The sequence below is a fragment of the Cupressus sempervirens genome, chromosome 8 (assembly GCF_028749045.1).
Source record: "Cupressus sempervirens isolate cs-2001-9-10 chromosome 8, ASM2874904v1, whole genome shotgun sequence".
Taxonomy (NCBI): domain Eukaryota; kingdom Viridiplantae; phylum Streptophyta; class Pinopsida; order Cupressales; family Cupressaceae; genus Cupressus; species Cupressus sempervirens.
The window spans coordinates 848248480-848320568 of NC_143125.1; the positions used below are offsets into that span (position 1 = coordinate 848248480).

Genomic DNA, 72089 nt, shown 5'->3' on the forward strand with positions numbered 1-72089 from the left:
CTTTGAGGGGGAAAGCTCTCTCCCTTTTAAAGTCGTACAGACGGTAAAGATCAAAATGAAGATGGTGGATGATCAATGGTGGAATTCGAAAATAGATGTGATCCATGTGCACACACAAGTCAACCAATAGAATATAAGTTGACTTGTCATATAAGACAAAAGTCTCACAAGCCTTTTCTTTTAATTGTAAAATAGAAAAAGGACTTTATGTGTGCACTTTAAGTGGGTTAGAAGAATGGGGTGTTTTATTTAATTAAAAGGGGACATGTTCTTTTAATCAAATAATGAACTTAGGATAGCATAGTCAAACTATAGGTTATAATCAAATAAATTGATTATTAGTAGTTTGGTTTAGGTAAGTGATTAAATTAAATTAGTCAAAATACTGAGAATGGGGCTAATAGTCTAGATGACCATTTTTAGGTGATTACATTTGCCCCTCTTTGACTAATGCATGATCAATCTAGGGAAAAATTATGTCAAAAAAAATCAAAGCCAAGTAGGCAGTGGTAGATATAGATGTTTGATTTCGAAGAATGAAATGTAGAAATAGATAGCAAGTCCTGAATGCATAGCCTGATAGCGGTAGTACTGAACACTAGGAAGATGATGTTAGGATTCGAAAATAATTCTAACACCTAGCAAAGAAAATAGATCGAGAGCAAGTGATAAGGTCAAAAAAATGCTCTTAAGAAATAGATAGCTGTAACAATCAGCAATAGAGTATTTCTACCCCCTCGGGATCGAAATTGAAATGAGATAAGAGGATGTAGAAACTAGCTAGACATGAGAAAATTGAGATATAGCAATGTCCGATATGACAAATAAATGATTAGAGCCCAATAATGACTATAAGAAACTGATAAAATGCCCCAGTTTGACTAGAGTTGACCTTCAAGGATATAGCATAAAAATTAGGTTGAAACGAGTAGAAAGGTGATTTTAGACATGAAACAGTGAATTGAAGTAGATATGAAGTATGGAAATGATGAAGACATGAAGAAATGAAGATGCCCCAGTGATGATTCGGAGATTAGACCTCAAAAGGTCAGCTAACTACTCAAAAGAAAGTAGAATTTTAAAAGACAATTTTGATCATCAAGATGAACTCAAATTTGGATTTCGATCTCGAAAATGAATCCAGGACCTCGAAATTATTTAAGAGGTCAAAAATTATATAATGTGATGATAAGATAGAAAAGAGATGAAGCGAAAGATTAAGAAGGTGAAAAGACATGAACAAGAAGAAATTAAAGAAATATATGAAAGGAGTTAGCCGATATGTCTATGAAAAGATGAAGAAAGAGCTCTCCCCATATGTAAGAATGCAAGACTAAGCTAGAAAATGAACCTAAAATGCAAGCTAATATGCAAAGTGGTTTACTAGCAAGAAGCGCATAACATTTAGACTCTTAATTTCATCATTGAGCATTTATTAGGGATATCATGAGATCATACAACCATCACTAGTATAACTATGAGGATAGGAATATGATCGATATCAGATAGGTATGTGAAAATCCAATCTAAGCATCAGAGACATGTAAGTCAAGATAACTACGCGATTAGATTCCCTAAGTTTAATTTAGCAAGATTACACTTGTATCAAGGCATAAGCGCCAGGATAAACCCTAAGTGCGATCTTGCACAATAGTCAACGATGATACATTTGTAAGTCAAAATGTTGAATAGGTCAAGCATAAATGCTTACAACACTATAGACAAACAAAGTATACCCAAAAGAAAAAATCAAGAAAACATGCCCCATGCCCCCAGTCTTCTAGTCAGTGACATCCTTGAAAGACTATTAGGGATGGAACATAAAGAAATCATCATAGACAACATGCAAAGTAGATAAAGATGTTTAAGTCTTAAAGTGCATGTGTGTAAGTCACTTGGCCATTTCTTCAAGACTTGATTCTAATAGTGAGAAATATCGCAACATTGGAGACTGTAGGTAAACTATCTAAAAAGTGTTGAAAAACACTAGATGTCAAGGTGGGAGAAGTGTTGAGAAACATTGTTTTGTGACTTGTCAAAGAAACCCTAATGCACAAGAATACCTCAATAGGCTAAGTAGCTATGCCCCCGAGAAGAGGACAAGAAACAATTCCAAGCTAGGAAATGTGTAGCAAAGTGGATGATTGAGACTGATAGACATAGGTGTGAGGGTTTCAAGTAGCACCTGTTTCCAGGTTTTCACCACTTGACAGATTTTTTTAGGACTTTTTTCAATTTTTTTGTATTTTTAAAGTTTTTTATTTTTTTTGGTGATACATCAAAGTGCCTATTGCTAGGTTTTCACTAAGATGATCATTTTTTCAAGACATTTTCTAATTTTTAAGATTTTTTCAGCATCATATATGATTTTTTGAATTTTTTAGAATAATTTAGAGATCACTAGTTATCAAGCAAGATCACATCATTTTCTCCCAATGTCTAGCAAGGTATAGGAAAAGATGGAGAAACAAGCCGATGGATAAGCAAAGATGCATAAGAAAGGAATGTGAAGCAAGTGAAAGTGATCCTCAAGAATTGACTCCTCAAGAGTACCCAAGCTAGGGAAAGAGGTGAAATAGTCATATGAAGCATATTTTGGATAAGCAATGGAAGTAATGAGAAAGATAGCATGTAGGATAAGCAATGAAGCCAACAAGTGAGATAGCATGAAGTGTGTAGTCCAAAAGCATAGCCATGTCAAGAGACCTATGAGAACCATGTTTCATTTATTATGATCAAGACCAAGGGGTCAACTAGATAGGATAGCGATGGGATAGAGCAATAAAAATAAAGCTCAAGATGGAGGCTATGAGGGAAAGAGAAAGCACAAATAGAGAATCTCATGGATAAGATAGCCAATATGCAAAGATAGCTTAACATTGTGAAGATCAAAGAGAGAAGAGGGGATAGATGGATGGTGGAAGAATTACGCATGATGCCTATTTGCCAAGTTTTCATCATGGTACTTATCCAAGGTACCACAAGATGTAGTTTTCACCATAGGATGCATTTATTTTTCTTTACTTTTGCTACCAAGGTGCCACAAGAAGTAGTTTTCACCTAGGCACATTTTCTCTTTTTTTTCTTTTTTCTTTTTAAATTTTGAATTTTTAGAATTTTTAGAAAGAGCTCAAGCTTTTTGAATGTAGATAGTGCCCCTATAGGAAAGATAAGTCATGATAAGCCAAGACCATAGAAAGGTATGCTCAAAGATGTTGATAGGCTGATGAAACAGAAATGGTAGTAGGAAGAATATATTGAGGATAAGAGTTAGTGTATAGAAAGTAAGTGTAAGCTTTAGAGGATTTCATGAGGGTAGTTGAAATATTGGACAAGATCAACATTGACACACACCTTGAAGAGTATTGTAATGATGGAGGAATCATGGATGAAGTAGCTTGAGGTTTAGATGTATGAGGTGGTAGAAGAGATTTGGAAAAAAGTGAAGTGGAAGGCTTTGGAATATTTTTAGAAAGATTTTTGAAAGAAGATGGAATGGAAGCCTTTGAAAGCTTGAATGTCAACTTTGAAGTATTTTCAATATTCAAGTCTTTTAAAAGAGACTTGGGAATCCATATAGCTTTAGAGTTTCCTTTGGATACTTCAAAACACATTTCTTCAATAATGGGTTTAGGAACCCATATTTTCTTTGATTTAGCTTTTTTAATAGTGGACCTTTGCACTCTCTTTGTGATTTCTCCTTCTTAGCATTCACATGTCGATTAGATGAGACATAATGATCTTTCTTTTTCAATGGATTCTTATGTTTATTCTCACTTCCAAAGGACTTGGGATTTGTGGATGAATAAGGATGATATGACTGGTTTAGATGTATAGATGGGTGAAAAGTCACCAAGGATGAGTGTCTTTGTTGATCTTGAGGTATTATAGGAGAGCTAGGGAATGAGCTAGGAGTGGAAAATGTAGAAGATGAAGGAACATAATGCCCCAATATGGATGGAAGGTTTGAATGCTTTAGCTTAGATGGATAAGGACCAAGGATAGATTTAGAAGATGCAAAGGGATAGTGGGAAGGGATATCAACATCTTTAGATTAAGAAACATAGTCAAAGCCATAAATAGACTCATGAGTAGCTTTGATAGGAACAACATTTTTAATAGGAGCACTTGAAGCTTGAGCACAATTTTGAAGTGGATATGGAGAAATAGAACATGAGGGGACACTTTGATCTTAACAAGTAGCTTTGGATAGCATATGAAGAGAACTTTTCTCATAATTTTTAGTAAGCTCAAGGGAGATAATGGAAGTGGTATCTTCATCATACTTAGGAGGTGGACAAGATATAGGATATGGAGGGGGGAAATCTTGAAAGAGATGAAAGGGTGCTTGATCTTGATCTTTCTTGACATTTATAGCTTTTTCTTTTTTAGAGTCCTCTTGACATGGAGCCACTTCTAAGGACAAGGGAAAATGAAGAGTGAATGGAGTAGTGCTTGGATTAGGCATAGTAGTGCATGAAGGTTGAGGATGTTTAGGATTAGTAGCATGGAAAAGGTTTGCAGCCAAGTGAAGGTTAGCTTGAGTTTCTTTTAGAGGTAGCCCTTGAGGGTACGCATATTGCATATGGAAAGAACTAGGTTTTTTGTTTGTTGGAGGCAAGTTGGAAAGATTTGAAGTGTTGGGAGATGCACGAGTGTTGGAAGAAGTGGAGGTATCAAGGAAACCATCACTAGAAATAGGTTCATTAATATGATCATTCTCAAGAAAAGTATCCTCATCACATGAATCATTAGAGGTATCAATAATTCCATTACCAATAAGATCTTGGATTTTATGTTTTAGCTCAATGCAATATGAAGTACTATGCTCATTATGTTGATGATAAGCACAATAGATATCCAAGAATGGGTTTCCATATGAGCTAGACTTAGGTAACATGATGATCTTGGTGCTAATAAGTTTTTGCAAAGTGTCATCGTAAGAATTTTCTAAGGGAGCAAAATTTCTATTAGAAGTATGTCTAGAGTCCTTTTTTTGTTTCTCAAGTGAATGGTATGCATCCATGTCTTCATCATTAGCTTGGTCAAAGATAGGTCCATAATGAAATTTTATCATAGACTCAAAGGAGGTATCACTTGCTTGTTCTCTGAAGAGGTCTTTAGATCTAGAAGATGAAGACATTTGATGTCTTGAAGTAGAGCATGTAGACCTAGAAGAAGAGGGTGACCTCAAAGAAGGTGACTCACATGCATGTAATGACCTTAAGGAAGATTCATGTAATGATGCAATCTTCTCCTCTAACCTTTTCTCAAGTTTAGACTTCATTTCTGTCATGCGCTTAGAGAGATAAAGGTAAGAAAGATCATTTGTCTCTTCTAGTTCTTTGTATTGCGCATATAGATCTTGAAACTCTTTAGCAGCATGGAGGATATCATGATCATCTAGATTTGGCCAAGGTTTGATAGCACAAGGTTTAGATCCCATAGTTTTAGATGCAAAGCCGAGAATAAAAGAGCCTAGAAGATAACTTGATGTTGAAACTATAGGCGGTAGAGTGTTCACTTGCCAAGATAGTAAAGATAGAGTAAAGTGACTTGTCAAGAAAGTGTCCAAGTTACTTACGAAACTAGTGACTCAAGTCAAGAGCTAGGAAAGAAGCCAAATAGCCAAGTAGATAGAGCAAGCAAGGCACCCTGACAAGTGAACAACTTTCCCAACCCAAGAGTGTTGTCAAGAAATCAAGGTAACCATTTCAGCAAAAAGATAACTAGCAAGAAAACATAGACCATGAAGATAGGAAAACCATGAGCACTAAGACCAAAGAGTCACTTTAAGCATGTTCAAGCATTAGAGACATATAAAAGAAAAGTCAAATGATGAGACTCCTCTTAGCAAGCAACACAAGAAAAAATTTAAGACTTGATGCTTTGACTTGGTTGACAAAGTTTGACAATAATTGATAGCATAGCAAGTTTGATGTTCAAAAGCAATTTTTTTCCAAGCAAGATAGTGACACATGGAGTAGTCTTCAAAAAATCAAGCAAGTGACAAAGCAACCTTGCATGATACAAGCATATGTGAGGTCTTAAAAGAAATCCCTAGAACTATCATCATGTGTATGTTCAAAATATTTTCACAGGTCTAGCACATTCGAGAACACATCAAACAATATCTACCTAGAAGTCATGGTTCATTACTCAACAACTTGGCCCACACTTGATGCTCCTTCGCCTCACACCAAGTGGTTGCCCACAATAGATATTGGCTTTGTCATGAAAATGCCATAAGCATAACCAAGGGAACACATATGGTGAGTGTAAATCTTGGGGTGATCCGGGTAGTCCACTAGGATCAATCCTTGCACCAAGAAGTTGAGCAGCTAAAAAAGGTAGTTACTAACTTAGGGTGTTTAGCTAGGGCTTCCATTTATAGCGTTCCTCTTGCTCCCAATTACAGGACATCTCACCTTGCGATGAGTAACTGATCTCGCGACCACAAGAGTACCTTAAGCATTCTTGCCTAGTGATCTCCCTATGGTCGAAATCTCATAAGCGATCACACTAGGTGAAGACAAACACTACGTCTACCAAGGTTTTGTGTCCTTGATAGCCTTGAGTTTATAGTGGGTTGGAAGAGTTGGGTAATCTGTTTATCCCCACTTGGTTCGTTCCTCTCAGGTTGTCCGAGAGCAGGCCCTCTAAAGGATTCTAAACTACACAAAGAGTGGATCAACTTTTAGAAGTCAAGATTTCTGATTCACCACAAGGGTGAAGAGCATACTCTCCTATTCCAATCATTTTCTTCCAAACACACTAAGAATATTCAGTTGCCTCTTACTCTTGAAACCAAATGGTAAGTCAAGATTTCTGATTCACTACAAGGGTGAAGAGCATACTCTCCTATCACCAAAAGATCCCAATTGTAAGTTTTAATGTGTCTAAAAATAAACAACTAGTATATGCCGCACATGTAAAAGTAAAGAACAAGAAAATTTGGGTTTTTATGCATTGGGCAGCCCTACAAACAATCGTTAGTAGCCCTTGTGCATTTGAAGCTTTGACATGCATTCCTTTTATGCAATGTTTCAATTTTTTTCACAAGGATGGCAACCTGCAATCAAAACTTTCTAGCACCACAAGTTAGTGTGAAATAACATTTAAAAGTACAATAAAAAGTGGTTAGTTGCCTCAAATATCCAAGTTATCTTCCAATCAAGTGTATGCAAAGAAAGTGCAAACTGATCACAAATGTTCTCATTTTTACTCTTTGTTTTTGACCTAGTCAACAAGATTAGACTTTTTTGCTATGATTTAGGATCCAAAAATAGAAATAAAAAGAAGAGACCCCAATTAAAAATTAGAGAGATTTCCAAAAATGTAAGAAATTTTTAAAAAATTCTTCATTTGTGCCCTAGAGACCCATTTTGTCAAAACAGGACAGATTTATCAAATTGAGTTTTTGATCCCTAATATGACCTCAAAATTCAGAACAAAAAGAAAGTACCCCTCTTAGAATTCAAAAACCTTTTTGAAAATGTAAGTTTTTCCAAAAAAAATGCTTATTTGCGATCAGAAATGACTTTTTATGAAAACCAAAGAAAAAATCATAGCTCCCACAAATCACATCAAAATTCTCTGAAAATCGGTTTGAGACATGTTGGAGACATACCTAACTTTTAAAAAAAAATTCAGAACCAAACTCCAAGCGGTTTAAAAGATATGATCAAATCTTTAAACCAACTAGATTTTTGGCCTTCAAACCAATCTACTTATGGGTTGGCCTTAAAACCAAAGTGATAATTCTACAAAAGCGCTTGATTAGATTCAATATGCTACTGTAAAAAAACCAAAGATAAAAAATGAAAGCAAATGGAGCTAGAAACTTGATTCAAGCCCCACGGTGAGCGCCAAAAATGTACACTCGAATTGTGTCACACTCTAAACCATTCTATCCAAATGATTCCATGAGTTGGAATGCTTGGATGCCGGCTTAGAGCTCCCTATCCACGGAGTGCAAGAAGCTAGTATTCAAGCATGAAGGCTCTCAGCCAAGCCTTATAAATGTGCTTCTTGCTAGTAAACCATGCAACGGGAGGTTCTTTGAGATAAGAGCAAAAGTGCAAATATCTTCAAGGAATCCCTCAAGTATGCAATGCAAGATGGAAGACTAAACTAGAATGAAAATGCAAGATGCAACTATGCTAGAATATGAATGAGAGTGTTAAAATATCGTTATTTAAACTATGTGAGATAGATCATTACAAAAAAATAACTAAACTAGCATGTAAGTATGAATCTAAACTAGTGTGCAATGGTAATGAGAGAATGAGACAAGAAATGAGAAGTTCTCCACAAAGCTCCAAAGAAATCTGTTAGAAAACCTACAGCATAACAATATTCAAAAGATGGATGGATCATTTGAGGGAGAAAGCTCTCTCCCTTTTAAAGTCGTACAGACAGTAGAGATCAAGATGAAGATGGTGGATGATCAACGGTGGAATTCGAAAATAGGTGTGATCCATGTGCACACACAAGTCAACCAATAGAATATAAGTTGACTTGTCATATAAGACAAAAGTCTCACAAGCCTTTTCTTTTAATTGTAAAATAGAAAAATGACTTTATGTGTGCACTTTAAGTGGGTTAGAAGAATGGGGTGTTTTATTTAATTAAAAGGGGACATGTTCTTTTAATCAAATAATGAACTTAGGATAGCATAGTCAAACTATAGGTTATAATCAAATAAATTGATTATTAGCAATTTGGTCTAGGTAAGTGATTAAATTAAATTAGCCAAAATGCTGAGAAGGGGGCTAATAGTCTAGATGACCATTTTTAGGTGATTACAACTATTACTACACAAAGTAGATGGAAAAAAATTCTCTACTCCTACTTGAAAGAATTGTACAATTGGCATTGTGAAAAATTGGCAATATGATTGTACACACATAATGTATTATGTAGTAATAATCTAATTATATATACAATTACAAACCGACCTATAGCTATTGTTGCTCTCTTGTATCTGCAAAAGGGAATTGCAGGTCATTTTAATTTGACATTGAGTCATTTGAAAAAAGTTGTAATTGTTTGTAATTGTTAAATGTATTATGTTGCAGGCTCATTTATAATTATAAATTATAATACATTTTTTTTAAATAGAGCTTATTCTATTAAATGCATTATGTTACAATTTTTTAAAGAAACTAGAATCAATGAAAATCTAAAAGTAAAAATGTCTAAAAATTAGAATGAATGAAAATCCCAAGTTCAACATGTACTATTGAATTAAAACTAGAATCAACGAAAATCTCAACATGTTTAAAAAATACAATCAATGAAAATCTCAACATGTGTAGACTCTAAAAGTAAAAACTAGTTTCAATGAAAATCTCAACATGTAAGTTTGTAATATCAACATGTTAAAAAAAAATTAAACATCTATAAAAGGACAGTGAACGAAGGCTATAAATTAACTTCTACAAACATAATTAATTAGTAGATAGAGTCTTAGATCAGAGCTCCTAGCCTACTACTTGACTCATGCAGAAGTTAGAACTTGAAGTTGAGAAGCTGCTATAGTTGTCACTCTACTTAGACCAGTTCAGCATCACTATCATCAGAATCCTCCTCATTTATTGCATATAACATTTCAATGTTCGTTGTGTTTTCTTCAGATTCACTGTCAATGTTAGTATGCATGCCAAAGACAACACCATCTTCATTGCTTCCAATATCAGGACATGAACCACTGACACTGCCACTGCCACTTGGGTTTGAAATGTTGGCCATCCCTCTTCTTTGACATTGGTTTCTCCAAATGCTGAGAGCCCTATCATAAGGGAAACTATCTACCTCATATCTAGAATTATAGAGCTTCAAATAATTATCCAAATTTTTGTCTAATTTGTTTCTAACCTTTGACTTCAGGAAGTCCAAAGTACTGAAAACTCTCTCATCCTCCACTAAACCCAATATCATTGTCAAACATAAATTAGTAATCTTGTAATATTCTGGTATTGACTCTCTCAACTAATTGCTCTCACCAAGGTTTTCCCAAAACTTTGTTACCACTTCCTCTTCATTTGGATTCTCCATAAGAACATATTGTTCCCTCATTATGTTTGCAAAAGAATATAATTGATCTCTCAGTCGAGATCCATCTAAAATTCTATTTATAGTTACTTTATTGATTACTTTAGGGTTGGAAAAATACTGAATCAAAGTCATCATCCTGCTTTGAAAATTAGTCGAACAATTTAGAGACCAATATTGAGGAAAAACAATTGATATTACTTAAAATAGTTCCACTAGAGGGAATTTGAATCTAATTTCTTATGAAAGATTGTAGCAAACTCGCTTGACAAAGTCAAGCACATAATCTTTGATCTTCTTGAAGTCTTCACTTGTAACATGTGAAAGTACCTTCTCTGGTTCTAATTCTACTTCACTTCCTGCTTCATTGGGGTTGGAGTCAGGGTTGACGCAATCATAGTACTGCATTGGTACGTCGACTCCACATACCCTGGCAACTACCTCATCATTTGCACCAATATGTAAAAAAATTTCAAGATTGTTCAAATCTGCGATTTCTATCCACTTTGTAAACTTTGATTCATCTAATGGTTGTAATCGATACAGAGTATCCAGGCTATTACATGTCATTTTATGCAGCTTATTATATTTTGCAATATACATAGCTCTTTGTTGAACCTTTTTTATAATATTTCTCATGTCTTGCAACATGGGGAGAATAATTGCTAAAGTTAAAAGTATCTTAACATTAGTTAGACTTGAATATAGCTGAGGGAATCTGTCTCGCACAGAGTGGATTAGTCCAAGTAATGATGGATATTCAGAGAATACTCGATGTGCTAGTCCATCCAAAGATATCCATTTGGTATCATTGTCTTTAAGAAGCTTCCTTCCATCAGTAAGTCCTTGAGGAAAGTGTTGAAATTCTCGAACTTGTTTTGGACTTCGACAAAAGAATTGGTAAATCTCTTTGATTAGAGATTTCACTTTACTTACACAACCAAAATCGTTGACAATTCTAAAAGCTAGATTCATTCAATGGGCCATGCAATGAATGGGAATAGCGTAGGGTGCCAAATCATTCTTGATCTTTTTGCAAAGATTGCCTTTATGACCTTGCATAACTAAAGCTCCATTTGCTCCAACACACACCAACTTTTTGGCAATCCCCATGTTATCCAAACCTCCACATTCAATTAGAGTACTCTTTAATAAATCATATAAATTTTTAGTTGTCGCACTACAATTCAATTTAGCAATAGATAATAGAAAGGGTTGACGACAAAGATCGTTTATAGTATAAACATGCATGCACACCCATGAAGTATTATCAATTGTTGTAACTTCATCTAGAGACAATGCGATGAAATTTGAGTGTTATTTTTTTCTTTCATATCTTATTTTTCAACCTGTGCAAGACATCTAGCCCATTCCCACCTGTTGTTTACTAACCACTGACTATTCAAATAGTTTCAAATTTTGAAAAAGTGCAATAAGGTAGTAATTGAATGGTAGTCCATCATAGGACATCCTCTACTCAAAAAATAAAAGACCACACTTAATTGAACTACTTTTCTCATATTTTGCACTTACGTTGCTTTCCTAATCAAATCTTCAATGGAACCTTTTACTGCAGAACACTTGTCCCAAAATTACTAGTGTAACTTGTATATTTCGACATTCCTGATATGCAAACAATTATCCTTTGTTTTCCAAGTTAGCACAGATTTTTCAACTCCATCTATAGTTTCCTTTTTGTAAACTTTATCGACATGCTTTTCTATGAGATCTATTAGATTTCCACAATCTATACTAATGCTTTCAAATTTGTCGATTTGATTGTATATAGTTTTTTTATCAAGTTTATGATTTTCTATGGTATCAAGTTTAAGCTGTAACCTCTTCTCCTTTGTTATCTCTATGCAAATCTTACATCCGCATTTTACAGGAGGCTCACCATCAATTGGATTGGCTACTGGTTCAATGAAATAGTACTTTTTCACCCATTCTAATTGAAAATTTCTTTTGGACAGATCCTAGCAAGATCGATATTTCTTTGATTCCAATTTTTTTTCCCCTTTTTGTGCATGAACATGATTTATGGAATCACTTTTGGTTTTCTCACTTGAATGATCTGTAACCAACTCCAACTCTATAATATCAGTTTGTGACTCCCTACTCAGGGGAAGTGCCTCAAAATCATGTTCAATTTCGTCCTCAACTGAGCTATCAAGTTCACCAACTTGAACTTCTTCAATATGGTATGAGTCTCCAGCTTGTGATGAATCTCCTTTTTCAATAAGCACTAGAGATCTAACTTGTGAGTCTTGTAGGTTGCCAACATTTCCACCACCAAAATATGTCGATATGGTTTTGCGTTTTGGTAATGGTGGCCTCTCGTAGCTTTCAGAGATCCTACCAAAACCCCTGTTATCCCTCTTGTTTAACATTGCAAGCCGATAAATGCTGCAAAAAATAAATCAACTTAGTTGTTGAACAAAAGACTCAAATAGTGACGAGTCAAAGACAGTGAACAGTGATAGTAGACTACTTAGACTACATATAATAACAATAATATGATTCATTCTCAAGAAAAGGGTACTACTGCTATGGTACTACAGTCTAAGGTACTGCCCAATATAATTCGTAAACCTATAGGCTATCTTAGCATGCGAGATGTCCAGTCACAGTGTCACCAGTGGACATTGGATAGTAAAACTAAAAAATAACCAGTACCATTGTCGACATAAAAATTAAAATTAAAAATCACTTTCCTTTTATGAAAACCACGGTCCATGAGTCAATGGGCAATGCACTCAGCACTCTGAAACTTTACAGCAATAAGAAATGTCAGTGCCAGTCTCTAGACTAGAAAAGAGTGAATTGTGTAGGATAATAATATCTTATAGTCCAATCTAGGTTGGTGAATTACACAGGATTAACAAGTGGGAATTTCAAATGTAAGCAAAACACACCTTCCTATGCAAGCCCACAATAGGAAACAGGTTGGTTAAACAGGGATGGTGATCGACACACGTCGAGAAAATGGTAGGCAATGCCCAAGGGAAAATTATTTGGTTGTAGTAATGGTGAAAGAACGTGAGCTAATAAGAAACAACATGCAAAGGATGATGAAATGTTTAAAATAAATGTATCCAAAATGTATATTGCATTGGCGATTGGACCAATATTTTTGACCAATCATGTGATAACTAATGGGTGACCACCATGGGCGTTGGACCCAAATCTAATAAATATATGGCGACATGGTTGACCTATGTTGCATGGGCTATTTGCCAAATGAGACGAGATCGCCAAGTGGCAAAAATTTGCCGCTAAAGTAATCACTAAAAATGGGTGGTCCCTGCTCGACCCACCTGTTAACCCCGCTTATGAATGAGGTTTGGATGATCACCACGATCCTCCTCGCTTGGTTGGCACAATAACTCTTGTAGATTAAGGGCTTCTATTTTATGAATAGTTTATACCTTTAAGGCCTTGGTGTTGTGTGAACTCTGGCAGGGTGATCGTGTATCCCTCAACCCTTTTTTTATAAGCATGTAACTTCAATATTTTAATTAATAGAAATGGGACTATTCATCCAAAAAAAAATCATGAGGATAGATGTTTGGATTCCTACAATTTGTTATTGGTTGTCCATATCCATCTAGAATTTCATTACTTTTAGAGTTATTATACTCAAAGATTATAAGAATATTTATGAGAATGGATGTTCGTACTTATTTGGTTTAAAGGATTCCTACTTTTAGTTATATGTGTATTTTATGAGAATTTTTTAAGACCAATAGACCTATTCTAAAAAAAATTATTTCTAATATTATTTGTTTTTTAGGTAAGAAAAGAATAGTTATTGTAGTTTATTATGATTCACTCTATTTTTTGTTACTTGTACTTAGTTGGCTAGCTTGTAGCAAACATTGTGTAATATAATCGACAATCTATTATTATTTCTTTTTAGAATTGACCTCCCATTCTCACTATAATACTAAAATTAGTTGCACTTTACCTCATGCAATGATGTCATCAATGACTAATGTAATGTTTCGCATCTTTTAGATCTTCAATGGAGTTCTTAGCTTTTCATTCTTTGAAGGCTAAGTGGAGAAATAAGAAGAAATAAATTAAATTAATGTCAATAATTAAATAAATCTAAAGGTGACATTATATTTAATTAATTTAATTTTTTAAAAACACAACTAATTATTGTATTGGAAAGGGGGAAGCTTCTAGAGAGTGCATTTTCTAGAAGCACAACTAATTATTGAATTGGAAAGGGGGAAGCTTCTAGAGAGTGCAATTAAATAATATCGCATTTCCTTCTAGAAGAGTGAAGGAAAAGAATAAATAAAGGCGAGAGCTTCATTTTTAGGCATCCAATTATTATCAATTGCATTTGATATAAACTTGGGAGAAGAAACTAAGGGTTTCCGATTTCAATTAGCAATTGGAGAGCATCAATTCTTCAGTGTTGCAGACATTTGAGATGGTGAACTATCCACTGAATTTAGCATTCAGGAGAGCTTCACTCTAGAGTTCTATTTGTGCTTAAAGTTAAGGAATAACCAAAGGGTTTGAAGAATATTTAAGGACTATCGAGTGTAGACCTAAAGATTCATCTTTGCTAAAATATCGCTGCTACAGTAACTTGCTATAGTAATTTTGCTACAGTATCGTTGTTACAATGTTGTCGCTAAAATGATTTGCTACAGGAAAATTCATAATTTTGGAGTGGTTCCAGTGGTATCAAAGCTTGCTTGCAAAGTGTTTGATGAAATGTCAAACAACTGAATTAGTAAAGAATTTGGTATTTGTTGAAGTTATAACCAATTGGGGCTATTATAGTGGTATTAAAGCTTGCCTGCAAAGTGTTTGACAATATGTCAAACAATTGAATTTGAAAAGGATTTGGTGTTTAATGAAGTTATAACCAGTTGAGGTTATTATAGTGGTATCAGAGCTTGCTTGCAAAGTGTTTGATGAAATGTCAAACAATTGAATTAGCAAAGAATTTGGTATTTTTTGACGTTATAACCAGTTGGGGTTATTACAATAGTATCAGAGCTTGCTTGCAAAGTGTTTGACAAAATGTCAAACAATTGAATTTGAGAAGGATTTGGTGTTTCAGGAAGTTATAACCGGTTGGGGTTATTACAGTGGTATTAGAGTAGTTTCCTGCCATCCTATGGGACAGGAAAATATTAATTATTGTTAGATTTGTTGTTGCATTTGGAGTGACCAGCACTCTAGCATTTTCTAGCCATGGACAGACATAGTAGGATTGACAGTTCTAGAAGTCAGTGGAGTAATGACGAAGTTAGCACGAAGATGAATGCTTTGTAGGAGAGTATGGAGAGACTTAAGCTTCATCAACAGAGATTGATGGAGAGCTTGTTGGATCTAGAGACAATTGAAAGGGCAATGAGGTATATGGTTTCCACTTTTAGAAGGTCGACATCAAGGTTGCAGAGAAGGAAGCTTGAGTTTTTTCCGACAGAAGTCTCTGATGCAAATGTACCTATATTTAGTACAGCACCTGCTAGTCCTATTTGCAATGTTGACGATGGAATTAGCAATGCTAAACTTCAGTAGGTTAAGGCTTCCAGAGCTGCTACTACAGTTAGTGCAGAGATAGTTGATGTAGTTGTTTCCAATGATACTTTCGGATCTCTCGAGGACAAGATTATTATTGGAGATTTGTGTGTGAGATCTCATGGTGTTGTTGCAGTGCAGGAGGCAGTTGCTTCCTCAAGTGGGACTGAGACATGTATAGAGTCACCCAGCAATGATGTTGGTGATGTGGGTATTTTAGTGGAGTCAATAGATGTGGGTTTATGCTCTAGTATTACTGATTCGCAGCCTAGTGTTGAGTCATGTGTGTAGAATCAGGAGTCCACAATTGAGGTTGTGTTAGGAGATGTTGATATAGATAGTATGGACACATATGATAATCCATTTGATGATGCTATGAGATGTACTAGGTATGACACCCCCTGTTAGATATTGGGTGACGATTGCGAGGAGGTTTTGGATGAGTCCCAAGATCGATGCTTACAGGATCTTAATATTAAGGTGGAAGCTGAGACATGCGAGGAGATTGATATAGCAAGGGCTTCCATTTCTTCAGATGAGGAATTGGTTGAGGTACATGGCAGGGGTATGTTGAATGCAGAATTGTGTGAGGAAGATAGCACCCGTATGAGCGATCTTGTGGTGGAGAGTTCTAATTCAGTTTCCTATCTCAGTGCAATTAGTGAGACAGAAAGCTTGCATAGGAGTTAGGGATTACAAAGGCATCATGTGACTTGTCAGTTGAAGGTGAGTGATAGTAACATTTCTTTAGCTCTTGAGCATTATGATGTTATCCGTCAGATGTTAGGTACATCTAATTGGGGTGCTCCCATGCTTGATGAGCACGGTAATAGTAGTCTTTCCCTAGCAAAGGTTCGTGTGTTTTGAGAGGCTATTGGGATTTTGAAGCATAGTTACTCTCGGTTAGTTGCTGATAGGGATTACCTTCTAGAGTGAGGTAGCACCTGCTATGAGATGTTGTTAGGGAAAGAGGAGGAGGTGGCTGAGCTCACCCAGGAGCTTGAGGGGACTGCAGACTCTCTTTAGTATACTTAGTTGGCTCTTCAGGAGTTACAATCACAGTTGGATGAGGTTACCATGGATTTAGAGCAAGTACAGTCGACACTAGCCCTAGACCCTGTTCTATTACATATTGTGGTTGGTGGTGAGTTTTCTTTTATGGTCGAGGATGAGGGACGTGATGATGTAGCGAACACATTCGTCCAGGATATCAGTATAGTATGTACAGAGGAGGTGAGAGCATTAGTGGAAACAGGCTCACATGGTGATTTTCTACCTTCTACTAGAAGTGAATCTATTTCTTCTTTTCATATGTTTGGTAGCATTGGACAATTGGCATTGTCACATTTTCAGACGGATCAATTGTGGATTGCGGGGGAGCAGATTGATGATTCCACATATAATTTCTATTGTACTGAGTCATTCATGGAGTATTTTCTTGAGAGCTTGGATTTGCAAGAGGTTTCATATAGTATATCTGAGGGTACTCTCATACTATAAGACAATTAGTGAGGAAGATTGTAGAGACCTTGGCTACAATGCTTCCAAATAGGGATTTTGTGGTTGGGTTTGCTTAGAGGGTTGCCCAAGATCCTGTCGGACCAATAGTTTGGAGTCAGAGATTGGAGCCATCTTCTAATTCCCAGTTTGATGATGATGAGCCATTGACAGAGATTGAGAGTTTTTATCGACATTACACTATGAAGAGTGGTCATCACTTTTCTTTCAACCCATGAGTAGAGGGCTTGGTTTTCAATGTTATGGATGGTGATAGAAGGTTTGGAATTCATTATACCCACAAAGGGTGTCCTTCTCCGCCAAGGGATGGAGATTCTGAGATACAAGGTATTGGGAAACAATTGAATGTGCTAGTGAATGAGATGAATCAAAATCACAAATGGATGACCCAACTAATTTTGAATCTGAGATTTGAGTAGAGCATGATATCGTTTTTTCAAAGAGCGAAATGTGATGATACAGTTGCGACTTCAGATTTGTAGGACATTTCTTATGAAACACAATTGAGGTGGAATGTGATGAGAATTCATGTCAGGTTAAGTCAGGAGCATACGAGGATACCATCATATTAGCAGCCACTTTTGTGTTGGTTGAACCATCCAACGAGGAGTTTAGTAGTATGCATGCAATTATAGATGTGTGCTCTGATGATAGTACACTTTTTATTGTTGATGAAGTGAGTGATATAGTGACAGAGTCATGTTATACTATTGATCAACAAAGTGTTGATGTTCACTTCATGACCAGTACTATGTTCGACATGGATGCAACATTGTCTTATGACAATCTGATATTTGAGGTTGATGTTGATCACTCACCTGAGTGGAGTTGGGCTCAGTCTTCACCATCTATAAAGATTCAATTTTGTGTTGTGATAGTTAGTAATGTTCCTGTGTCCACAGATTTTGACGTGGCTACATCTATTGTTGATATAGTTGGCATAAGTGCATATGATTCTCCTGTAGCTACGTCTCTTTAAGGGATTGTTGATCAGTATTCCAATCCAATATATATTATATGGGTGGGGACCAGGATGAAGATATTTCTTGTGGGGTTTTCTTGTGATATTCTAACTCCTACATCATTAGCACAGGTTTTGAGTGCTCTACTGCAAGTTATGTTGTTGATTCAAATGATGTTAGTGGTATGCAGTTGGTTCAATGTTGATAGGAGTGTCACATACCTGCATTTGGGATCCAGGTCGAGGTTGGAGTTCATTGTGTTGCTGGATTGCTTGAGGACAAGCAATTTTAGGGAGGGCGGACTGTAATGTTCCCCATCTTTTAGATCCTCAATGGAGTTCTTAGCTTTTCATTCTCCGAAGGCTAAGCGGAGAAATAAATTAAATTAATGTTAATAAATAAATAAATCTAAAGGTGACTTTATATTTAATTAATTTAATTTTCTAGAAGCACAACTAATTATTGTATTTGAAAGGGGGAAGCTTCTAGAGAGTGCAATTAAATAATATTTTATTTCCTTCTAGAAGGGTGAAGGAAAAGAATAGAGGCGAGAGCTTCATTGTGAGACATCCGATTCTTGTCAATTGCATTTGATATAAACTTGGGAGAAGAAGCTAAGGGCTTCTGATTTCAATTAGCCATTGCAGAGTGTCAATTCTTCAGTGTTGCAACCATTTGAGGTGGTGAAATATCCACTGAATTTGGCATTCAAGAGAGCTTCATTCTAGAGTTCTATGTGTGCTTAAAGTTAAGGAATAACCGAAGGGTTTGAAGAATATTGAAGGACTATCGAGTGCAGACCTGAAGATTTATCTTTACTACAATATCGTTGCTACAGTGATGCTACTACAATGTTGTCGCTATAGTGATTTGCTACAGGAAAGCTCATATTTTTGGAGCAATTTCAGTGGTACCAAAGCTTGCTTGCAAAGTGTTTGACAAAATGTCAAACAACTGAATTAGTAAAGAATTTGGTATTTGTTGAAGTTATAACCAATTGGGGTTATTACAGTGGTATCAGAGCTTGCTTGCAAAGTGTTTGACAAAATGTCAATTGAATTTGAGAAGGATTTGGTGTTTAACGAAGTTATAACCTATTAGGGTTATTACAGTGGTATCAGAGCTTGCTTGCAAAGTGTTTGACAAAATGTCAAACAACTAAATTAATAAACAATTTGGTATTTGTTGAAGTTATAACTGGTTGGGGTTATTATAGTGGTATCAAAGTTTGCTTGCAAAGTGTTTGACAAAATGTCAAACAATTGAATTTGAGAAGGATTTGGTGTTTCATGAAGTTATAACCAATTGGGATTATTACATCTAATGAAGTATCTTGCCTAGCTTACATTATAAATTTGTCACTTCTCAAGCTTGTGTTTAGTCTTGTGGATGTGTCGAGCATTGTGGGCATCATGACAAGTTTTGTTGACTTGCAACAAGCTTCTCTTGTTCCACCTCGGGTTGTTGTGGGTGGTTTGGAAATTTTTTATGGCGTGCATATCTTTGCTCTTGACACAAATGCTACTTTTGGTGTAGGAGTTTATGATGAGGTGCTTACTCATTCTTGTGTTCTCCACTTTTCCTCAATGGGCACTCTTCTAGAAGATATATTGGTATGCTTATGGGTGAAGCTTTGCACATGTTGTTAAATATGTTGTTGATCTTCTTCTCATTGAGAAAGCTTAACCTCTTGCTTGTGCCAAAACCTCCCAGGTTGTGATCTGTGACCATGATGTGGTGGATAACATGGATTAATGTTGCAGGTTGTTTTGCAATTTTATTGGTCTCTTGCCTTCTTTTCTGAATCTTTATCATTAGGTAACAAATTCTTGGAGATCATTAGTTTCCCGTAATATTGAGTTTTTCTTTATGCTAAAGGATTTTTTATTTCTTGTTTTGATTCTTCTAATGACCAAGATCTAGTGTTGGGCAAGTTGTGGTCTTTAAGGGCTCACTCTCCATCGGACAACCCTAGATAGTCTCCTTCAACCCTCTTACCAAACCACCCGATGAGTTTCCAGTGTAGGTTTGTCTCCCCAATCTTCCCACCCATTTTTGGGAGAATTCTTGTTTTGAGGCCATCAACAACTCTATCAGTCATTTCTTAAAGGTAGATAATGGTGCGACCTTCATGGGTCTATCTAGCTTTATTTAAATCTCCATACCTCTCGTTGAGGAGAGTCCATGGACTCAATTGTTGGATTATGAATACCCTTTCACTGTCATCAATGCTTCTCTACTGGTCACCTAGTTGTAGATTGTTCTCTCACATCATGAAGGCGTTGCCACCTGGTTGAATGGCGCTAATGGGGATCATTTGATTGTCTTAGCTTTTGACTTCCTTTGATGACTCTTCACATGCTAATAATGAAGACTCCAAGATGATGCTCTTCTTGTTGACTTGGCCTCCTCTGACCTAGTGGATCCTACTCTACCTCTTACTACTAGTGTGACCCCCTCTATCCACATGCATCCTTCATTGTTTGTTGCTTTTGTCCTACTCTTGCCTTTGGCTAGTGAGTACAACCTAGTCAAGACTTTGCTCCTTGTGTTGCTAGTCTCACAAAGACAACTTCCCCACTTGTAGCTCCTTGTTGGGGGATCCTCCTATAATATTGTTTGGACAATTATCTATTGATGTTCTTCAATTTCTCATTCTCATCCTAGCATTGAATGAATTATCTACCCACTCTTGATGTAGATTAATAACTATTATACTCATAAATAATATCATTACTAGTTTGACTTTATAAGAATCAACCACCTTTTTTTTTCTTTTGTTATTTAATATCAGAAATAATATTTGAAAATCCATTGTACACCTTCAATTCCCTTCACGCTAAATTAATATCATTAGCACGCAGAAATGAAATCAAACAAAATAAAATTCGCATGATAGATCTTGATAAGTAGGAGATAATTTCCACAGCAAGTCAAATTGTGATATTGCTATCAAGATTTAATTGTGTGTTTTTTGAGTCAAACTCATTAAGTCATGTTTCATGAGTAGTGATTCAACATGAATCCATCTCTCATGAGAATAAATGGAACACTTAGCACTCATTGGATCTAAGTGATGCTCACAGGGGTGAAGCACCGAGACTTCCCGGGAGGTCACCCATTCCAGTACTACTCCATCCTAAGCGCACTTAACTACAGAGTTTCCTCCATGGTTAAGCCCAAAGCTTGCAACCCCATTTGCAAAACCTTCACCTAGTGTTGTGCCATATGAACCATTCATTAGAAAGCCCCTTAAGCTCATCAATTGATAAGTAGGAGATCACCTAGATCCAATGAGTGCTAAGTGTTCCATTTATTCTTATGAGAGATGGATTCATGTTGAATCACTACTCATGAAACATGGGTCAATGAGTTTGACTCAAAAATCACACAGAAAATACCTGATAGCAATATCACAATGATAGATCTTAAATGATAGAAACATTCAAAGCCAACCAAATGCACTTTGTGCATGTTTCCCACTGATAATATTACACGCAGCATTCAACGCCAATGAAATACACTTCATTGGTTGGACTTATTCCTTCCAAGTCCATGGGTTATGAAATAAGCATGAGACTTAATGGCGTGCTTTTATACCGGGGCATACACTAGGATGCAGTATAGCCAACGCATAAAGACAGTTCACAGTTAGGTGAAATCATTTACAACTTGTGAAATAAATGATTGTATATTAATTGAGCCAACTTACTTTCTATCTCCACTTTAATGGAAGATTAGATTGGACAAACCCGTCATCAGAGACTAAAGTTCATTTGCATGCAGTTCTAATGTCGTCGAATGCTTGATACGTTAAATTTCAAACCCAAATTTTGCCAATTGGGTACCACCGCCAAACGTGAAAGGCAATAAATGTGTAAAAACATTTGTTTGTTTGGTACTTAGGTGATCACCCCAACAATGAATGATTCAATTTACACGATTTAGTATCCCTCAGTTGGCAATCAATAAAAACATTATTTTCGTCATGATAGATTTTATTCGTCCTCCCTAATATGCCTGCATACAACGCAAACAGATAATCGCGAACCATCTTACACAAACAATTGTGATGATAAATTAAGTTTCAGAGGGTTGGATTAGTTGTCTCTGTTAATTTTCTGCTTTGTGAACTATGGATGATTCACGTGTTCAATCCTATCTAAACATGGAAAAAAGCCGCTTGCAAAGTGGAAAACATTTCAGGGTGTTACACTTGTGCTTCCAGAAACTTCGGAATATTTGGCTTCCGTCAATGTCTGTTTCTGATTCGCGTGAATAAGAAAACATCTTTTCTCGACGCTAAAGTCAGTTGGAGTAAGCTAATGATTTATTCCCAGGGAATCCATTTAGTATTTCTATAGCTCTTAATGTTTAATCTCTCTAAAAATGAAATGTTCTTTGATTCGTTGGAGAAAAAAGGGGGTTATGTATGATAGTAGAACTGCAAATTAAAAATGTTTGTTAATGGGTTTAAAAGGGTGAATCCTTTGTAGTCAGATAGGGATAAAGTGGTGCCCTTCCGAGCTTAGGTGGGGTTAAAATTAACTTCGATGGAGCTTCTAAAGGCAATCACATGAGCCTTAAGGTATTGGTGTCATAGTGCGAGACGAGGATGGCAACATTTTGGCCATAGGGTCCAAGCATGTTGCTGATGGCACCAACAATTTAGCTGAGTGTCAGGCAGCTGTTGAAGTTTTAATGGGGATTCAGCTGGGCTAAAGATTCACTTGGAAGGTGACTCGCAAATAGTAGTCAATAGCATCGTGAAGGGAGAGTTGGACGTGTGGCATTTAATAAGTACATTAAGCAAATCAAAGCCTTGTTAGAGGAAGCAGATGAATATCGGGTTACCCGTGTGTTTAGGGAAGCCAATGATCCAGCAGATAAGTTGTCAAATGTTCCTGTGGCAGGGTCACTTAAGGACAAATTTGTGCTTTTTGAAGATTTTCGATTTGTAAATGCTTCACACTCAAACTTACTTTAGAGTTCAAATACTTCGATGGGTACTTGCAATGTTTTTTGAAGTGTTGAGAGTTTAATTGAAGTCGGGGTGACCGACTCAGAGGTAGAAGATCATACAGTCCGTTGGTGTAGGCATGTGTGCCTCAATTTGCCATGTGATTTCATGATGAAATGATCTAATCTTGATTGTGGTGCTGATTCTGGAGTCATTAAAAGGTGTCTGCAGTCAGTATTAAGGTGTTTTTGGAAGCCAGTTTGGTGTCGTGGAGAAGTAAGATGGAGGCAATTTGTTCTCTGAATGGAGGGTCAGATTCCGTCTTTCACAGAGGTAATTTCGGTTAAGTAGTTGGGCAATGTCTTCAAATATGACAATGAGAATTTTTGGCAAGCTGTGTGCTTGGTGTTTGGCTAGGAATATTTGCAAAGATATTGGAGGTTGCGTTCAAACCTGGATATCTCATCCCTCTTTCTGGGTCTTGATTTAATGGTGGGTTCAAGCAGAGAGAAAGTGCAAAGGGCTGCAAGGGCCTGTTTGGAGCCAAAATGGGCTATCGGGTTGGATGACATCATTGCAAGGGAAAAGATAGGGGTTGGCTTTTGCATATGGGCGCCAGTCCATGGAGGCTAATTGGTGCTGGTGACGATGAGCTCCAACCACTGGTGGTGTGGTCCTCTGCAAACCTGGAAAGTGTACATTTGCCAAAAATGAAAGAGGGGTAGAACCCACTTTTGGATTTCCTAAATGCCCATGAGAGACGAGAAGTGTGGGGGTTGCCGATTGGAGGAAGGAAACGTAAGATCAATCCCAGTAAATCCACCACCCCAATAGGGGAAGGTGGGCGACCGATGGTGAGAACTCATGTACCCATGTGTGCAAGGAAGGTTAGTGGCACTTCTGCTGGTAGGAAGTCGGGTTGTGGGGTTGCCGATTGGAGGAAGGAAACGTAAGATCACTCCCAGTAAATCCACAACCCCAATAGGGGAAGATGGGCAACTGGTGGTGAGACCCCATGTACCCATGTCTGCAAGGAAGGTTAGTGGCACTTCTGCTGATAGGAAGTCGGGTTGTGGGGTTGCCTCCTACGGGGTGGTGCTGTCGCAGGGGTGGATGTGTCCTTGCTGGTGGAGCGAGGGGGTGGTGCAGGTCCAAGTGGTGTTATGCTAGCAGTGGTGCCTGATGCTGGGGATAGTTCCCCCAATTTCTCTCATGAGGAGGCTGCCATGCCGTTCCAACAGTGAGGGGTGTAGAGTTCTTGATGTCCTTTTTTGTTCAAAGTCTAAACTTGCTTGTGCTTAGTGTCCAGATGTTTGTCTTCGGGGTTTAGGGGATAGAAGGGTGTTTTTCGGAATCTATGTAAAGGGATGTAAGGGTTTTCTCTAGCCACTTGATGGCAACTTTGATATATAATCTCCAATCTTTATATTAATAAAATATAACTGTTACCGATAAAAAAACAACTTTAAAATTTAAAACAAATAGCAAACACATGGTAAAAATTGTTGTTGCTAGTAAATGAAATTTATAGGGCAATCCTAAATAATATTTAATCATGGAAGACCACTGACAGGGTAAGCTGCAAACAGAGACATGCTTAAAACAATGTGCAGCAGTCAACACAGCAGTCAGCCAATTTAACGGAGGTGACTAGAGGAGTATAAGGTGACACTGAAGCCGTGAATCGGCATTCTTCACACAAAAGCCATGAATCTATTTTATGAGGAAAAAATGGTCCAGATTAAATTAAAGCTTGGTTTCTGAGAGATTCATTCCTCCAGGTAGAATGCAATACACAATTGACACAAATATAAATTTTCAACACTCATATTTTATATTGCATCAGTTGCATTCTTCACTTGAACACATGTAAAGAAGTTCCAGCAATATGTAATATACTGGTGCTAGATATGATTTAACATTGTTTCTCTTGCATAACGCTGAATGAATGAGAGTATTGTCTCACTATAACTGCATACTTTGTTGAGAGTAATACAAATGCACTTTGGTTATATTGATAGCTGGTACTAGACTGAAGTTACTGTTTCCTGTATGATATCCTCCAATCTTCCTGTACTTCGATTTTTGGTATTCTAGCAATGCTTGTAGAATTTGATAAATGACCTTAGACAAGAAGAAAATAATATATGTGGCGAACACTAAGAATTTGTAGAGTGCTTTGACCCCAAATCAATATCAAATGCAGAGTTGAACTTTAGTCCTCTTCACATGTGCTAATAACCAGCCTTCCAATGCTCTAGTACCAAAAGATAAAGGCACCAACAGAGAGGGTGCTTGAGTGCAAATTTTAAAAAATTTAATAGGACTTGAGACCTGCACCACAATAATTCAACATATAGACCAAAAAATACCATCAAAATTGTGTAATGGGGAAAGTATTTTGGTAAACATGGAATCCAAGAACACATTGATAAGGAACCCCAGAATGGAATTTTTGTGCATGTCATCATAGTCACTGCTGGAGTCAGATTCAAATTATATCTGATCATTTCTCTGTGGAGGCACTTGTACATCAGCTAGACTTGCCGCCATTGCAGCTGCTAATTCAGAAACATTTGAGTAGCCAGTGTTGATAGACACTGTATCTGGCATTGGAGCTGTGACCTGGTGCACCTGATTGATGGGTGTATGATCATCCTGAGACAGAGAAGAGTTCTGCACACTTGAAGCTAATGTGGAAGCGGGGGCGAGATCTTGTTTCTCCTGCAAGTTAGCCTGCATTGTTGTAGGAAGGAATGTTTCCTGCTGACTATGATATGCATCCCTTGAGATATTGATGGATGGTGAAGGAATATGAGTGGAAGTGGGCAACAATCCAACATTTTGCTCCAGATTTGTTGGGCTTGGCAAAACAAGTGTTGCCGGATGAGGAACATCTTGATTCTTAGAGGTCCCACTACCTGAGGTAGAATCCTTCAGACTGGCTGCAATGGCTGCCATCAATTCTTTATCTTCATCATCTGACATACCATGCACAGAGTCCAATGGCCTGCTGGGTGAATTTGTATAGTAACCCTGAACACTAGGATTTTCACATTGTGAAGCATCATGTCGCAAACTAGCAGCTATTGCAGCCCTCAACTGAGAGTCTTCATAATTAGAATTATCAACACTTAAAGTTGTACCTCCTTGTGCATTAGAAGGTGAAGAAAGAACTGATACAGACTTCTGTTCATGGGAAGTATTGTGTGTCACTGATGTGGATTTGACAATCCTCTCTGCATCTTCAGGCGTGAACCATTGCCCAAAAGCATTACTGCTTTCTGAACTGGGGACAGGACATTCTTTTGGAAAATTACCTCTTACAAGGAAGATGCTCCAGCCAGCACTCTTAAGAGTGTCCATATAGGCAGACAGATAGAACTTGGAGAGATGCTCAGGAGCAGGATAGAGACTATTGAAATTGTACCACTCTCCACCAACTTTCCTGATGCAAAACCAATGGTCCTGGAGGTGACATATAAACCCCTCTTCATTCTGAGGGTCTCTCTGGGCTTCATCTGCCAATGGTGAATCAAACGGAATCACTCGAAGATCCCAAATCTCTAAAGCCTTCTCTAAAACCTGCCAAATAATTCAAGAAGAATTCTGTCAACAATCACTCCATTGTACAATATATCATAGATTCATATGAATTATATTGCGAATTCCAAAGCAATATAGAATAAACGTGTCCCTATATAAGTGATTAGGGAATTTAACAATCTATGATACAAAATAAAAGCAAAAGAAATTACCTACAAAATTTGTTATGAAGTCACATTCACAAATGTGTGAGACAAGCAAACCGAAACCATTTCAATAAACAGTGTTTTTAGGTTACATGATTGTCACAACCTAAAGCATTGTAAGACCTGAAGGATCCAGTGCTCATTATTCTTCTACTATAGATTTTGAAACAGACTAGTGCTTTGCCCTCTGAAGGCTCTTTTCTCTGACTTCTCCATAATGGGACTTATTTTCACAGGATTGATTGGTATTCTATACTTTTTGTATGCTGTCTTAGATCTAGAACTTACCCAATTGGATCTGCCCCCTCTCATTTGGTTCTACCAATTCCAAGATTTTATTTTGCGTACTTTATTGATACCGAACTTTTGACTTGTATTAATCTGCTTTGGCATCACTGACCATTTAAAATATTACATATATAAGAATTTCTTCTGTTCTTTCTTCCAAATCATATCATACAGGTAGGTTCAAGCCTCTCAGGAAAAATCACAAAAATTCAAAATGGCACACAAGTTCAACCTCTTGCATTTATTCGTTTTGTATAAAATTCTTGGGTGTATGAAAGAGAATATGTAAACCTGAGATTATGAATACAAAATCCAGACTATCGAACCTTCCTCGAAAAACATAATCCACAAAACAGCAAATGCAGGGATATCAAAACCAACAATCCCTATATAAGTGATTAGGGAATTTAACAATCTATGATACAAAATAAAAGCAAAAGAAATTACCTACAAAATTTGTTATGAAGTCACATTCACAAATGTGTGAGACAAGCAAGCCGAAACCATTTCAATAAACAGTGTTTTTAGGTTACATGATTGTCACAACCTAAAGCATTGTAAGGCCTGAAGGATCCAGTGCTCATTATTCTTCTACTATAGATTTTGAAACAGACTAGTGCTTTGCCCTCCGAAGGCTTTTTTCTCTGACTTCTCCATAATGGGACTTATTTTCACAGGATTGATTAGTATTCTATACTTTTTGCATGCTGTCTTAGATCTAGAATTTACCCAATTGGATCTGCCCCCTCTCATTTGGTGCTACCAATTCCAAGATTTTATTTTGTGTACTTTATTGATACCGAACTTTTGACTTGTATTAATCTGCTTTAGCATCACTGACCATTTAAAATATTATATATATAAGAATTTCTTCTGTTCTTTCTTCCAAATCATATCATACAGGTAGGTTCAAGCCTCTCAGGAAAAATCACAAAAATTCAAAATGGCACACAAGTTCAACCCCTTGCATTTATTTGTTTTGTATAAAATTCTCCGGTGTATGAAAGAGAATATGTAAATCTGACATTATGAATACAAACTCCAGACTATCGAACCTTCCTCAAAAGACATAATCCACAAAACAGCAAATGCGGGGATATCAAAACCAATGATTGCATAAAGCCAAGACAGAATGGGATAGCACTTTTTCTAATCTAAAGGAGATCTACAAAACTGTTCTCCAAACCCATAGGCAAAACTTGAGGGAAGTCAACAGCCTTTGGAATATGGAGGAGTCTCCAAAAATGTAACATTGAAATTTTACCTCATTCAATTCATTAAATCAATTTCGGAACTGGTGTCAGGTTTTGAGGTGTCTAATGCTCTGGGATCAGAATTCATCAGCTCAATGACATAAAGTGCTGACATGTCAGGAATAGCATTAAAATCCCCCAACCCTAATGTGATGGTCTTTCTCATCAACCTTAAGAACCTTGGCTTCAACACTCTCACCAACACTGCATTTCATTAGAATGTTATCAATATTATTATCTGATAGATCTGATGTGTGGCAGAACGATACTGTGTTACTATTATCAATACGCCAAAGTGTTCAACACAGTTAATAACCCCTGATATAATGTCTCCAACATGAATATTCTGCTTAGTCAAATCACTTTTGGCTGCTTCTGCTAAGTGTCATCTCAACTTGACCAGAGACATGATCCACCCTCGGAAACCTACCATCAACAAGCTTCCCTAGTGGAAATTCTTCATCCGGATTTCCATATTTCGTAGTGGTCGAATTAGATACAAAAACTTCTGCATTTAAATGGCAAGGAAACATTAAAAAGCACCCTACGAATTTCAATAATGGACATTGCTATTGAAGTTGATATACCTTTTATCATCAAGAATTTGAAAGGTTTTGGCATCTTGTTGGAGTCCAATTACTTCAACTTCCGATTTACTCAATGAGGTAGCATGAAAGTGACTTTGCAGAACCCGGTGTCTTACCATTTACTGTAATCCACCAAGAGGTCAAGCATCGGGTTTTGAGATTTCCAATACTTCATTGGGTTTTCAAACGGTCATGTAACTTGTATCGGGTTCCGACATAGGAAGTGAAATATCGATTTCCGATGAAATTTGTATCTATTTGGTCATACTTGTTTAAGTTCAAGCCCGCATGAATACAAGCGCCCCAAAGGCACCTAGCTTTCTTCTTACCAAACCTTTCCCCATATATTATAAAGAGCCCTTAATCGAACTATTTCTTTTGCCTAGCTCAATATCCTTGCCATCAAGGTTTAAGTTGTTCCTGGAAAGATGCATTCTGCAACCCCATGTTCGAAACCTCATTGACATTATCAGGACTTGTCAATATCGCTACTTTGCCAAATACCGCATAGACTCTAATTATTCGAGTAAAATAAAAAGATGCAGTTCAAGCATTTTTCAATTCTAAACACCCATCTCTCTTGTCGAAATTTCAAAAAAGCCAACAGCTCCATCGGGTTCCGCCTATCGAGCTCAGTGTGAGATCGCCGAAGGAGATACTATCATGAGTATTGGGCTTCGACAAGAGTTCCAACCAGTGTAACACAGGGACGAGTCCCTCCCAAAAAATTGGGCCGTCTCAAAAATAGGGACGCACTCGGGACAAGGGGACACTGTCTCAGCGTTTCGAGCGGCACTAGTTAGAGCGCCACCTCCGCCTAAGACAATGAGACATTTCGGCGTCCCCTATGGGTGCAAGGGACGCGACCGTGCCTCCTTTAATGCGGGGGGACGCCGAGACGTCACGAAATAATTTTTTTTAAAAAAATACAAAACAAAAATTGACTTTAAGTGGTTCCATAGGATTTCGGCTATTCTAAGTTGATTTCAGTATGTAAGAAATAACAAAAAAATAATAATAATAAAAATAAAAAACGAAAATTGACTTTAAATGGTTCCGTAGGATTTAGGCTATTCTGAGTTGATTTCAGTATGTAAGAAATAACAAAAAAGTTAAAAAATAAAAATAATAATAATAATAAATAGGCCTTGCCGATTCTGATTTTTGTTTGTAAGTTTGTTATAGTTATGATCATTGATTACAATTTAGTAATTTATTATTAGATAATAGAATCTAAATACTCATACTATTGCTCTGAAGACTGATATATAGACTAATATTTATTATTTGCTGATGTACAATGTTCAATGTTCATTGTTTGTTTGTCATTTGATCATCAATAATGATGTTCCAGTTGAAAACTTCAATGCAATGTTCAATGTTTAAGTTTACTATTTTTTACATCTTTGTATCTTATATTGTATAATTGTAGTACATCTTTTCATAACTAGCATTTTAAGTATCATATGTATAGTAATAGTATATACACCCCTACTCCCCCCGCCAACCCCCCGTCCCCAAATCAAGGCCCCTTTGTTCCCCCATCTCGAAAACTTGTCCCCCCATCCTGTCATGTCCCCTTCTTAGCTCTAGTGTTTTGGCGCCAGGTTAATCTATCTCCACATCCGGATAGATTAACGGCATTAGCTAACAAGATGCCTACTAGTCACATCGGAGGTTTTATTTTATATACTCACTATTTTATTAAAGTGTGTGGATAAAGTCGCTTTATGTTATAAAGTTATTTACTTTATAAAGTGACTTAAGTGACTATAGGGCAAAAATTGCGTTTTATCCCACATTCCTTGCTTCTTTGTTTTTCCCTCACTTCGAGGTTATAAAAGAACTTGTATTGGAATTTGAACACACAAGAATTTATGAATAAAATATTGTGAGTTTTGGTTGCTTTAATGTGACTAGTCTGAGACTGTGACGACGAAACCCCTCAAGTCTAGAAATTCTAAGGGAGTTGGACATTACCCCACCTTCCTTTCATTCAGTATTGTATTGGTTAACGAATTTGGAGGTAAACAATATTTGAGCAAGATAGCAAACTATAGTTTGAATCCCATCTTTTGAAATATGGAAGTAGAGTTTTTTTTGCATACAAGAATTGGTGTCTGCTTGAAGGGACAAAGAGAATACCGTGGTGTGGAAAACGTTAATGTTGTAGTAAGGCACCGATTTATTTTAACAATGAAACATCCGCCTGGGTATTTGCTACGCACAACAAACCCTCTTCAGTGTTGGAAAGTCGCAGAAAAAGGGGACTTCACGGGCCAGGCGTAAGAATGAAGTTCACTAGACCGGAAGAGTGGACTCTACAGGTGGCAGTGGGTGTTTGGCGTGCTGCGGTAGCCATTGGTAGTTCAGGCCCTCATTCACCGTAGCAAGGAGTTAGTTCGAGCAAGAAAAAGGGTCATGTCCAAGCGCAGGTGGAAATCAGAGGTATTGTTAACTCCCGGAATAAACAATTGGTTTTCTTTTCCACGTATTGCAAGAGCAGACATCTAGGTCACGGGTGGGGTGTTGGAAGATGTGGGGGTGGGACTAGTCCATGTTGTTGGTAATATTCTATATGCCATCTGTATGTGCACCTTGCCCATCACTTAAATGTTACATTATCACTCGATACAGTTCTAAAGCATTAAATACGCAATTATCAGTTTGGACTGTAGTCACATGTACTGCAATATTAAACCTATTGGAAATCATTCAGAGAACTGGAAAAAATAAACCAAATTTTGGTTGTTTAACAATTTTTTTTTCACTATAGTACTATTCAGCATTATGTACTTTGAGGAACTTCTTGCCAACTATTCGATAAAATGATTCGGTTAAAAATCTCAGAGCTTTGTCATTTTAATTCAGTCAAGTTTATTACACATCCCCCCATCTCCCAGGGCAGTGTAACTATGGTTCCAACACCCCTTTTAAAGCCTCTTACGAGCCAATGAGGATAACCTTCTACCTGATTTTGATAAGCTTTAAGAACACCATGTTGGCTTTCAAAGGGAAATTGGAACCAATAAACTTTGCCTTTACTTTTTGTCCTTGGGATTTTTGGATGATTTTGAGAATGATGTCGGGTTGGACATGTCTCACCATTTACACTGGGTCTCGATACGAGCATTTGAATTTCATATTGATTTGCCAATGAGTTTCTGCCTTTAAATCTTCAAAGTAGCGATTTCTTATTCAAGTACACTCTCTTGGATTAATGCAATCACTCTTTTATATAGCTGCAGGAGGCATGCTAAGGAATCAATGAGAAAAAAACCACTTGGGAAGGGGAACATAAGATAACATTAATAGTCCTAATGATAATTCAATGAACTCTTTTAAAGAGAAGGAAATTTGAAATTAGGTGTACTAAAAGGGGACCAACAAATATATATCTTAACTTTTAAGCTATATTGATTGTATGCTGTAGTTTATGGCAATTCAGTTTCATTTCATTTCATTTTGTTGCCTAACTGGACCAACTCTTTACTCCTCTTGCATGACTTAGTCTAGGGTATTAATAAAACACATAAGAATTCATTGAGACTAAATACTTTAGTTGGAGCTCCCCATTTTCTCGCTAAGAATGAAGATATCATCACTACATCTATGACTTCCACATGAGGACTTGACTACACAATGAATAGACAAATCCTTGGTGTTGATTTTTGGTGAACATTCAAATCTTGTGCAAATTGATAAAATTCACTATTTGAACAACTCCTTAGTAGTCATGTACAAAGTTGTGCCACATTTGAATGCTCCTAGCTCGAAAAACACCAATCAAAGTGAATAAACTTATATAGTTAAATCCTAATAGCAATATCACAATTTGACTACTTGTGGAAATTATCTCCTACTTATCAATTGATGAGCTTAAAGGGCTTTCTAATGAATGGACACTCGGTGAAGGTTTTGCAATGGGGTTGCAAACTTTGGGTTTAACCATAGAGGAAACTCCATAGTTAAGCACACTCAGGCTGGAGTAGTATTGGGATGGGTGACCTACCGGGAAGTCCTGATGCTTCACCCCTGTGAGCATCACCTAGATCCAATGAGTGCTAAGTGTTCCATTTATTCTCATGGGAGATGGATACATGTTGAATCACTACTCATGAAACATGGATCAATGAGTTTCACTCAAAATCACACAATTAAATCCTAATAGCAATATCACAATTTGACTTGCTGTGGAAATTATCTCTACTTATCAATTGATGAGCTTAAGGGGCTTTCTAATAAATGGTTCATAAGGCACAACACTTGGTGAAGGTTTTGCAAATGGGGTTGCAAGCTTTGGGTTTAACCATCGAGGAAACTCCATAGTTAAGTGCGCTCAGGTTGGAGTTGTACTAGGATGGGTGATCTCCCGAGAAGTCATGGAGCTTCACCTTTGTGAGCATCACCTAGATCCAATGAGTACTAAGTGTTCCATTTATTTTCATGAGAGATGGATTCGTGTTGAATCACTACTCTTGAAACAAGGGTCAATGAGTTTGACTCAAAATCACATAGTTAAATCCTAATAGCAATATCACAATTTGACTTTCTATGGAAACTATCTCCTACTTATCAATTGATGAGCTTAAGGGGCTTTCTAATGAATGGTTCATAAGGCACAACACTTGGTGAAGGTTTTGCAAATGGGGTTGCAAGCTTTGGGTTTAACCATGGAGGGAACTCTGCAGTTAAGCACGCTCAAGCTGGAGTAGTACTGGGATGGGTGACCTCCCAGGAAGTCCCGGTGCTTCACCCCTATGAGCATCACCTAGATCCAATGAGTGCTAAGTGTTCCATTTATTCTCATGAGAGATTCACCGCAGTTAAGTGCGCTCAGGCTAGAGTAGTACTGGGATGAGTGACCTCCCAGGAAGTCTCGGTGCTTCACCCCTATGAGCATCACCTAGATCCAATGAGTACTAAGAGTTCCATTTATTCTCATGAGAGATGGATTCATGTTGAATCACTACTCATGAAACATGGTTCAATGAGTTTGACTCAAAATCACACAATTAAATCCTGATAGCAATATCACAATTTGACTTGCTATGGAAATTTCAATTGATGAGCTTAAGGAGCTTTCTAATGAATGGTTCATAAGGCACAACACTTGGTGAAGGTTTTGCAAATGGGGTTGCAAGCTTTGGGTTTAACCATGGAGGAAACTTCGTAGTTAAGCGCGCTCAGGCTGGAGTAGTGCTGGGATTGGTGACCTCCCGAGAAGTCCCGGTGCTTCAACCCTATGAGCATCACCTAGATCCAATGAGTGCTAAGTGTACCATTTATTCTCATGAGAGATGGATTCATGTTGAATCACTACTCATGAAACATGAGTCATGAGAATAAGCAACAATGAATCGCCAAGAAAGCTCCAATGTGTTGCCCAAATGAACACCACATAATCTTCCAGATTGTGTCTTTCAACAATGTGGAGAATGTTACCTACAAGAGTATTTGTCCTCACAAACCAAAGATGAGCAATCCTCTAAAAGAAATGACATTATCAAATATCAAACTTAGCATGAGTGATGAGCTCCACAAAACTGACTCTATAGCTCTCTAAGGAAAATCTACCCATTTCATTTTTATCTTTTATTAAATATAAGTCACTTTTTAATCTTTTGATGTAGCCTCAAAAATAAAAGGGCCCAATTCATTTAAAATAAATCATCTTTCACTTTATAACTAACCCTTATATTTCCTTTATTAAATAAATTAAACTAATGATAAACCTTTAAATTATTTAATTAATAACTTATTTTTAGCTCCTGCCTGCAGCAGGAATACTGATGCATCCATTCAATACTAAAAATAAGTATCCAGAATTAGAAATCTAGAGCAACAATTCAGAGTATATAATTATTATTTTATTTAATAATTTTTAAAAAGTTATTTCTCTCTAATTGTTTGTGTTGGGAATAGTCATTGCAAATATCATATTACCAATTATCTTTTTATATAAATTTTGTCAGTTCAATTAATGACTAAAATGACATACAATATTATATATAATTTTATAAACATTGCTGAATTTTAACATTACAAGTTACATTATCTCCTTGAATGACATTTGTGATGTCATTCATTTATATCCAATTAAATATACAGTTTTAAAAAAGCTTAAACACTGACAATTTATGAAATGCCTACATATTTTTTGTATTGTCTATCGTAGAATTGATCTTATTTAATGTTTTTGATTGTTTTATAATACTTAATTCAATTTTTACATATCTATTATTTTTATAATATCCAATACTTTATTATTGTAAAAAACTAAATAGATAAAATATTTGAAATCTTTGTATAATAACTCTAAATAATAATAACTTCTTACTAATATACTTATTCACTTTTATAATTTTCGCATTGAAGACATTTCATTTATGAGACAAATGGGCCATTTATTCAAATCCAAGGTTATGAATTGTAAAGAAGGGTACAAAATGCTACTAATAATCACAGTTGTGCTTATTCTAGCGTGACTGCTTGAATGCAATCCAAAACCTAAACAAACACACCTGCAAGAAACACATTCAAGTAGACCAAATCGAATGTAAAAAAAAGGATGGACAAAAATTCTACTATTAAGTTATTGCTACAAACGTCTATCTTGCTAGGAATCGCCAAATAAAAGGGAGCTAGAATGTACAGAGGTCAATTAGCATATTATTAACAATAGCAACCAATAAGACATGTGACTCGTAAAGCATCACAAAGAGCAATTGCCTAGATAACTAATGATGTGCATGAATGCTCAATGTCTCCACTATTCCAACTACTAATACTAATAGGCAGGAAGTTCACACAATTTTATCTTGTTATTATATTTAAAACCACTAGACTGAATAAATGCTGCGATAGTCATCAAAGCTGAATCCATCGAGAATACTGAAAAATAGTAAACCTACTAGTTGACATAGTCGGGGCTTGAATTGACTTACTAAAAATAGCAAGCATTGGAAGACTAACCCAAGAACACTCTAGACAAGGGCATTGTGCTCAAGATAATGTTGAGAGGTCAACTAAACATTGAACTATTAAAAAACTAACTCCAAAATTCTATTAACCCTAACTCATTAGCCTACAAAAAACAATTGCAATAGGCTCATGGTCAACCCCAACTCAACTAGCTAGGAAGGGGGCATCACAACAAGTTAGTATGTGAGGAACATATGATTGGAAAGGGAAATTATAGGACACTCTAATTGGGAGAGGTCAAACAATGATAAAATATTAGGCATAGAATTAAAATCTTTTTCCAAGATTTTAAAATATGTTTTGCAACCAAATGCTTCATGCTAGGGCATGTTAGAAGCTCACTGAAGTTTTGCTAGTCTTTTCTTTACACTTTGATATTTTGTTATGCACATTGTTGTGATAAAGTAATATTTCCCTTTTATTGTATGTTCACCTATTATTGCATGGTTAAATACTCCATAATTGGACTCTCCAACCTAGTTCATCATATCTAAGTATAGGCATACCTAGCAAGAAGAATAATATACTGATTTGTTTAACTACTTTTATATATATAATTGCAACCAAAAGGTTACCCAACAAGACATTTTTTAGAAGTTAAATAAATAACCATAATTGGAAAATGTAATGAGATGTAAATAAGGATTAGAGGCTCCATCCACAACCACAAATTCAAATCCCTACTAAAGATGAAAGGGCATTTCAAATAGATAAATTGCCTCACTCACTTTCACAAATGCAACCAAGAGATTATCCAAAAGTAAATATTAAAAATATTCAACAATAAAACAAAATAAATAATGGCATCCTAAAGCAATAGAAACAAAGCTTCTATAGAGGAGCACCAAATTCAAATCCTAGAAGAAACTTGATGAAGAAATGAAATTGGGTTCAGAACTACACCTAATCATTCTCACTAAATCACACTCAGACGACAAGGTTGGAACCATGTCCCAAGATAAGTGAATTGAAATTCTCAAATAAGACAAACTAGCATTTGCACCTAAAAGAGGTGCAATGGCTACACTGATAGAGATGTATATATTATTTAAAATATGGAGGGTTGAAGTGGGAAAATGAATATAGTTTCCTTCTCCTTCTTCCACTTCTCCTTCTACCGCTTCTTGTCCTTCTCCTTTTTCCTCTTCTCCTTCTACTCATTCTCGTCCTCCTCCTCTTTTACTTCTCCTTTTCATTTTCTTTTTTCTCCTTATCATACTTCTCCTTCTTCTCAAATCTTCTCTTCCTCCTCTCCCTATTCTCTCAATTCTCTCCTCCTAATCCTCCTCATCTGTGTCCTACTTCTTCTCCTCCTCCTACTTGTTTGTCCTTCCCCTATTTCTCTTCCTCTTCTTCATTTTCTTCAACTTTGAACATAATTGACTAGACCTAATCATGTAAGTAAATGACAAAATACATATTGCTGACATGATATATTAGACTTTAAAAAGCCATGTTTTGATTTGAAGGGGAAAATTGGTTTCACTAAGTCAAAAAACCCAATGTTAATAAAAGAGTAACATAAAAAATCTTTAACGAAACCCATTGAGACCAGAAGCAACATAACCCACAAGACACACAAAGTGGAACAACCTTACAAGACAACCACCATAACAAAACAAAAACCCTAACATCAAAGTTACAACATATTGACCAACTTTAAAAGCTATGTTAATCTTCATTATGGTTAGCATTTTGCACTCCAAAAAATTAATTAGAATTATTATTTTAGAATTATTTATATTGTTTAAGTTATTAATATTTAACTTGCTATAGCAATTTTAGTTATTTTAATATATCGTTCTCATAACATTCACAAATACCCAATGTGAAGATCTATAAAATTACTATATAATAATATAAATGGTCACAAATAAAGGAATTAATAACTTAAAATACTAATTAAATAATTCTATTATTATTTATTTTACCACCATATCTTTTCCTATTTTTTAAAATATTTATTATGCATATTATTGTGTAAATGTATAAAATTATAATTATTTAATTTGTTAAAGTTACACTTCAAACTTAGTTTAGTTTAAAATATTTGAGCAATTGCTAATCAAATAGTTAATTATTTTTATTATTTTTGCATCATAACATTTCTAAATCTTTAAGCTTATTTATTATTCATCTTTAAAAAATTATGAAATTAGACTAAACATTTAGTAAAATTAAATATATATACATTTTCAAATTATTTAAGCATTACGACTAAAAAAGTCAGTCTTAATTTATTATTAAAAGCAAAAGACCAATCTTTAGTATTGGTGTGGTTAAACAATATTTAAACTTTTGTTATTACCTGAGTTAAACAAATTGCACAGTTATTAAATTAAAAAATCTGAAGGATTTTATATTAATACTTATACAGAAGACCAAGAAAGATTAAATTCTCTGGAAACATAACCTGTCAGAATAAATTATTTATTAAAAAACAGGTTTGGCACGACATGTGCCAGTGAAAACACATAAAATTGGCTAATAATATTCATCCACTTCAATTAGTTTCAGCAAACATTTAAATTTTTTTGATCATGTGGAGACATTTTGTCACTAATGATTTTGGCAAGTGGCATTTGTTTTCCTGCGAGAGACCATGACAATGTCCGCCCTATAATAGCCTTATTGGCTAAATTAGTTGGCTTTCATGAAATAAATTGTTTTGATCAACAATCTTTTTCATCCACAAATTTTCCTCTTATTCGGTGATTTTCTCAGCTGGAAGTTTTTGGGAATTTACTGATTGAGATAATAAAGCGTGAATACTTTGCAAGATATGACACGTGAGAGATAATAAGACCGAAGCTGAACACTCCAGGTTGTTCCCAACTTGCAAATAAGCACAAAAATTTTCGCTACAAGAGTTTTTCCAGCGAGAAATTTTTCCAGCAGCAATAACAGATTTATCAGCGAATTATAGTCAGGTTTTGCTTTTCCAGGCGTAAGGAGTTGAATTGCATCGGGCGATTCTTACAATAGAATAGCCTATCGGATAAATATGGCATAATTCATGCTAGACCACACCCAAAAATTGCAACAAAATGAAAATGTCAACTATGGTGAATCAAAATCGAATATAATGCCTCATTGATCTCAGAGAGTCACAAACAAGTCAAAGCTACCTAGCAAGAATAATTTATGATGGATAGGGAAAAATCCCCACTTTAGAGTCACACACAAGTCAAAGTAACCTAGCAAGAATAATTTATGATGGATAGGGACATGTCCCCACTTTGCAATCATACACACCATCCCCTCCACAATCCCCAAGGCACTGGACAATTCCAATCTTTCACTTGTCCTCTAAAAATCAAAGATGCATCTTTAGAAAGTCATGGTACATCCAAATTTAAATTTTTCCAAATTAACAAAAATAATATGGGTGGTTCACAAACCCTACTCTATCAGCATTACAAAAGGACTAAACACACACACTAATGTAAACTAGACCCGTAAGCATTGCCACTCATGGTTAGCACCACCATTATTGATCATATGAATGAAATTCGTCATTGGAAAGCATGAAATGCAAAACACACATTGCTTGATGCTAAAAATTAATGATTTTCTAAAAGATTTACAAGTAGCCACAAAGGCACCTAAAAAAAGTTGGATACAACAATTCGCTTGATATATTTTGATACACTCCAAATGATGCGCCATTGATATCATATAATTGCATACTCTGACTCACATTATGCTTTAAACTTAACACTTGGTGATCCTATGTTTATGAAGAGAACAATTTGGCTTGGTGCATGATACTCTTTAGTTGTTAAGTTCTACAGAGTAACAAACTGCTTATGTATTATGTTTCTAATTTTTCCACTAACATCAAGGGCCATTTTAGTTACTAAGCATGATTTATTTCATCTCCTTAATTATTCGCTATTAACATATTGTGTTCTTTTGTGTGTCTACCGACTTGAGAAATGTCCTCCTTGATTATCATCTCCAATACTCATCCTATTGTCTAAGATGACTTGTGGCTAAATAATTTTGTAATAGGTTGCATATAAAGTAAAACCATTCATAGACTAGCTGGAACTGAATATCATCATTCAAATATACTGGGATATAATATCGTTATCCAAATATACTGTAATTTTAAAATAAATATAATACTGACACTTACAAGAATGGCATAGCATTATTAGAATATTATTTAATTAATTTAATATTCATCTATGTAAAATGTGTAAATCTCTGTGGATAAGATTGTTTCTTAAGTTTCTAATATAAGTTTCTTATTAGAAACTTTTTATTCTTTCTACCTTGTAAATTCTTTATAATGATCTCTTCGATCATTTGTTATTACAATCAATAATTTACCAATTGCTTGCCTAATATAGTATCAGAAATTATCCTATTTTCGTAAATTTATAATTTCTTAAATGAAAGTTTTTGAAAATATTTTATGAGATTTGTTCATACATTTTTGGCAAGAATTTTTTCAAAACCTGAATGGGGTTTTCTACTGCCAAGACGCCATTGTTTTTCTCCAAAACTCACATGACCATTGCATGCAACCCACGCCACTCCCTCTGCAACCCACGGGTCTGTTCTGTTTATCCCATAAAGTGGTCACTTTTTTTCTCAAATTGCAGGTTTTTGTTGCCTGACGCTCACCAGTTTGGTAGTTTTTGACCTATGCTTCTAGGTTGGGTTTTATCCATGCCCAACAATGGTTGGTTTGCAGGTGTCTTCTGATCAATCCAACCTGTGTTTTCTGTGACTTGTGCTCAAAGTGACGGACCTTTCTATTATTTAATGGTCTTTCTCTCCGTCTAGGACACACAGACCTGTTATGACGGGCCTATCCTCCCTATTCCAGCACATGTTTTGACTTTTATTTTTCCAAACAAGTTTTTTGGTTCGTCCATGGCTGCCTAGGGTTTTCTGCATTTTTTACTAGGTTATGACCCTCCATTTATAGTCAAAAATTATTTTGATTGCAGATTGCTTGTGGGTTTTTCAAAATCTCAACTTGATCATTGTCAAGATTTTGTGAGTGCCTTGGCTTCCATGCCAGCCGAAAATCTATTCAAATTTCATATCCCTTCTGGGTTTTTTAAGATCTCTTCTAGGTCTTGATCGGATTTTTTAGGGCCAGATGGAATTTTTTCTTGAAATCTATGCCAGTTGTACTTCAATATTTGTTGAAGTTTGTACCTAAATTTGCCTCTGTTTTCTGCATTTGGATTTGTGCTTTAGATTTTGTGCTATTGCCTCTTCTTTGATTTTTGTTTTCTATGCATTGAAACATGCAAGATGGCATCATTGACCAACCTAATGTTGGAAGGCAACTAGAGATTCAACGGCAAAAATTGTAACACCAAGTGCAGCACATGCTGACAATCTTTAAACATTGTGTCCTTGATACAATTGTTTTGGGAACAGAGACTCGTCCTACCATAGTCCAAGCAGACCAAGACAAGTTTGATGACCAGAATCAAGAAGCTGGTTTTGTTTCTCAAGCTCTATGTCATGGATGATCAGTGGCCTATGATTCCTTCTAGCAAGTCACCAACAGACATCTATCAGCATCTAAAAGAGTTCCATGAGACATCTAACAAGAGCTGAGCATTCTTTCTAAAGAACCAGTTGTTCTCTACCATGATGGATGAACACATTTCCTTACAGGAGCATCTCATGAAGATTAAGGACATTCGGATCAGATCGAAGCTATTGGTCGGAAAATGGAGGAAGAAGACATGGTAATCATCACCTTGAAGTGACTATTTAAATCTTATGAGCACTTTAGACTCTCAACATTACTTCCATTAATGTTGATCTGAAATTTCCAAAGCTGTGCACCAAACATTTGTAGGAGGATTGTCAGAAACAACCATTTGGTAGTAGAGCAACCTCTTGCTCTTTTGAGAAAGCCTTTTCAACTAAATCCTTTCACAAGGATAAAGGCAAATCTCAGCACTCTCATCTCAATAGGAGCTCCAGTCAACCTTAGTATGGCTCAAAGAAGAAGATTCACTCCTGTCACAAATATGGCCATTTTCTCAAGGATTGTTGCAATTGGTTAGCTTCTAAACACTGGAAGCAGGGAGGGTCTCAGCCTAAAGCCAATGTTGTTGAGCACACACAGCAAAAAGAGTTTGCCTTGAACGCCTTCATGGCTAAAAGACCTGTAGACCATGTGAAATTTTTCCCTGATATATAGATTCTGGTACTTCTCAGCATTTCACTCACTGGTGTGATTGGTTTACAAAAAAATTCTCCCTTTACTGATTCAATCATATTTGGAGGAGGTAAAGAGTATACTGTTGTCAGCAAAGGCAACGTTCAGATATAGTCTGGTGGGAGGAATCACATTTTCCTCAAATGTATACTGCCTTCTTGGCATGGAATGTAATCTTCTCTTAGTATTCTCCTTAGCTTGATGTGGTATTTTGTACATACAAGTGTTTAATACTTGATAGTACAACACAAACTATTGGGGTTGTTGGCATTGAGGATCATGGTTTATACAAACATGTGGATACAAGTAATTCTCTTGAGCATTCCTTCACAGCAAAATCATCTTCTATCAACAATCTCTGGCATCAACAGTATGTTCACCTAAACATTCACTATCTTGCTCAACTTGTTCAAGATGATTTAGTACTTGGCCTAGCTGAAATTCAAACTCCAAATCAGCGAGTTTGTGGAGCTTGTCAAACTAGAAAGCAACACATGATGTTGTTCAAGAATGGCGACTCATGGTGAACCTCTAAGGTACTACAGTTACTAATGTATGTAATCCAATGAATACTCCTTTTGTTACTGGGCGCAACAATTTCTTACTTTTTGTTGATGATATCAGTCATAAAATGTGCGTGTACTTTCTCAGACAAATTCAATGTGTTTACTCTATTGTAGAAATTGAAGGCCTTAGTAGAAAAAGGGTATGATTGTCATCTCTTAGATTTAATAATGCGGGGGAGTTTTGTTCTACTGCTTTCTCCACTTTTTGTGATAGACATGGCATAAAACGTCAGTTAACAACACCATACACCCCTCAACAAAATAATGATGTAGAATGTCACAACCGCACCATTACAAAAATGGCCAAGTCTATGAAGGAACACAATAATGTTCCTAAGAAATATTGGGTAGAAGCAATGTTTACTCCCAATCTATCACCTTAATTAGCCTCCCACACATGTTGTTAAGGGGAAGACTCCTAAGGAAAGCCTGGATTGGTCGCAAACCTGAGATCAGCTACTTAAAAGTTTTTGGCTCTGTAGCATATGTATGGATTCCAGAAGCCCAGTGCTCGAAGTTGGATTCTAGGAGTTATGTTTACAGAATACAGTGACAACCAAAAGGCTTACTGACTAATTAATGCAAATGTTGATAGTCTTATCTTCAGTTGAGCTGTTGCCTTTACTAAAGAATGAGGACCTTTTCAGCTTTCCTCATTTAAGTAGGATTTGGAGGATCACTTGATTTGGGTATTCGAATTCCATTGGATTTCGCTTGATGGGAAGGACAATGATGGATCTGCATTTGATGATGCACTACCTAATTTTCCTTTGGATGATGCTAATCTTCCACTTGTTGCAGAAACTCTTCAACCTCCAGCTCCATTTATTACTCCTCCATCTAATGTTGGCACCTCTACTCTTCAGCCCAAAAGCTAGGCTAAAACCATCAATGACCTTCATCCTCATGAGCTCATCGAGGGTAGATCTTATAGAAATAAAGGCAAGAAAGAAAATATAGTTAACTTTGCTCTTAGGGCCAACCTTCATATAATATTTATGAGCCTTGGACATTTGAAGAGCCAAAAGGGATTCCAAAGTGAGAATAGGCTATGGATGCGGAATACCAATCTTATGAAGAACAACACCTGGGTTCTCTTTGGTCTTCCTCAAGGGAAGAATCCCATTAGCTATAAATAGGTGTATAAGGCAGATGGTACCTTAGATAAATACAAGGCCAGATTAGTTGCTCGAGGGTTCGCACAACAAGAGGGCGTTGACTATGAGGAGACTTTTGCTCTTACTGCCAAGATGAGTACAATTTGTCTTCTTCTTGCCATTGCAGCTCAATTTGGATGGAAAGTACATCAAATGAATGTTAAGAGTGCCTTCCTCAATTGTTAGTTACACAAAGAAGTCTACATAATGCAACCTCCTGGTTCTAAGGTTATTGGCAAAGACCACCAAGTATGTCAATTCCAAAAAGCACTCTATTGACTCAAACAAGCCCGTTGAGTGTGGCACATCAAGATTAATGAGTACTTGGTTACCCATGGTATTCAGTGTTGCCCTTCTAATAGTAATATGTATATAAAACACTCTAGTGATGATGTTCTCTTTCTTGTTGTCTATGTGGATGACTTGATCATTACCAACAGTTATGCACATTTGATTGCAGAAATCAAGCAAGACCTGTGCAAGGATTTTGATATGACATTTGGGGCTTCTCCATTATTGTTTAGGTGTTGAGGTTTGATAGAATGATAGTAGCATCTTTATTTTTCAGTCTAAGTATGTCAGCAACTTACTAGACAGATTTTGAATGCAGAATGTAAACCTACTTCCATGCCTATGCAAAAAGGACTGAAGCTGTCAGCAAAGTATGATTCTCCTCCTGTTGATGAAACGACCTACATGTAACTTGTGGACAATCTTATCTATCTCACTTCCATTAGACCTACTCTCAATTTTGTAGTGAGCTACATTCTACACTTCATGAATATGTGCCAATTTGAGTTCTGGTGTAGTCACCTAGACTAGTAAAAAGCAACATGAAGTCTCCCTCTCCTCCACAGAAGCAGAGAGTTGAGAAGCTATTAAGGCAGCTTGCGAGACAGTTTAGCTTCGTTGGATGTTGTGGATATGCTTTTATCTCAGTTAGGCCTGACTCCCTTGCTCTCTGATAATTAGGGAGTTCTCAAATTTGTCAAAAAAAGGGTCTTCCATGAAAGAACCAAACATGTGTACATTCATTGCCATTACATTTGGTAGTTGGTTGAAGATGGTAAGGGTCAGTTACAATATGTTCCAACAAAGGATCAAACTACAGATATTCTCACCAAACCTCTTGGTCTATATAAATTTGCTGAATTTGGAGGCCAGTCTAGTGTTATTTATAGATTCATCATTAAGGGAGGGTATTAAAATGTTATTTAATTACTTTAAAGGTCATCTATGTAATATGTATAAATCTTTGTAGATAAGATTGTTTATTAAGTTTCTTTGTAGAAACTTTCTATTCTTTCTACCTTGTAAATTCTTTATAATGATCTTTTCGATCATTTGTTAATACTATCAATATTACCAATTACTGCATAATAAGCATAACCTTCAAAAAAATTACAAACTCTAAATGAGATTTTCTTTAGAAATTCAGTAGTTTTTTGTCATCTCACTACCTAATCCAAAGGTTTCCACCCTAGCTTGATAGTTGCACAAATAACTCAAATTGTAGCAGAACTTACATGGAAATTGTCAATGCCTTCAAAAGCAAACATGACTTCAATATATGACAACAAGAGAACCAACTACACAAATTGATGATTCATAAAGCCTCAAAATGAGATTTATTAATTGCAGCAAAAATCCTTCTCAAATAGCTCCCCAATTGTCTTGAAAATCAACTTATAGCTCCTAGCAAATAAATACTCCTCTATGGAAATTCATGTGCCCATAATAGTGGGACTAAATGTTATTTATTATAGCTTATTGATTGTTGCACTTGAAATCCCCATATATGGCTCTATTAAATTTATTTATTCTTGTCTATGCTTACGAAGGAAGACAAGGATTGGGCCACACAGCCTGACTTAACTAAAAGGGGACAATGTATCATCTCTATCCTGGAAACGCCATTAAACATAAATCCAATTCATTGGACTACTTAGAAATGGGTAAAAAATTGTTGGCAAATGGTTACCGCCCATGACTTTTTCAAAACTAACATTTAGGAGTAAAGTTAGAATATGAAATGAGCTCATGCTAGAGGATCGAGCAGTTCATCTCACAACACCGGATTCAAATCCGTATGAAACAAGAAAAAAGTGTTTAAAATGTTTAACATATCAGGTTCACTTTTGCAGGGTGCCTCCATTAATTTAAATTCGTCTAAACTATAAATAAAATAAATAATCGCAGACTAAAGTAGCATTATCGTGGTTTTCCAAAACTAACATTTGGGAGTAAAATTAGAATATGAAATGAGCTCATGCTAGAGGATCAAACAGTTCATCTCACAACACCAGATTCAAATCCATATGAAACATGAAAAAAGTGTTTTAAATGGATAACATACCACATTCACTTTTGCAGGGTGCATCCATTAATTTAAATTCATCTAAACTATATAACAAAAATAAATAATCACAGATTAAAGTGGCGGTATCATGCGACTTTGATCAGGAGCCCTGTCTTCACATTCCGAAGCTAACAAGGTGTTCAAATTGGCTAAAATATCATATCCAACTTGCTGCACACACCATACAAACAAGGTTGGGTGCATGTCTCGAGGGGGTGAACTGAGATTGGGTGAAATACTCCAACATTCTTGCCAGATCATGCTCAACAAATGAGGCTGAGGCGAGTTAAAAATAGTTAAAAGATTACATCCAACTTGATACAATACATTATCCTTGCCAAGTTACACCCAAAGAACAAAGCTAGATGAAAATCTCACGTGGACTGAATTGAATGGATAAAACTGGCACTTGGATTGATCTCCTGTTGGATAAAAGATCACATCAAACTTGCTCGGCCAAATCCAACAAATAAATGCAAGTGCAAGGCCAGTGCCAGACAAAGTTGAGCTGAATAAAATTGCATAAAATTCCACATCCAAATTGCGGGGGGAGACCAAAAGAATAAGGCACTAGGCTGGATTATAATTGGCTAATACCGAACCCAAAAGAACAAGGCCGGATGCAAGTCCAAGTCGGCTGAGTTAAAAATGATAAGAACACTGCATCCAACCCACTAAGCGTCAGCGTCACTCAACAAGGCTTAGCGTAAGCCCTACGTAGAATGATTTGAAAAACAAAATATTGATATGCTCTACACCTAAGCCAGTGTCACCCTCGAAGGAAGTTCGCCAATATTGTGGATTAGACTCGTGGGCAAAATCAAAATTGGGTAAAATATCAGAGACTTGCCTAAATTAAAATTGAGTCAAAAACCATCTCCAGGGAACAGATTAAAATAAGAAGGTCAAACGGATATCCCCAATGTGAATTTCAACGAAGAAAATTTTCCTAGTACGTGCCAACTAAGCTGACGGTCAGCTCACTAAAAGAGTTAAATTATATACATACAGTCTCTCAAGCATATCTTCCATCAAACTCAGCCCACTCAGAACTTGGAGCTACGTAAAAAGCAAAAAGTTGCATTCAACCCCAAATTAACCGACAGAAGTTACATCCCAGTAAATGTTCCCCCATCAACAAAACATTCCAGAAAGAAAACAAAAGCAGGTGAGCTTGTAAGAACCTGAATACTAAAATCTCCATCCATCGCGACATTGGAGGAGCCCTCGGACATAAACAGCAAATAATCAGCAGAATCGAGACCGCCCTCCATCATCATCTGCTTCTCTCGCTGATCCAAATCCGCCGCAATGCTTGCCAAATCCAGCTCAGTGAAAAACGGCCCCTGCAAAACCGTGTTCACGCAGTGAACTGCGCACAATTTCGACTCCTGCACCTCGTGATACAGTAGCCCCCCGTTAGTAACATCTTGCCTTTCCATCGCCATACCTTACTCTCAAACCCTAGAATTGCTTTGCTCTGCCGGTAGTCTTCTTCTACTTTAGCCAAATAACAAACCCTAGATTATTTATTTTTAGAGTTTTTGGGCGTGCCTGCGAATCATTCTTTCTTCTTTGTTCATTTGCGTTGTTACCACGCAATAAGAGTGAGCATGTTTAGAATAGATGAAATACTTTGTTTACAGAGCTTATTTTCTTGGATGACATGAAATTCTTTGTCTACAGGTGTTTGAGTTGGAAGATTTTCTTATCGTTTAAGTTGTTTTTTGACTTGTATGAAGACAATTCAAATATCCTAGATGCATTCCAAGCGCCCCGGAATGCATCTGCACCTTACACGTCTGCAAATCTGAGTTCTTTTTGTGAACGTCTCTTTTTATTGGTGATTGAGACAGATTAAGTTTCTGAATTGATCTTTTCATTTTTTCCCAAGGAAATGATATATATATATATATATATATATATATATATGAATTATGCGTGATTATTAATTAAAAAGGATTATTACATGGTTTAAGAAAACAAGTTCAATTCAATTTTGCCTCAATTGTCACTTTTGATCTTGTGATTTCAGTTTTGCTTGCATTTATGTTATTTAAGTAAGTCAACAATTCAAAATAAGATAGTTGTCATTATCTTGTGCTTTAAAATATTTGGTGAGGAACTAGTGAGCTTCAAGTTTATTAATTGTCACTTGATCTTGTGATTTCAGTTGTGCTTACATTTATGTTATTTAAGTCAACAATTCAAAACAAAATAGTTGTCATTTTCTTAAATTTTGAAATATTTGGTGAGGAATTAGTGAGTTTCAAGTTTATCATGTCTTGTGTTCTAAAATTTAAGTTTGTTTAATGTTTTCTAGATTTTCATAGGATTCTAAGTTTTGTGCAACTAAGTCATTTAATATTGTTTTAGAAACCTGAAGCCATTCTTCATAATTCTTGTTCCATGTAATGAGAAATGCTACACAAAAGAGGCACATGTAGAGCTTTGTTAGGTATTGACACTACGTAAAAGAGGGCTATGTCGTGTTGAACAAATGTTATGCTTGGAGGTATTGAAAGCATTACACAATATCATAAAAAATTGCTATGCGACATCTCTGTAATGTTGTCAATCCAAATGGGGAATGCTTTCATCACAATGTGTATGGAAAGTTGCAAAGTAAAAAGAGGTAGAGATAAATGAAAGAGGAAGCAAAAGAAAGAGCATTCAAGTTTATTTGGGATAAATACTTATAGGCAACATTTAATTCTTTCACAAAGATGGAAAAGCTCTCATGAAAGTGCTCTACAAAAGGCACGTGGTAGTACAGCCAACACAGTCTTGTGTACATAAATGAAAGAAGTCATGATATAAAATGGAGATAACATAGAGAAGAAAGAGCTACAAAGAGCTTGCAACAACAATGATAACCAAAAATGGGAAGTGCCCTACCCAAATGTGGAGAAAAGGAATAACAAAATGAGGAAACAAAGGTGTATGATAGTGAAGCGGTTGATAGAGGGAGAGAACAGAACAAGGGGAGAAAAACCAACATGATCTAGAGACAGGGATGAGCCTCAATGAGCAATAACAAGGTCCTATTATATATAACATTGTCAATGATATGACTATTATGAGTTAAGAACCCATTAGAAGATCCAATTATAAACTTGGAAGAAAGAAAAAATAATAATTTAAAATAATAATGAGGAAAATTAACAAGCAAGGTAATAACAACAAGGAGGTTGATAACACACAAAGAGACAAAAAGCTACTAAAGATGAAGGCTATGATTGTAATGCATAGAGGAGTTATATAGAAGATTTAAATGGAAGATCATGAGACTTCCTAGAGGATGATTAGAAGTCAAACATATAAGGGTTGATTAAAATGATAATATGACAACGCAAAGGAATTCAAGGGCGATTATTGACAATAAAGCTAGTGATGCAAGAGCATCTTGGGTTTAGAGCAATCTTGCATCAACCAAAAATATATTGTTTCTAGTTTTACCAAATTTCCAATTTATTTCAATTTGTTGATTGATTAAATGATCCTTGATTTTTTTTTGTGTTAGCATTTAGGATATTTTGAGTCTGGACCTAGTTTTATTCTTGTTCTTGGGTTCACATCTTATTTGTGTATGCCAAAAAATGTGGCACACTTCTCTGAGACATTCTTTCTAAGGGATCCAATGAATTAGGAATCTTGAATGGTGACTTAGAGCTTCCTATCTATGATGTACAAGTGAAAACTAAGCAAAAACTAATAATGAGTGTAGCTCTCAAGTGAACCTCAATATTAGACCCTTGCAAGGTACACCATAGAACGGAAGATTCAAAGATAAGAGCAAAGATTCTAGTATCCAAGAATCAAGAAAATATGCAAATGCAAATAAAGCTAGATGAGAGTGCAAGCTAATCTAAGATTTAAAAGCAATATCAAGAAAGAAAGCTAAACTAACAAGATGAGCAAGATTGCTTTCCTCCTATTTAGGCTAGGTGATGTAAGGTAATGCAAAAAACAAACTAAGCTACAATGCAAATGAACTAAAGTGCAAGTATGTGTTCAAGTTCTCCAAATAGCTCTAGAATGAAACCTACAACATAACAATAGCATGAACATGATATATGAAAGAGTGGGGGGAGAGAGTCCCATTTTAAAGAGCAAAGGATGGTAAGGATTAGGAAGCAAACTCTATGGTGGAGAATAATCCATCTACTTTTGTTCACAAGAATCTCAAGAGGCAAAATCAATAGATGTGTTTAAGAGAAAAATGGAAGGAATATGAGGCAAAAGAGATTTCATTGCCTTGAAAAGTATGCATTCAAAGTGTAGACACGTGGTCTTTTTCTTTTATTTTAATTGGGAAATTTATTTTTCATGTGCACACGTAGGGTAAAGGGGATTTGATTTAATTAGATGGGGACGTGTTCTTCTAATTGAATAAAGACTTTGGATAAGGTGGTCAAACCAATAATATAATAAATGATGATTTCATCAAAGATGAGGTGATAGATAAATAATGCAAATTTAATTTTAGGCATAAGTCATAGTCTAGCATAGAGATTTTAAAAATGTTAAAAAGGGGGTTTGTAGTTTACTGGACCATTTTTGGGTGATTACATTTGCCCCTCTTTGACTACTGTGTGAGTGATTAGAGAACACATTAGATCAAAGAATGAAGATTTCAAGATAATTGATAAAGATATGACTCTGAACTTGATGTAATGGAGTATATATAGATAGATAGAATGAAGAAGAACCCCATAACAATAAGATAAGAATTGATATGTCCAAGATAGATATGAAGATCAAGATGAACCAAAACTCATAACGATAAGATGAGAACTAATACACCAAAATATATAAGTCAAGAATATGCCCTAGGCAAAGTAGACAAATGGTAGATAGTAGAATCAATTTACATATATATTATTCCAACCCCCTCAGAATCAAAATTGAAATGATGTAGGGGAGATACAGAAATGAGATCGATTTGATCAAACTAAGACAAAGTAAGGTCCATGATGTTAGATAAGTGATTCTAAGAGCATTTAGCCAAGTTTAACCACAAAGTAGTGAGAATGTGCCCCAGTTTGGCTAGGAAGATAAAATAATAGAATCGTGCCAAAATAAGAAGGAAAGTAAAATAGAATGAAATGGAATGACGAGAAAGAGGAGATGAAGATGATGGAAGAGGTGGAGAGACAAAGAGATGAAGATTGCCTCAGAAGATTTGAAAGTTTGCCTCAAAGAGATCAGTCAATGGCGTTGAAGAAGGAGAATTTTTAAATCACAATTTTGATAGTCAAGATGAAGCCATATTTTAATTTCAGTCCCGCAATTAGATCAAGGACATCGAAGTTAGGTCAACCTACAATTTTTGCAGAATTCTAAGACAATGAAAAATTAGGTGAAATGCTATATAAGGGGTCCAAATGGATAGAAAAATGTGATGATATGATAACTAGCCCCTTTGTGATGATAGGATAGAAGAGAAAACAAAGAGGATGAATGAAATATAGTGAAAGCGGTAAAGATGTGATCAAAAAGAAGATTGAAGAACACTGATCGAGCATAGTCAACTATCTGTCTAAAGAATAATGAAGGAGACTCTCTCTTAACTCATATTCAAGCTAAAATGAAACCCTAAAATGCAAACTAATACGAAGGTGCGAAGTGTGGTTTTTGCAAGGGTCAATTAGATAGGTCCTTGTTTTTATCATCGAGCTTTATTAGGAACATCGCAAGATCATACAACCATCACTAGTACAAGACTATGAAAATATGGATATGATAGATATATTAGATAGAATGTGGGAACCTAACCTATGCATCAAAGACATAAAGGTCAAGATGATAGTGAAATTATATTCCCTATGTTTAATATGGCAAGATTATGCTAAGATCGAGACATAAAATATCGAGGTGCTCGAAAGCACAATCTTGCAGAGCAAACACAATGGTATAGACAAGGATGTAGCTTCAATTATCCTAAGTGTATAATGGGCCAAAGCAAGAGACACCTAAGATCATCGTGTCTACACCCATATAGACATAAGTCAAAGGAAAGTCCTCTAGTTGAGTGACATCCTAGAGTAAATGAAAAGCGAACACTTAATGAAAATCATCAAACATTAGCACACAAAGAAAATAATTCATAACATGTCATAGTTATTTCAATTTAAGCATGGTTTGAAAAAAAGTAGATAATCATTGACTTGTTAGGACTCATGTCGATAGGTGAGAAATATCACACAACCCTAGATTGTAGAGAAAGCATCAACTCAAGGTAGGATCTATGATAAGTGTTTAGAAACACTCAACGTCAAGGGAAGTATTAAGAAATGTTGCTTGAGGTGAGTCACCAAGAAACACCAAGACATACACGAGACCAAAGTAAGATATAGTTTGTGCCCCTTAGACGTAGACAAAGAACAATCCTAGATGAAGGAAACAAAGGAAAGAGATGAAAGTGATAGGGCTCTAAGCGCAAAGCAATAAGCTAATAGATATAAGCACATAGGTCTCAAGTAGCACTTGTTTCTAGGTTTTCACCACTTGGAAGGAATTTTATTTATTATTTATTTATTTCAAGATTTATATAATTTTTTTGTTTTTTTTGTTATTTGATTTTTTTGGTGATACATCAAAGAGCCCATTGCTATGTTTTCACCAAGGCAGTCATTTTTCATGACATTTTCTTCTTTTTAGGATTTTTTAAGATCATATATCATTTATCAAAAAAAATTAAAAATTAGGTGATTAATATATGTATGAAGCTTTGGAAATCAAGAACATCATGCATAAAGCTATTAGAAATAGATAATACTGGGAGGGGGGGGGAAATGAATCAGTATTCTAAAAACTTTTTCCTACAATTGAATATTGTTAATTACTTTATAACTTGCATATGAAAGTAAACCAACAATGTTGAATAGTAAATATAACCATGCACAAAGAGAACTCATAACACCATTATTTGCTAATTAGGGAAACCCTGGCCAAGGGAAAACCCTAGTGGGGATGATACCCACTAGATGATCCACTAAACAAAAGAATCATGTTAAGGACATTGACCCTCTTAGAAGTCTATGAAGTACATATAGTGTCTCAAGTCCTTGTTAAAGGACTAGTTCTTGTTAGAAACCTCAACCCTGTTAGGAGTTGCTTCAACCCTATTAGGAGTTGGTAGAACAAATACAATGTATACAAGAAGAGCCTACTACCCTAACATGCAATTATACAATAAATTTCTTCACAAGAATAGATATGCATACATACAATACTTTCTCACTATTGTAATTTGCACTTTCTTTGATCATACATCGGATCTTGCATCACATAAGGCTCACATATCTTTCAATCCATTTGTACAATAGTTTGCATATCATACCACTTGCACATTAATTTCACATTCTTTGTGCAAGATAAGATCTTTACTTATACCTCACAAATTAATAATTATTTGCTTAGTCGACCTTCATGTCTTCACACACTTGACATAATATAAAATATCTTATGGATTAATATCCACAAATTCGGCTCATCATGAATTATTAATTATTTTGTTACCAAAATAATTCTTTGAGTTGTACAACTAAATTCTCTGCTATGCTCTGTTCTACTCTGTTGACTACCCATACTGGTATTTTGAGTATAACTTGTGTTGTATTGACTGTACACATCCATGCACTTAACCATGTCATTATGACATTGTCATAAGGCTATCCTCAACTGCGCATAAGATAACTCGAAGTGTGTCATCCGTACACATCATATCTAACTCTATACTATTGCAAATTGTCTAACACTTAGACAATTTTTTATTTGTAAATGCATAAATGAAATGTTGAATACATGTTGCCATAAATGACAACTCACTAGACATCAAACTGACCATATTGCCAACAAAACTTCTTCAAGTGAAGGATGGTGTAGATTCAAGGAACTGTTCTCCCTCAAGTGTAGAAAGATGATATGCACTAGACCTAAAAGCAACAGTAATTATGTAAGGACCTAGCCAATTTGGTTCAAATTTTCCTTCTATGCTCTATTTTATCGATTCTTAGGATTCTCTCTCAAGACAAGTTCTCCAACTTGATATTCTCTAGAATGAACTTTTTTTATAACTACGTGACATCCTTTTCTAATAGACCCTCATATGATCAAATGCAACTCTTCTATGCTCATCTAGAAGTTCTAATTCTTGTATACGCATAGCTCTATAGTCTTCATCTATAATAAGACCTTTCAAGGAAACTCTAAGAGAATGTATCTCAACCTCAAGAGGTAAAATGGCCTCATAATCATATACAAGAATAAAAGGCGTAGCTCGAGTAGGTGTGTGGATGCTAGTTCTATAGGCCCATAATGCATGGTTGATTTGCAAGTGCTAGTCTCTACCTGATTTGTTAATTGTTTTGTGTAAGATTTTTAGAAGTGTCTTATTGGAAGCTCCAACCTAGCCATTACCTCAAGGTTTGTAGATCAAAGACCATTGTTGTTTAATCTTAAATTTATTACATAATTGTTTGAGATCCTTATTCTTGAATTATCCTCCATTATTAGTAACTATGGAAAGTACGTTGTAGCTATTGGAAATATTCAAGACTATGCTAAGTTATCAAGAGGGGAGGGGTGAATCAGTAACTTCTAAAACTTTAACAATTTCAATTCTTAATCCAATAAATCAATTAGCACTTAATTCATCATATTCAATTTAATTGCATGCATGAGAAACTAAAAACATGAAAGCATCCACAACACTTAAACACAACGATTTGGTGACCCAAAAACCTTCCAAATAGAAAGTAAAACTGGGATGGGAATGATACCCACAAACTTTAGTACTAAACATAAAGTTGACTTGTTAAGGCTTACATTGATCACTTTTGATGATCTGCCCTATTAGGAGCAAATAGGACTGTTAGGTCCACCTTGTGAGAGGATTTACAAACATACAATGAAGTATGCACTCAGTAAAGAGATTTAGAAAAGACTATTAGGTCTACCTTGTTGGAGGATTTTGACTGGTTCACTTGTTAGAATGAAGTAGTAGATCTCTGATTTGCAACTGAGTTTGCTGATAGAGATTGCTTAGTGTACTAATCACCTTTCTGTGATAGATTTGTCACTGTTGCTTCTTGTACTAATATGACCTTTACAATTTTTTATCTGTTGCATTCACAATACATATGCTTTCACATTTGCATTCTTGCACTTTCTATTCTTACTTGCATTTCCATTACATTGGATATGATACAATACATCACTTATACATACCAATCCAATTTACAAAATTACAAAGTCGGCCATGACACAAGTTAAAAAAAATATTACAAAGTCGGCCCACATGAAGATACTTGAGTTATGAAGACTGACTCGGTGAGGTTCTGATACACGATGTCCACTGTTACTGCTTGGCATCATCATGTTCTTGGTAGATGTAGAAGCTCAGCCCATACTAATCACTTTTAAGTAGTCTTGAACTCAGTCTACACTGGTGACTCAATAGATATTGTGCAACTTGGCAAACACTGAATCACTTGGTTACCATGAAGTAGCTCGATTCACACTAGCTTCACATTGCCTAACTACAAACTCAGTAGATATTGTAATGCTCAGTGAACACAGGCTTCGCATCACATGAATTGTGAACTCGGTAACCACTAATAAACTAGGTATACACTGAAATGCTCAGTTTGAACTACTAAACTTCACTTTAACTAAATCTTTTTGGTAACCACTGCGATTAGTCCAAAAGACTTTGTAGCAACTGTAGAAGCTCGGTGGCTATTGAATTACATGGCAAACACTGTAAATTATTCAATGAGCTTAGTAGTTGTACAGAATCTAAATAAGTGTGTGTCACTAATAACAAACTTGACTGATATGTCAACAATCTCCCCCTTTGGCATTAGTGACAAAAACATTTATTAGCCCAAAACTGAATACCTTGTATTCATCACCATGTGATACTAGCTTGGTCTTATTTTTGAGATTTTTCAAAATTGATCTTTGTAAGTATATACAAAGTATAACTTCACCATAGCATATTTCTCCCCCATACTATGTGATCTACTATGTACATGTAACTTTTCTCTTATATACATATTTTCCCCTGTAACTCTTCTCTTCTCATATCTCATCTCTTCTTTGTAACTCTTCTCTTCTCCCCCTTTTTGACAATAATGCCAAAGATTTATTTAACATATTTACATGGAGACACCAAAATGAGATAAGAATTCAGAGTGTACCTTGAGGGTAATTGCCAAGGTTTTATCCCAATTTTCTTGTAGTACCTTACATGTATGAATGGTAATTTGCACTTCTACTAATAATTCAATCATGTGGTCAACAACAGAGAAGTTGTTATCATGAATCAAGGTCTTTGAATATACAGTGTGTTTTTGCATAGAATCCATGACTGGAAGGATCATATTTTGTATATTGACTAATGTTGAGCAGATCCTTGCTTATTCTCTTAACAACTCTACTTGCAAGTCTGACAAAAATAAGATCTTTTGAAAATGTGCAAAGCTTGAACTAGGGTCAAGTAGCTGTTGAGCACTTGCCTTAAGATCAGTATCAATTTTGGCCAATTTGTCCTTAACTTCCTTGGTATACTCAGTGACATCACATAATTTTGTAAAAAGTGATAACACATTTGAATAGGATGCCTCAAGATTGACCAAAATTGTTGAAAGCTCAACTTGATGAATAGTTATTTGTTGAGCAATGTGCTCCAACACTTTATTATTGAATTTCTTTTCAGCCTTTTCAACCAGTTTCTCTTGTCCTTTGGTGTCCTCATTGAACTTTTGGACTGCCTCTCCAAGCTGAAACAAAATAGGTTGAGAAGAATCAACCTCAATTCCAATAGCCTCGGTCAAAATATTCTTGGCATCATCTATTATTTTGTACTCTCTGTCTCTTTCCTCTCTCAATCTTTGCTACTTGGCCTTTTTCTGGAGGGATTCGCCAAATATGGGCTTTTGGTCTATAGAAAGATTGTAGATATCCCATTTGGGAATTTCTATTTCCTCATCCAAATCTATATCTTCCTCTATCTCTTTTCTTTTCAAAAATTTTGTACTCAGTTGAGCCTTAGGCTCAACTGTCCTTGCACTTATTGCTTTAGTACCCAGAATGGAAACAATAATGGACATACTTGGGCTTGTAGTAAAAATTGATATAGCACTGATTGATGGAATAGTTACAAAGATGCTAGAAGAATCCAAAATTGATGAAGTCAAAATTGTAGAATCCAAAATTGAAGTGGACAAAACTGGAGAGCTTACCATGGATGCACTCAAAACTAAAGAAGTCAAAATTGGAGAGGTGATGACTGAAGAACTTAACTTAACAAATGAAGAAAGAGTCTGTAGCTCAGTTGATGAAGTGGAAGTCACTTCTGTCAATGATATGCTGAGTTGTGTTGGGGCAAAGAGTGATTGGACATTTGATGTATCTGAAGTAGTCACAACCAAACTTGCTAAAGTTGTCTCCATACTTGATGTAGTCAAAGGTTTGCTTGGGGAGTGAGGAAGTGAGGCAATGACTACAACTGCTATCTTGACTGGGTCAGTCTCCTCATCATCTTGCTTATCTTCCTCGGTAGCTTCTTCACCTTGATCTTCTTCATCTTCCTCATTATCAAAATGAGTCACTTCTTCAATATTTTCCTCATCATCTTTCTCCTTACCCTCTTCTTCATTAACATCCTTTACTTCAATTGGATATTCACTTGGTTTATGAAGATGATAAATGTTCTTCCAAGTGTTTGTAGCATTCTTAACTACATGCTTTATATCCTTAATCAAAACTAAACAGTTATTAAACCTTTGAGTCATTTTATCTTCATTTTTCTCTAAAGACTCTTTCACCTCAGCATCTGATATGCTCGGTAGTAATAGCCTCAGGCTTTGTGCATAAATTTATTTTACTGTTTGCATTGGAAAATCCCATCTTGGCTTTATTTTCTCTAGCAATTCATTAGAGATTTGAGAGGCAATCTGGTCTGGTGAGTACTTCCATTTACCCATTTTTCTCAGCACTAGTTCTTCAACTTGTTTCTGCTTTGCCTCTATCCTAGTTCCATACTTCAAAGATTTGAAATTTTTTATTCTAGCCCCTTCTTCGATTTGCTTCAATTTTTCTTGAAAGGTGGGAGGAGGTCTGTTGAGTACAATGTCACTTCCTTTCTTCTAAAACCTCCTTGTGAAGACTACAGTGGATGCCTTTGTAGCCTTGGTGGTGATCACCTTACCTTTTTTCTTCAAAGGTTCTTCTTCTTCTTCTAATTCTTCTTCATCCTTTGCATGTTCTTCATCTTCACCTTTACCCTTGGTGAACATGAGAGGTGCACTAGAGTTTAGTTTGGCTATCCTCCTCTTCCCTTTGTTAACTGCCTGAGGGAGCTTCATTTCCAGCTCTATTCTTTCCTTGGCCTCTTCATAAGTACCAAAATAAGGGGCCTTGGGATCAACAAGTTCATTGACAAGGGCTTTAATGATCTCCTTGGTCTCATCAATGTTTACCTCATAACCAAGAGGCTTGACCCACACAACTCCAAGCTTAATTGCATAGATGTATACCTTGTCATAGTCAACCATGAAGCATACATCATCCTTGTAGTCCTCAACTAACTTCTTAGGTATCCTAAACCTATTGTTCATTTTATCTTTGAACACATCAAAGTAGTTGTCTGTGATGCTGCCATAATTCTCTCCCATTTCTGCAATATATTCATTTATTTGGTATAGAACAGGCACATCTTTTCTCCAGACTACAGTGCCTTCGGAAGGGAAGAAATTATGAACATAAAAGAATAAATAGGTTAACAAAGAACCAAATTTGCATGGGTTATTCTTGGAAGTTCTAATACTTTCCATATTCTTATTTAATTGCCTCAATAATAACTCAGCAAGGTCATAATATAAGTTATTCTTCACCACTTTATATGCCAAATCCACAACTTCACATGATACACTGTTAAGATGGCTTGAATTGTATATCTTATGGGCTATAATATGAATACCAAACTTCAACTCTGCATCTGTGACACTGCTTATTTTCATGCCTCTACCATCCCACTCTACTAGGGTTTTCTTTTCCAACTCTACTCGACCTAGGGTTTTGGTTGTTTTGGCTTTGGCGAACATGGGAAGGCTAGTGATTTGATGAATCATTTTGTTCATTATCAATATTGGTTGCTCTAACCATAGTTGTCCATTATGCACTCAACTAAGGATATACCTAATCCATTTTATTTGAAACTTTGAGGGCATATGGGGAATGTGAGTTAATCCTCTTGCTTTCAAATGTTGATGCTCGAGTTTTAGGGTTCCATCAACACATAACTGACCTAGGGCATCATCCATCTCAAGAGTACCAATTTCTTGAATTGCACATTTATAATGAGTTCAAATGTCATTAACAAGAAGTAACTTGGGAGAGATTTGAGATTGAGCTCGGCTTGGGTCTAAGGTTTCAGCAACCGTGGGCATGATCTTGAAGTCTACGCCTTCCATTCAACACCTCAAACCAACATGTCAGAACCTTTCTTGACCTTTTTGTTGCTGGATGCCATTTCCACTTGGTAGCTTGAGAGACTTTGAAAACATTTGCAAGAAATTCGCTCAAGTCACTTGATCGCACAAAGAATAGCTCTTTGTAATAGCACTCAAAAATTCACGATAAGAAATGAATTCACTTCCATGTCTTTTATTAAAAATTTGTCATTAATGCTTGGTACGGTGGTAGATGAGTTGATATCATGCTTGACAGACTATCATCCACTACTCTATATTGATCACTCAGCAAAGTCTTCGTGACTTGGTAACCATAAGTGGCTTCGCTACTCCCAACCTTGCTCGGCAGAGTCTATGACCCAACCTTACTAGGTAGAGAAGGTAACTTAGTAATGACTAATACAAATCTTGCTCATTGATCCCTTTGTATCTTGCATATGGATTTGGATCTTTGTTACCTTTCAACTGGAACTAATTCTGATGTCTTCTTTGATAGCCCAGTTCTAGTTCTTCATTAAGAACTTAATTAGAAATGGTAGAATCACCCAATTCTTGAGTGACTTGACCATCATTAATCGGACTAGTATCCTTGGTAGACTTATGAATCCATTGTTGTCTCATCTATTTTCAAATGTTGTCAGCCTTTGTCTTCTTTTCATCTTCAATTTTTCCAGTATTCATACAATTTTTGGCAAGATGACCAAGTTTTGTACAAATGAAACATCTTGTAGTTGTATCTCTTTTCCTCGTATGATGTTTAACACAATTCACACCAATGTGTCCAAATTCTCCACAATAATGAAATCTACACCAGGTATTGTAATCCCAACCAAATATTGCTTTCACAATTCATTTTGTAGGATTCAATGTCTTTGTTTTGCATTTTGATGCCTTGTGTCCATGTTTCTTGCATTTATGATAGTTGCCTTCAAATTTTGGTTTCTCTTTGCATTCATTAGCCTTGTGACCATGCTGATTGCAATTGTAGCATTTTCCATTGAATTTTGCTTTTTCATTACTCCAATATTTGTTTGATGTATGACCTATCTTACCATATTGATTGCAAGTAGGTCTTTGATTCTTTTGAGCACCTTGTTTGGAGGATTCACCTTCTTCTTTGTATCTAATTCTTGCTTTTCCTTTTTGCCTATAGAGGTTTTGCTCATTCAGTTGATCCATGTCTGCTTGAAATTTCATCATTCTTTCATTGATTTTATTTTCAGTGTTTAGGTCATTTCTTAATATTTCACTTATTTTTTCTTCAGATCTTAGGTCATTTTTTATTCTTTCATTGATTTGTCTTTCAAAATTTAGATCATTCCTTATTCTTTCATTGATCTGTCTTCGGCTCATGATTTCCTCATTTGCATTGGAGAGCTGATCGATAAGGTTTGCATGCTGAAGGGAATGGTTATGGATCTCATCGATCCTTCCATCCATCTCTTCTATTATCTTGTTTCTCTATTCCAAGACTTCACATAACCTTACTAACTGAATTTCTTGTTCTCTTTTCAGCTTTCTTACTTCTTCTTGCAGGAAACCATTCTTCTCTAGGAGTTTTTTTTATTGCATCATTTGCTTCATCTAAACTGCTTGAAGGGTGAAAGTCTTCAATTCTTTCTTCAATGTAAAGATGACCATTCATTTGATTTGCAAGTTCTTTTCTTCTTTTCAGGGATTAGGAAAGTTGCTCCTTAGCTTTCTTGAGTTGGGCAATGGCCATTTCCAGATCCAGCTTTTCATTGTAAATAGCTTTGTCAAGTTTGAATATCTCCATTTACTTGATCTTTGCTCAAGCTATTAGACTTTCTCCTAAGAACCACGAAGCTCTGATACCAATCTTTGGAAATATTCAAGACTATGCTAAGTTACTGAGAGGTGAGGGGTGAATCAGTAACTTCTAAAACTTTAACAATTTCAATTCTTAATCCAATAAATCAACTTACACTTAATTCATCATATTTGATCTAATTGCATGCATGAGAAACTGAAAACATGAAAGCATCCACAACACTTGAACACAAAGATTTAGTGACCCAGAAACCTTCCAAATAGAAAGTAAAACTGGGGTGGGGATGATACCCACAAACTTTAGTATTACAGCATAAAGTTGGCTTATTAAGGCTTATAGTGATCACTTCTGATGATCTGCGCTCTTAGGAGCAAATATGACTGCTAGGTCCACCTTGTGAGAGGATTTACAAACATACAATGAAGTATGCACTCGGTAAAGAGATTTAGAAAAGATTGTTAGGTCTACCTTGTTAGAGGATTTTGACTGGTTCACCTATTAGGATGAAGCAGTAGATCTTTGATTTGCAACTGAGTTTGCTGATAGACATTCCTTAGTGTACTGATCACCTTTCTATGATAGATTTGTCACTGCTGCTTCTTGTACTAATATGGCCTTTACAATTCTTTATCTGCTGCATTGACAATACATATGCTTTCACATTTGCATTCTTACACTTTCCATTCTTACTTCCATTTCCATTACATTGGATTTGATACAATACATCACATATATATACCAATCCAATTTACAAAATTACAAAGTTGGCCATTACACAAGTTAACACAAATATTACAAAGTCGGCCCACATGAAGATACCCGAGTTCTGAAGACTAACTCGGTGAGGTTCTAATACACGATGTCCACTATCACTACTTGGCATCATCATTCTCTTGGTAGACATGGAAGCTTGGTCCATACTAATCACTTTCAAGTAGTCTTGAACTCAGTTTGCACTAGTGACTTGGTAGATATTGTGCAACTTGGCAAACACCGAATCACTTGGTTACCATGAAGTAGCTTGGTTAACACTGACTTCACATCACCTTAACTGCAAACTCGATAGATATTGTAATGCTCGATGAGCATAGGCTTTGCATCACATGAACTGTGAACTTGGTAACCACTGATAAACTTGGTATACACTGAAATGCTCGGTTTGAACTGCTGAACTTCACACTAACTGAATCTGCTCGGTAACCACTGAGATTAGTCCAAAAGACTCAGTAGCAACTGTAGAAGCTTGGTAGCTCTTGAATTACATGGCAAACATTGTAAACTATTCAATGAGCTTGGTAGTTGTACAGAATCTGAATAAGTGTGTGTCACTAATAATAAACTTGACTGATATGTCAACAATAGCAAAAATGATATACACTTGTTTTCTAGTAGCAGTAGAAAGAGGAACAACCTCAACCCATTTTCTAAAGTACTCCATAACATTAATGATAAACTCGTGTCCACTAGATGAATTAGGATGTATTTGGCCTACTAAGTCAAAAGCCCATTGTTGAAAAGGACAGTGTAGATGGAATAATTCCTCATCTTGGAGCATGAATGAGGTTCCCATACATTTGACACTTATTGTATGACTTAGCATAGGGCATAACATCAGTTTGCATGGTAGGTCAATAATAACTAGCCCTAAGTAGATTCCAAGCTAGCGCAAGACTGTTAGAGTGAGACCCACATATGTCATCATAGACTTCAATTAACACACATTCAAACTCATCTTTCTCCAAACACCTAAGAAGTGTTCTATCTAGGCCCCTTCTAAACAAGGTATAGCAGGAATCATTGCAAATGAGCTATCTTTTCTCGTTATAGGTTAGGCCACTAGGAATGATTTGGTCACATGAGTAAGAATAGATGTTAGCATAGCGAGATGAATCATGATAAAAAATGGTACAAATGACACAATTATCTAGGGAGTCATAGGCAAAGTAATGTAGTTCTTCCACCAGGAATTTGAACATAAGCTCATCTTCTTGTAGCTAGAGAATGGAAGCCAAAGTAGCCATTGCATCAACCACCTTGTTTTTGTTATAGGTATCCATTGGAATGTGACAAAAGTGAAGTAGTTCTAAAGATCGCCAATCATTTTCTTGCATGGAATATGTTTATCATCTTTAGTTTGATAGTTATTATTAGCTTGATTGATGATAATTTGAGAGTCACCAAAGAAATGCAACTCAGTCATCCTCCATTCAATAGCTAGTTAAATTCCATTTGTCAAAACCTCATATTCTATTGCAAGAGCAGAACCGAAAGATCATGCTACAGGAACTAACATGGATAAAAATGCTACAAGAATAAACAAGGATGAAAAGATACTTCTAATTTGTGCGACACGAAGACATAACAAGATGATGCTACAGGAAGTGCAAAAACTATGAAGAAAGTTGATGTCATGTTTTGAGCGTGTTTTAAATTTTGATGTTTGTAATATATGTTGCAGGAGCAGACTAGACAGATCATGTTATAGGAACTAACATGGTTAAAAATGCTATAGAAACAAACAAGGATGAAACCATACTTCTAAATTGCATGATAGGAAGGCATAACCAAATGATGCTACAGGAAGTGCAAACACTATTTACAAAGTTGATGTCATGTTTAAAGTGTGTTTTAAATTTTAATGTTTGTAATAAAGTCCTATGATATGGTGGCATAAATGGAATAGTCATTCAATAAACTCTTAAATTATAGCCACTTGGGACAGAGTTGATTTCATTTTAAGTTGAGTCAGTTTTATTTTAGTGTGTTTGTGTGTGTTTTAAATAATTGAGCCAGCTAGGAAATCAATGGGTACAAGAAACTTTAAATAGCTAGAAAAGTTGGTAGAAGATTATGATGCCTAACCAATCCCTCATGATTCGAAATGAATTTTGGTTTCTTGTTTTTGTTGGCATTTCATCTTCCCAATAAAAGAGATGGGAAAGTTTTGAAAAGTAAAATTTATGCAACTAAATGGGCATAAAATACAACAGAGAAGAATATAAAGAGTTTTGAGTTTTTTTGATTTTGCGAGTCTAGGATTTGAATGTATGTTTTTATCTTATTTTCTTTCCTAAGTCAAAACACTAAATTATGTTAGTATGCCAATGACATATTCATAAGTTAGTGAAGTGCTTGTCTAGTTTCAAATCCAAATTTAAGCTTTCTGGTTTGGAATTTGTCAAGGGAAATCCAATTTTTTGAGTCGTTGAATGTAAATATTTTTTGTTTTGAGGGTCGTGACAATAGACGGGAGTCTTTTAGATTCTCTGTGATCTATTATTTGGGATCATAGTGAGTTGTGTAAATATGTTTTTATTTCCTTTCATTTTTTATTGTTTCATTTATTTATGTTTGTGCCCACGCGGAAGGAAGCTCTTGAAGATGGTGAATATCTTCGTGTATTCACCAACTTATTGAAATCACATAACTGATATGTGATTATGGTTAATATTGATTCTGCAGAAACCTAAATCCTTTAGAAAATAAAGTATTTTTATTTTTTGAAAAAAGTCTCTGATGACATCATCATCAATTAATTAATTTATTTATTTATTTTTATGCCATTGAATCCCTTTATCTTAGTTAAAGATATTAAATTAAGGAATCCCTCTCAAAAATGTTTAAATCTTATTTAAATATTATTTCCTTATTTATTAATTATTTAATTAATAAATTGACCAAAAATTTCAAAATAAATAATTTATTTATTTTTTGCCCAAAACTTGGCCAATTTCTTTAAGATCACTAATCTCTTCCAAAATTTTCTAATCCTTCTTTAATTTCGATTAAAGGCTAATCCCATCATTTCCTACCCCTAATCCCAACTCAAAATATTTAATTAAAATTAAATATTAATCCTCATGTTTATTAAAAATATTTTAATAAATATCTCCTCAACCCAAACCTTTGAAATAAATAAACTTTATTTATCCTCATCCTAAGAAGTTCTAGACTCTTCTAGAAAGTCTTCATCCTCATCCTAAGCCTATCTCTAATCCCCCATTTAGCCTAATCCACCCCATCCACCCATACTAACCAAGCTTAGCTACTAACTCACCCACTCTCATAAATGCCATCCACTTTCCCATCTCTAACATCCCTAATCTAATCCTAAACCATCTCTAATCCTACCCTTAATCATTTGCATAATCCTAAACAAGATTAAGACTTTCTTAAGCCAAGACAAAGTCTATCTCCTCAAAATATCCCAACCATAAAACTTTATGAAGCCCACAAAGCCATAAATGACTCTTACAAGCCCATTCATTGCTCTTACAAGCCATTATGAGGGTCTTTATGAGCTTTGAGCTTCCTTTGTTGACCCCTCAACCCCTCTTGCTCTAACCAATGACTCTATGACATGTGTCACTCCTTGATTGGCTGTAAGGAAGCACAATCTATGTGCTCTCCTCTCATGCAATCTGAGCCCTCCATGAGCTTTTCCCCATCCTTGCATCTTAGCCCTCAAACCCTCAAGCCCTTAGCCTATAAATTAGATCCCCTCCCAAGCCATTTTAACACACTCCATCATCCTAAAGCCATAATGTTGTTTTGAGAGCAAGTTTCACATCAACCACCATATATCCACATCCAAAATCCAAATCCTTGTTAGGAACCTGTGTGTTCCTTCTGTTTATTAGAGTAGTGTTGTTGGACGCATATGCTTTGTAAGTCGTCCCGTGAGTATATTTTATTATCCCACATGCATAGGTAGTATTACTTTTCTAGATCGTACCCAATATATAAGAATAGGTTGAGGCCCTTGATGGGCACGGACGAATTTATTGTATTGAGCTTGCTCAAAGGAGGTTACCCCCTCGAAGTGGCCTGCGATCAGTAGATTCATTCTGAGTTCTGCTATCACTTTGTATTCTGTTATTTCGAGCATTCTCACGATATTGCTATAAGGAGGTTCTTCACATCTGGTATCAGAGCACTCTCTTGGGCTCGCTGGGTGGAAATTACATCAAATTTTTTTTTTTCTGTCGTGGCCTTCAAGTTCCTCTCACTTCTAATATCTCTTGTTATTGCAATAACTCTTTTCAGTTGTTATGTCTGTGAGTGAATTTTTCTAAGTCGACTGTTCAAAAAAAAAAAAAAAAAAAGAGTAAAATTTTTCTGTTTTTTAGTCGTAGCTTCCTTGTTTGCTTTCTGTTTCTGCTCATACTTCCGCAGAACGTCTGCAATATCATTTCGCATACTTCCTTCCTTGGCGACCCAACCCCAAATTTTACATATCAAAGCCCTAAATCCCTCATTTATCTAATTTTAGGGTTTGCCCTATCTTTTTCACCTCTCATCCAATCGCCACCAAACTGAGCCACAAGATTCAATTCCTCATTTTGCTCCCTTATCCCTCTTGGACTGTTCGCCTCATTTCGCCTCCCTACCCTTGAAACCCTCATTTTTCTTTTTCCCTTGTCCATAGATAGTCTCCCACCACCCGTCGAACACCCATTTCCTATATGAGTTTTACCCAAATCCAAGTTTGCCGTAACTAAAAAAGTTTTTGTTTCTCATCTTCTACCCATTCCAAAAAAAAAAAAAAAAAAAAAAAAAAAAAAAAAAAAAAAAAAAAAACCTTGTTTTATGGTTGTTACGTGTACAGGAGCAAAAATCATGGAGGAGGAAATTGCATCCCTCAAAACCAAACTTCAAGATCTGGATGACAAAATTCTGGGTCTTAACTTTCAGCAGTCAGCCCTGAGCCGAAACCATTCAGGAGATACTGGGTCCTCTTCTGGCAATTTCCGTGGACCAAAGCTTGATTTTCCACGCTTCGATGGTTCTGATCCGACTGGATGGATCTATAGGGCAGAGCAGTATTTCAGCTTGCATAATACTTTGGATAACCACAAAGTCCCCCTTGCATCTTTTCATTTGGAACATGAAGCTCTTCAATAGTTCCGTTGGTACATCAAGGCTAATGTAGGCCCAACGTGGAGAGAATTGTGCACCCTCATTTTGGAGCGCTTTGGCCCTAGTTCCTTTGATGATTTCACAGCAGCACTCACTAAACTGCGTCAAACAGGCACTGTAAGAGAATACCAGACAGAGTTTGAAAAATTAGCTAATCACACAGAGGGCTTGTCTGATGAATTCTTCCGTAGTTGTTTTGTCAGTGGTCTGAAGGATGCACTTCGCTCAGAAGTCAAAATGTTTCAACCTACTACAATGATGGAAGCCCTTGGGTTGGCTAAGTTAGCGGAAGACAAGATTAGTGCTCTACAACGCTCCAGATCTAATTTTGTTCCATTCAGAAATACAGGTTCTCACAACCCTCCAGTCATACCAGCTCCCAGAACTACTCCGATCAAGCACTTGTCTGAAACAGAGATGCGAGTCAGGCGAGACAAAGGGCTTTGTTATAATTGTGATGAGAAATGGTCTCGGGGCCATAGATGTGTTCAGCAAAAGCTCTATCTCTTGGATGTGGATTCTCCACCAGAACTGGAAGAATATGTAGATGCTCAGGAAACAGTGGATGCTGAGGTTGAGCCTCACCAGCCTGAACCTCCTTCACCAGAAGCTCCACCAGAGATATCTGTCCATGCTTTGGCAGGAGTCACTACTCCACAAACCATGCGGGTCCAGGGTTTCTTCAAGAAGATCCCTCTTACTATACTCATTGATTCTGGTAGCACTCATAACTTCATTGATCCACGAATAGCCAAACAGGCTGATTGCTTTATCCATCCCTGCTCTAGCTTTGAAGTCATGATTGCCAATGGGGGCACTTTACCTTGTAAAGGGAAATGTCGCAATGTGCGTCTCTCTATTGGAGATTATAACATGCGCTCTGACATGTTTGCCTTACCCTTAGGTGGCTGTGATGTGGTTTTGGGTGCCCAATGGTTACGCACTCTTGGCCCCATTCTCTGGGATTTTGCTAAACTTTGGATGCATTTTTCAGCCGAGGGGCACCAACACACTTTGAAAGGCTTACAACCAGGGTCTCTCAGCATCATCAGTTCACACCGTATGGAAAAACTTCTTAAGAAGAATTCACATGGTGTCATCGCTCAGCTCCATTCCATTCAGATACAGCCATCAGCAGTCTCTAGCACTCTTGCCGATCTCCAACACATTTTGGACAAGTATTCTGGTATATTTGCTGAACCTGTGGGATTACCTCCTTCTCGTCCAGAGGACCACCGTATTCAGCTCCTTCCTGGCAGTGTTCCGCCCAACATCAGGCCCTACCGCTACCCATTTCATCAGAAGACCGAAATCGAGATACTTGTCCGTGACTTACTGAAGCAAGGTATTATTCGCCCTAGTACCAGTTCCTTTTCTTCTCCAGTTCTGTTTGTTCGCAAAAAAATGGGTCATGGCGACTCTGCATTGATTTCCGAGCACTTAATCATCTCACTATAAAAGACAAGTTTCCCATTCCAGTTGTTGATGAACTTCATGGGGCTCATTTTTTCTCCAAGTTAGATCTTCGTTCTGGGTATCATCAAATTCGGGTTAATGAGGAGGATATACCTAAAACTGCCTTCCGCACACATGATGGTCACTATGAATTTTTAGTCATGCCCTTTGGCCTCACGAATGCTCCTTCAACATTTCAGGCAGTGATGAATAACATATTTCGACCATACCTCCGGAAATTCATTCTGGTCTTCTTTGATGATATCCTCATATATAGCAAAACTTGGGCTGAGCATCTCCATCATCTGGAGCTTGTCTTGCAACTTCTCTCTGATCATCAACTCTGTGCAAAACTATCTAAATGTGTGTTTGGCCAGGAGGAAGTGGAGTATCTCGGGCATATTGTTGCACACCATGGAGTGCGGGTGGATCCTACAAAAATAGATGCCATGAAAACTTGGCCGCATCCTAAAACTCTCAAGAGCCTTCGGGGTTTTTTGGGGTTGACTGGCTACTACCGCAAGTTTGTCAAAGATTACAGGAAAATTGCAGCACCATTGACAGCTCTGTTAAAAAAGGATGCCTTCTCCTGGACCCCTGTTGCTGAGACTGCATTTGAACAACTGAAACAGGCTATGTGCAGTACACCTGTTCTCGCGATGCCAGATTTTTCCAAACCCTTCACTATTGAGAGTGATGCTTGCGGCAATGGATTGGGTGTTGTTCTCCTGCAAGATGACCATCCTATTGCGTTCACTAGCAAAGCCCTCTCTGGTAAGAATCTAGCCCTCTCTACTTATGAAAAAGAAATGATGGCTATTTTGCATGCTGTACAGAAGTGGCGGCCATACCTCTTAGGGAGTCATTTTTGCATCAGAACCGATCACCAAAGTCTGAAATACTTCCTGGAACAACGGGTATCCTCTCCTACACAACAGAAATGGGTCAGCAAACTCATGGGGTATGATTATGAGATCACCTACAAGAAGGGTAAGGAGAATATTGTGGCAGATGCTCTTTCTCGCACATTTGATAATCAAGCTTCCCTTTCCGCTATTTCTATGCCCATTCCCAATTGGTTAGCGTCTGTTCAGCAGGGCTATGACAGTGACTCTTCTTTATCTCAAATCATTCACCAGCTAGCCAATAATCCTTCTGCTATACCACATTACTCTTGGGATGGTGCTTCTCTTCGATACAAGGGTCGGCTAGTGCTTCCTCAGAACCCAGCTCTACATCAGGCTATTTTTTATGAACTCCATGCTTCTCCTTCAGCAGGGCACTCAGGCTTCCTCAAAACTTATGAGCGAGCAAGGAGAAACTTCTTTTGGAAAGGGATGAAACAGACGATTCAACAGATGGTGGCTGAATGTGATACTTGCCAACGCCACAAGGGTGAAACGACCCTCCTTCCTGGCTTGCTCGAACCATTGCCCATTCCTACACGGATTTGGACTGATATTTCTATGGATTTCATTGAAGGGCTTCCTAAATCCGGTGGCAAGACAGTGATCTTGGTTGTGGTTGATCATCTCTCGAAATATAGTCATTTTTGTGCCCTCAGCCACCCCTATACTGCCTCCTCTGTTGCACAAATCTTCATGGAACAGATATTTCGTCTTCATGGACTCCCTTCTTCCATTGTCTCTGATCGTGATGCAACTTTTACCAGTCATTTTTGGACTGAACTGTTTCAGAAAACTGACACCAAACTGAAGATGAGTTCGGGCTATCACCCACAAATTGATGGTCAAACTGAAATTGTCAATAAATGCTTGGAAACTTATCTTCGTTGCTTCACTTCCGAACAGCAACATCAGTGGGCCAAGTGGCTCCCTTTAGCTGAATGGTGGTACAATACCTCTTACCACACTGCCTCTAAAATGACTCCATATGAAGTAGTCTATGGTCAGGCACCTCCAGTGCTCCTTCCCTACACTCCCAACAGCTCACCAGTCCAGGCAGTTGACATAGTTCTCCGCAGCAGGGATCAGATTCTTCGTACCTTACAGGATAATCTTCACATGGCCCGTAATCGGATGAAACAACAAACAGATCAACACCGTTCTGAGCGCTCATTTCAAGTTGGGGATATGGTTTTTCTTCGTCTACAGCCATACAAACAATCCTCCCTAAAGCTGAAAGGGCGTCATAAGCTGGCCCCAAAATTTTATGGGCCTTATAAGGTTCTGCAGAAGATTGGTTCAGTTGCTTATAAACTGGAACTTCCTCCTTCTTCCCGCATTCATCCAGTCTTTCATGTTTCTTGTCTAAAGAAAGTTCTGGGTACCACTGTCAGAGCACAAACTACTCTCCCTGAAATGGATACGGAAGGATCCATTATCCTGGAGCCGGTGGCAATCATTGACCAGCGCACTCGCCAGCTTCGCTCTCGCTCCATCTCTGAGGTCTTGATTCAGTGGCATGGCATGCAACCAGAGGATGCTACCTGGGAACCCCTTCTTCAGATTCAACAACAATTTCCACACCTTAAGCTTTGAGGACAAAGCTTTTTTCTAAGGGAGAGGGGATGTTAGGAACCTGTGTGTTCCTTCTGTTTATTAGAGTAGTGTTGTTGGACGCATATGCTTTGTAAGTCGTCCCGTGAGTATATTTTATTATCCCACATGCATAGGTAGTATTACTTTTCTAGATCGTACCCAGTATATAAGAATAGGTTGAGGCCCTTGATGGGCACGGACGAATTTATTGTATTGAGCTTGCTCAAAGGAGGTTACCCCCTCGAAGTGGCCTGCGATCAGTAGATTCATTCTGAGTTCTGCTATCACTTTGTATTCTGTTATTTCGAGCATTCTCACAATATTGCTATAAGGAGGTTCTTCACAATCCTCCATTGAAGCTATTTTGAGTATTTGAGCATACATACCAAATCTAAGCAAATAGACACATCCCTAAAATAAGAGAACAATCTCATTGAGAGAGCCCCTTAATGGCTCATATTCTCATTTGAGTTGTTTCCTCTTTGTCTCATTTTATGTTATGTTTAATAAGTTTGTAAATGTTTTTGATTTCTTAATTTAGTATTTCTTGCATGCTTATCTCACATATACATTTTGGCAGGCCCGGTGGGACCCCACTATGGGTCATTCATTCATCCATTTCAATCCATTTTTTGTTCTTACAAACTAACGATCTAACATTTGTTGTTGTTTGAATGGGTTACAAGGTGTTTTTCTTATTTTTGTAGGTTGAAGGACGCATTTGGGAAGAAAACATATCCTCAA

General features: G+C 36.4%; 1 protein-coding gene across 1 annotated transcript; it reads right to left on the minus strand.

The window, feature by feature from the left end:
• Positions 1–24857: 24857 nt before the first annotated feature.
• On the minus strand, positions 24858–47904 carry LOC149545075 (Josephin family protein). Its single transcript, XM_089795572.1, has 2 exons — positions 47379–47904; positions 24858–26631 (listed from the first exon to the last, which is right to left on the minus strand). The coding sequence occupies exons 1-2, from the start codon at positions 47640–47642 to the stop codon at positions 25543–25545; spliced, it is 1353 nt and encodes a 450-aa protein (XP_089651698.1). The 5' UTR covers positions 47643–47904; the 3' UTR covers positions 24858–25542.
• Positions 47905–72089: the final 24185 nt, after the last annotated feature.

Bases quoted from the DNA above. Each gene is read 5' to 3' on its own strand.
- LOC149545075 (XM_089795572.1), bottom strand. From the start codon at position 47,642: ATGGCGATGGAAAGGCAAGATGTTACTAACGGGGGGCTACTGTATCAC. The intron at 26,632-47,378 runs GTTCTTACAAGC...ATTATTTGGCAG, and splicing joins ATGGAGATTTTAGTATTCAG to GTTTTAGAGAAGGCTTTAGA.